This window comes from Hypanus sabinus, chromosome 3 (assembly GCF_030144855.1).
Source record: "Hypanus sabinus isolate sHypSab1 chromosome 3, sHypSab1.hap1, whole genome shotgun sequence".
Lineage (NCBI taxonomy): Eukaryota > Metazoa > Chordata > Chondrichthyes > Myliobatiformes > Dasyatidae > Hypanus > Hypanus sabinus.
Genome location: NC_082708.1, coordinates 92,989,389 through 93,061,477, shown reverse-complemented (window position 1 = coordinate 93,061,477; position 72,089 = coordinate 92,989,389). Strand labels below are relative to the sequence as shown.

The 72,089-nt window shown below is 41.9% G+C and overlaps 2 protein-coding genes across 2 annotated transcripts; both read left to right on the top strand.

Moving 5' to 3' along the window:
- Positions 1-37,986: 37,986 nt before the first annotated feature.
- Positions 37,987-56,026, top strand: LOC132390918 (uncharacterized). The gene is made up of 3 exons (XM_059963454.1): positions 37,987-38,495; positions 49,369-50,241; positions 55,946-56,026. The coding sequence occupies exons 1-3, from the start codon at positions 38,352-38,354 to the stop codon at positions 56,024-56,026; spliced, it is 1,098 nt and encodes a 365-aa protein (XP_059819437.1). The 5' UTR covers positions 37,987-38,351.
- Positions 56,027-56,807: 781 nt separating this feature from the next.
- LOC132391505 (uncharacterized) lies at positions 56,808-66,712 on the top strand. Its single transcript, XM_059964784.1, has 2 exons — positions 56,808-57,724; positions 66,598-66,712. Exons 1-2 carry the CDS (start codon positions 56,947-56,949, stop codon positions 66,624-66,626), a joined length of 807 nt encoding a protein of 268 aa, XP_059820767.1. The 5' UTR covers positions 56,808-56,946; the 3' UTR covers positions 66,627-66,712.
- The last annotated feature ends 5,377 nt before the right edge of the window (positions 66,713-72,089 follow it).

Sequence of the window (72,089 nt, the reverse complement as noted above, 5' to 3'; positions counted from 1 at the left end):
ATACAGCAGAACTGGCTTTAGCTTCCTCCAGTTTTGGAACTGAAGTACCGTTATGACATTGCTTTGAGTAACATAACCAACTTCTTTAGGAGATACATAAAAATAGTTGCAGACTACTTTAATTAAATGGAAAGTTAATTAGAAAGGTTTACATGAATTTTGCAGATAGAAATTTTGTACATTTTAATAGTACACTCTATTTATCTGAACGCATTACATGCTATTCTCTGTATGTTGTGTTATATACATGTACATAACTCTTCAGAGTGAACGGTAAATGAATAGACACACAATGAATACAATTCACAGCAACAGAGTACATACAGTAAAGTTGAATTCAAGAAGCTACAACATTGCATTTACAGCAGAACTGTCTGTAGCTTGGTACTGTATTGGAACTCTGAGGTACCAGTACGACAACTGGTGACATTGCTTTGAGTAACAAACAACTTCTGTTGGAGATACGTAAAAACAGTTGCCCACTATAAGTTATATGGAAAGTTAATAGCAATGGTTTACATGAAGATAGAAACTTTGAGGAAAGCTTTGAGGAAACTTCCCTAAAGCATCTGGAAAGTTTATCACAAAGATTTAGAAATTCTGAGGAAAATTTAATATTACACTCTTATTAGCTGAACGCATTACATGGTATGCTGTGTATCTTGTGTTATATACATGTCCTACTACATTGCATTTACAACTGAACTGTCTGTAGCTTGGTATGCATTGGAACACTGAAGTACCATTACGACAACTGGTGACATTGCTTTGAGTAACAAATACATAAAAACAGTTGTCCACTACTCTAAATTATATGGAACGTTAAATACAAAGGTTTACATGAAGATAGAAATTTTGAGGAAAAGTTAATAGTACACTCTTTTTAGCTGAACGTATAAAATGCGATTTTGTGTATGTTGTGTCATATACATGTGTATCACTATTCAGTGAACTGTATCTCAATAGAAACACAATGAATACTATTCACAGCAATGGAATACACAAAGTAAAGTTGAATTCAAGTACCTACTACATAGTATTTACTGCAGAACTGTCTTTAGCGTTGTACTGCTTTGGAACACAGAAGTACCATAAATAGAACTGGTCACATTGCTTTGAGTAACTTCACCAACTTCTGTTGGAGATACATAAAAACAGTTGCCCACTACTTTAAGTTATATGGAAAGTTAATAGCAAAGGTTTACATGGAGATAGAAATTTTGAGGAAAAGTTAATAGTACACTCTTTTTAGCTGAACGTATAAAATGCGATTTTGTGTATCTTGTGTTATATACATGTGTATCACTATTCAGTGAAATGTATCTCAATAGAAACACAATGAATACTATTCACAGCAATGGAATACACAAAGTAAAGTTGAATTCAAGTACCTACTACATAGTATTTACTGCAGAACTGTCTTTAGCGTTGTACTGCTTTGGAACACAGAAGTACCATTAATAGAACTGGTCACATTGCTTTGAGTAACTTCACCAACTTCTGTTGGAGATACCACTATGTTATACGGAAAGTTAATAGCAAAGGTTTACATGAAGATAGAAATTTTGAGGAAAAATTAATAGTACACTCTTTTTAGCTGAAAGCATTACTTGCAATTCTGTGTATGTTGTGGTGTATACATGAGCATAACTAAGTGTGAAGTGTAACAATTCAATGCGCAGCAATGGAATACGTAAAATAAAGTTGAATTCAAGAACCTACTACATCGCATATACAGAAGAACTGTCTTTATCTTTCTCCAGATTTGGAACTCTGAGGTACCATTGTGACAACTGGTGACATTGCTTTGAGTAACAAAGAACTTCTGTTGGAGTTACATAAAAACAGTTGGTGACTTCCCTAAAGCATCTGGAAAGTTTATTACAAAGATTTATATGATGTTTACATTTAGAAATTTTGAGGAAAATTTAATATTACATTGATTAGCTGAACGCTTTACATGCTATTCTGTGTATCTTGTGTTATATACATGTGTATAACTATTCTATGTTAACTGTAACTCAATAGAAACACCATGAATTCAATTCACAGCAATGGAATACGAAAAGTAAAGTAGGATTCAAGAACCTACTACATTGCATTTACAGCTGAACTGTCTGTAGCTTGGTATGCATTGGAATACTGAAGTACCATTATGACAACTGGTGACATTGCTTTGAATAACTTCCAACTTCTGTCGGAGATACATAAAAAGTTGCCCACTTCTCTAAATTATAAGGAAAGTTAAATACAAAGGTTTACATGAAGTTTGCAGATAGAAATTTTGAGGAAAAATTAATAGTACACTCTTTTTAGCTGAAGGCATTACTTGCAATTCTGTGTATGTTGTGTGATATACATGAGCATAACTACTCAGTGTGAAGTGTAACAATTCAATGCGCAGCAATGGAATACGTAAAATAAAGTTGAATTCAAGAACCTACTACATCGCATATACAGAAGAACTGTCTTTATCTTTCTCCAGATTTGGAACTCTGAGGTACCATTGTGACAACTGGTGACGTTGCTTTGAGTAACTTAACCAGATTCTTTAGGAGATACATAACAATAGTTGCAGACTACTTTAATTCAATGGAAAGTTAATTAGAAAGGTTTACATGAATTATGTAGATAGAAATTAAGAGTACATTTAAATAGTACACTCTAGCTGAACGTATTACATACTGTTCTCAGTATTTTATGTTATGTAAATGTTCATAACTATTCAGAGCGAACTTTAAATGATTAGGCACACAATGAACACTACTCACTCCAATGGAATACATAAAATAAACTTGATTTGAAGAACCTACTGATTTGCACTTGCATTATAACTGCCTTTAGCATTGTATTGCATTGCAACACTGAAGTTCTCTGTAATCAGAGATATCCCTTAGAGTAACTTGCTCAACTTCAGTAGTACACACATAAAACTGGTGGCAGACTGATCTGAATCATATCGAAAGTTAATTACAACGGTTTTTGCGAAGTTTGCAGGTAGAAATTTTGAGGAAAATTTAATAGTACACTCTTTTTAGCTAAACGCATTATTTGCAATTGTGCAAGTTGTGTTATATAGATGTGGATATGAATTCAGAGTGAACTGTAACTGAATAGACACACAATGAATACAATTCACAGCAATAGAGTACATAAAATAAAGTTGTATTCGAGAACCTACAACTGCATTTACAACAAAAATGTCTGTAGCTTGGTACTGCATTGAATCTCTGAAGTACCATTACGACAACTGGTGAGATTGCGTTGAGTAACAAACAACTGTTGGAGATACATAAAAACAGTTGCCCACTACTCTAAATTACATGGAAAGTTAAATACAAAGGTTTACATGAAGATAGAAATTTTGAGGAAAAGTTAATAGTACACTCTTTTTAGCTGAACGTATAAAATGCGATTTTGTGTATGTTGTGTTATATACATGTGTATCACTGTTCAGTGAACTGTATCTCAATAGAAACACAATGAATACTATTCACAGCAATGGAATACACAAAGTAAAGTTGAATTCAAGTACCTACTACATAGTATTTACTGCAGAACTGTCTTTAGCGTTGTACTGCTTTGGAACACAGAAGTACCATTAATAGAACTGGTGACATTGCTTTAAGTAACAAACAACTTCTGTTGGAGATACATAAAAACAGTTGCCCACTGCTCTAAATTATATGGAAAGTTAAATACAAAGGTTTACATGAAGTTTGCAGATAGAAATTTTGAGGAAAATTTAATTGTACATTCTTTTTAGCTGAACGTATTAAATGCTATTCTGTGTACATTGTATATACATGTGTATAACTATTCAGTGTGAACTGTGACTCAATAGAAACACAATGAATTCATTTCACAGCAATGGAATACATAAAGTAAAGTTGAATTCAAGAGCCTACCACATAGCATATACAGCAGAACTGTCTTTAGTTTTCTCCAGCTTTGGAATACAGAAGTACCATTAATAGAACTGGTGATTTGTTTTGAGTAACTTAACCAACTTCGGTTGGAGATACATAAAACAGTTGCAGACTACTTTAATTAAATGGAAAGTTAATTACAAAGGTTTACATGAAGTTTGCAGATAGAAATTATGAGTACATTTAAATAGTACACTCTATTTAGCTGAACGTATTACATACCATTCTCAGTATTTTATGTTATCTAAATGTGCATAACTATTCAGTGCGAACTGTAAATGAATCGGCACACAATGAATACTACTCACTCCAATGGAATACATAAAGTAAACATGATTTGAAGAAACTTATGCATTGCCTTTAGTAAGTAACGTGCCCAACAGCATACCAGACCAGGCCCGGCAGTGGGACACACACAACACAGAGGCAGGAGTGAGGAAGCCAGTGAACAGTGGTGTTTCTAGCACTAGCGGTGGGGCACAAAAGCCCGCCGTTGTCACCTGCCCTGCAAAGGCCAGGGCCAGCTGCTGCTAATGACTATGGCGGCTGGCCACCAGGACAGACTTTTGTACGTCTGAGACAAACAGTCGGGACGTCGTTTCTTGGTAGACACCGGAGCGGAAATCAGCGTCTTGCCCCCGACGGGGTACGTCACCCACAATAGGAAGCCAGGACCCACCCTGAGGGCCATAAACGGCAGCATGATATGGACCTACAGTGCTGCAGCAGATAGGCGCCAGCCAGTTCACGTGGGACTTCACACTGGCCGCCGTGGCCCAACCACTCCTGGGGGCAGACCTCTTGCTGGTTGACTTGCAAGGGAAAAGACTGGTACATGCCAAGACTTTCCAGACGTTCTCCCTGAGTGAAGCCAAGCTGCCATCAGCGCCCTGGACTCCATCACGCTGTCTGACAACGAATTCACCAGAATCCTGGCGGACTTTCCATCGATTCTGGCACCACAGTTCACAGCAGCCATGCCCAGATACGGGGTTCAGCACCACATCCCGACTAAGGGACCACCCCTCTATGCCCGCACACGAAGGCTCCCCCCGGAAAAGCTCCACCTGGCGAAGGAGGAGTTCAAGAGGATGGAGGAATTGGGGATCGGACGGAGGTCCGACAGCCCATGGGCCTCCCCCCTGCACATGGTGCCCAAAGCAACTGGGGGTTGGAGACCATGCGGTGACTACCGCAGACTGAACGAGGCTACAGCTCCAGTCCGCTACCCCATGCTGCACATACAGGACTTTGCAGCAAACCTGCACGGGGCAAGAATATTTTCCAAAGTAGACCTCATCCGGGGATACCATCAAATCCCGGGGCACCCTAAAGACCTCTAAAACAGCACTTATCGTTCAGCACGTTCGGCCTGAAGAATGCCGCACAGACGTTCCAGCGGCTAATGGATATGGTGGGACGCGACCTGGACTTTGCGTTCGTCTATTTGGACAACATTCTTATAACCAGTAGTAGTCACCAGGAGCATCTGTCCCACCTCCGCCAGCTCTACTCCCACCTGAATGATTTCGGCCTCACGATCAACCCTGCTAAATGCCGGTTCGGTCTCGATACTAGCGACTTCTTGGGCCACAGGATTACCAAAGACCGGGCAACACCTCTGCCCGCCAAGGTAGACGCGATCCGCCACTTTGCCCAGCCCAACACGGTCAAAGGCCTACAGGAGTTCATTGGTATGGTGAACTTCTACCACCGTTTCCTCCCCTCAGCAGCCCGTATCATGTGCCCTTTGTACACACTGTTGTCGGGTAAAGGCAAGGACATTACTTGGGATGAGGAGGTTGTGGCCGCTTTCGTTAAAGCCAAGGAAGCCTTGGCAGATGCCGCGATGCTGGTGCACCCCAGAACGGACATTCCAAACGCAATCACCGTGGACACATCCGACACAGCAGTCGGTGGGGTGCTGGAGCAGCTCATCGAGGGGCGCTGGCAACCCTTGGCGTTCTTCAGCAAGCACCTATGACCATCCGAACTCAAGTACAGTGCTTTTGACCCGGAGCTGTTGGCACTTGTATCTGGCAATCCAGCATTTCAGATACTTCTTAGAAGGCAGGCCGTTCACCACATTCATGGACCACAAACCGTTGACCTTCATGTTCACGAAGGTGTCCAATCCCTGGTTGGCTCGCCAGCAGCGACATCTGTTCTACATCTCCGAGTACACGACGGACATCCAGCATGTCTCAGGAAAGGACAACATCGTGGCGGACGCACTCTCCAGACCAGCTGTCCAGGCCCTGTCCCTGGGGGTGGACTATGCAGCACTGGCGGAGGCGCAGCAGGTAGACGACCCAGCTACAGGACCACAGTCTTGGGTTTGCAGCTGCGGGATTTTCTCGTAGGCCCAGGTGAGAGGACCCTCCTGTGCGATGTGGCTACCAGCCAACCTTGCCCCATCGTCCCGGCAGCCTGGAGGCGGCGAGTTTTCGACTCCATACATGGTTTGGCACACTATCAGGACAACCGTCCGGCTGGTCTCCAGCAAGTTTGTGTGTCACGGACTTCGCAAGCAGGTCAGTGAATGGGCCAGAACATGCGCGCAGTGCCAAACAGCCAAGGTGCAGCGGAACACTAAAGCCCCGCCGCAGCAGTTCGAACCCACCCACTAGAGTTTCGACCATGTTCATGTGGATATCGTGGGCCCCCTACCAGTGTCCCGAGGAGCGCGGTACCTCCTATCTATGGTCGATCGGTAGGTGGCGAGAGGCGGTCCCGCTCACTGACACATCTGCCGATTCCTGCGCCCGAGCACTGATTGCAACCTGGGTAGCAAGCTTTGGGGTACTGGCCCACATTACCTCTGACAGAGGCGCCCTGTTCACCTCCAGCCTGTGGACGGCTGTGGCCAGCCTGTCGGCGACGCAACTGCACCACACAACTGCCTACCACCCACAGTCGAGCGGACTAGTGGAACGCTTCCACCATCACTTGAAGTCGGCTCTCATGGCCTGCCTTAACTGGGTGGATGAGCTTCCCTGGGTCCTGCCTGGAATTCGCACAGCGCCCGAAGAGGTTCTGCAGACCTCATCGGCTGAGTTGGTGTCCGGCACACCCCTGGTCGTCCCGGGAGAGTTCATACCAGCCCCAAGGGGGCAAGAGGAAGAACCCGCAGCAGTCCAGGACAGACTGTGCGAAAGGCTCGGCAACCTGGCCCCCGTGCCAACTTCACAGCATGGACGGACCCATGTACCCAAAGACCTGCAGGACTGTAAAGGGGCGGACACCAGGCACCGCTACAGCGGCCGTACGAGGGGCTGTTCAAGGTGATCAACAACAACGGGTCCACGTACGTTCTGGACATTGGGGGGAAGAGGAGGTTTTCGTGGTGGACCGACTCAAACCAGCCCATGTGGACTTGGCGCAGCCGGTCGAGGTTCAGGCACCGCGGCGCAGAGGCAGACCTCCCAAACAGAGGCTGATCCAGACTGTGGATATTGGGGGGGAGTATCACCGGTTCTGGGTGGGGGGGGGGGGGTTATGTGGCGACCCACTTTCTGCGCAGGCGAACCGTCTCACAAATAGCCAGCGCACGGGGGGAGACTTTGGTAATGCACCTCTGACGTCAGTTCCACCCGGAGAGGATGGGCGCCAGGGATTAAATGCCAGCGCCGCGAAGTTTGAATAAACTAGTCTCGAAATGACTTACCGACTGCGTGTCGTTATTTCATTTATCCATTATTATATTTATCCATTAACTACCAAAAGGACATTAAACAGTCCTCTATAAACAAATCTAAATGTTTTTATTCTCTTAATTTTCCATGTTATCCAGAGTTGGCCTTATCCAGAGTTGAGGGTTTAAAAAAAGAAATTAGAATAAATGTTACTAGAGAGTAGAAAATCATTTATTTCAAAAAATCAACGAAACTGAAATCAGATTTTTAAAACATGTTTAACAATAGGGTTAAGAGCTTGTCTACCTATTCCGGAGAACAAAAACGGAATGGGAGCTCCTAATAAAGAAGTTAAAGAAAACCCCGTTACTGAGTTTTCCTCCAACTGTAACCATTAAGTGCAATTCTGTTCATCTATATCATAAATCCAGAAAGTAATATAACGAATATTAATTGCCCAATAATAAAATCTAAAGTTTGGTAAGGCCAGTCCTCCATCTTTTTTTGGTTTTTGCAACAAAAGTTTATTCATTCTAGAGCTTTTATTATTCCAAATGTAAGATAAAATCATAGAATCTATTTTATCAAAAAATGTTTTTGGAATAAAAGAGGGACCTGCTTGAAATATATATATAAATTTCGGTAAAATAACCATTTTCATAGCATTTATTCAACCTATCAATGACATCAACATAGGCGGCCATTTAGAAAGGGCCTGTTGAGTGTATTCAACTAACGGTGAGAAATTATATCTATATAGGTTTTTAATATTTTTGGTGATTTTGATACCAAGGTAAGTGAAATGGTTTTTAGCAATATTAAAATGTATTTGATCATAATAATCAGAATAATTATTAATCGGAAATAATTCACTTTTATGTAAATTAAGTTATATCCAGAGAAAATACCAAATTCCAGAAATATAAATAACATAGAAGGAATAGATTTCCTAGGGTTTGAAATGTAAACTAGAAAATCATCCACGTATAGCAAAACCTTTTGTAATTTATCCCCTCTCTTAATATCCTGCACAGAGTTAGAATCCCTAAGAGCAATAGCAACTGGTTCTAAAGCCAAATTAAATAATAAAGGACTAAGGGGACAACCTTGATGGGTTCTTTTATATAATCCAAAATAAGGAGACTTTTGATTATTAGTTACAACCGCAGCTACCGGGGCCTGATAAATCAAATTTAATCCAGGAAATAAATCCCAGACCAAAATTAAACCTCTTCAAAACCTGAAATAGATGCCACGCCACCCTCTCAAAGGCTTTCTCTGCATCCAAAGATACAATACATTCAGTTTGTTTGACTGAGGGGGAGTAAATGATATTTAACAATCTTTGAATATTAAAATGTGAGTACCTATTTTTAATAAATCCTCTTTGATCATTTGAGATAACATTAGGCAAGATATTCTCAAGCCTATTTGCTAGAACCTTAGAGAGAATTTAAAAATCTACATTCAATAAAGAAATAGGTCTATAGGATACACATTCCTGTGGGTCTTTTCCTTTTTTAGGAATCAATGAATTTAATGCCTCATAAAAAGTTTTAGGAAGGTTCCCAGAGGATGTAGAGTTGGTAAATGTTTGATGAAGATGTGGTATAAGCATTTCATGAAAAGTCTTGCAAAACTCTACTGCATAACCATCAGGTCCCGGAGCTTTACCTAATTGCATAGAGGATATAGCCTTGGCTATCTCCACCTCCCAAAAGATAAGAAAGATTAAACAACCAATAGGCTGGTCCCATGCTAACTAATAACCCTTGACCCTGTTCTCCATCTTGCAGCTCCGTATATTAAAACAAAGCAAAAATCCCATGGAAAATAGCCATAATAAAAGGCACAAGCAGAATTCAACTACTATAATGTTATGTCTAAGAGTAATAAAAGCATAATCAACAACGGCCATCTTAGAATCAGCTGAAGTATTTTAAACACATATTCAAAAAAGAGAATAAATCCAAACAAGTAATATTACAAACAATATTCTTTCTCTCGAAAAAGAAAAGTAAAAGAGTATATATATAACAGACCTAAAACTAATATTAAAACAAATAAAAGAAATAAAAAGATTAATACACAACAGGTCCTACGTGGACCATTAGAGTACAATACTATAAAAGTTACCTACAGGATAAGCTTAACTCAGAAGATCCTTAAACAACTCATACAACAAATACTTCAGAATTATTTATTCATCAGGTTAACTTTAATATTTTATTCAGTAGTTTAAGATTTTTAATGTACTCCCATCCCTCCTGGGGAGAGTAGATTCTCAGTGACTGAGATTTTTCAGGAAAAATGATCAGCTTTGCTGGAAAGCGAAGGGAGGGGTATAAATCTAATTTATACATTTCACTCATAACTTCTCGGTATTTCCTTCTTTCGGCAAAGATTTCAGGGGGTAGTCTTCAACTATACAAATTTGTGCTGAATTAAAAATTAACTTCCATATCTTCCTGGCTTCTTGAAGAATGGCTTCTTTAGTCATATAATAATGCAAAGAAAGTACAATTGGTCGAGACATAACTTGGATATACGCCGAGAAAATGGAATTCTGTAAGCTCTGTCAAATAAAGGGCTAGCTTCAAGAGTCTCACTAAAAAGTGAGTACAACATATCTGAGAAAAATTTTAACAGATCACCAGCTTCAGTATTTTCAGGCAGTTCCTCCAATGCCCTCTACTATCTAAATCAACCATTTTTTTCTTTGTTTTAGATAGCTCTGAGGTAATTTCATTGATTTTCTTTTCCTTCGAAGATATCTTCATTCTTTGATCTTTAATAGTTTGCTGGAGTAAATCGTGCTCATTCTCAATTTGGGTTGTAGTCTGCTGAAGTGTTTGAAATTGACAGTTCAGATTTTTCAGAGAGTCTTGAACCGTAGAGATAGCTTTTTCAAGCTCCCCGCTTGAGCCGTTGAATTTATCAATCTTGATATTAAGCGATCTGTATGCTGATTTCATGTCTTTTATTAAAGAAAATATTTCTGCTGAAGTAACAGGTTCCTCCGTCTTCTTAGTTTGTTCCATTTCAGGAAAAGTCTTGCCGCTTCTCAGTTCAATACCAAAACGACTTTTGTCAGCCATTGCAATTAAATTGTAAGTCCTTCAGTAAAAGTAATAGATCCTTCAGTAGAAGTAATAGAAGTTCAAAGCTAAAAAGGATCTGTCAGTAGGATATAAAGTATATAAAGAAAGGGAACCGCTGAGAATGTGACTACTCCGTATGCTGCAAAGATGGAGAATTGGTTAATGTTGTTATTGAGAGTCCCATACTGTGTGAGAGTGTGGAGTTAACTCTCTGCTTGAGAGTGTGTGGCACAGAATGAGAATGTTTGGTTAATTCTGTATTTGAGAGTTTCTGGTGCATTGTGAGATTGTGGGATTAAATCTGATTTGAGAATCTCTGGCACAATGCCGTGTTGTGTTAATTCTGTGTTTTAGAGTTTTTGGTACAGTGTGAAAGTGGGGGTTCAATTCTGTACTTGAGGGTCTCTGGTACACCGAGACTGTAGGTTAATTCTGTTTTTGATACTCTCTGGTATAGTAAAAAAGTGTGGGGTTAGTTCTGTATTAGGGAGTCCCTGGCACAGTGTGGGTGTGTGGAGTTAATTCTGTATTTGGGAGCTTTAGCAGAGTCAGAGAGTGTGGGGTTAATTCTCTGTTTGAGAGTGTCTGGTACAGAGTGAGAATGTTTGGTTAATTCTGTATTGAGAGTTTCTGGTTCAGTATGAGATTGTGGGATTAAATCTGATTTTGAGAATCTCGGGCACAATGTGAGAGTGTTGGGTTAATTCTGTGTTTCAAAGTCTTTGGTATAGTGCGAGAGTGTTTTGCTATGTGTGATGAGCAAACCATGGGATCCAGATTTGACCCCCCCCCCTTGTGAACTATGCTGCTAATGAGAGAGAGATAAAAATGGAGAGAGGTGCCATGCTGGACATGCTAATAATGAGTGAGAGAGACAAGGATTAGAGTTATGGCTCCATGGATGATTTAGTATTATGGCTTCTTTGCCGATTGTTGATTTGAGTGCCAAGGACATTTGGCCTGTTTGTGTGTATCCCTGCTGACCTAGCAAGGAGGAGCCAGGTGATGGACATGGACGGTTGAAGGATGGCTGGTACCTCTGCAGGGGAGATAAAAGACGAGTCTGATGAGACATCAGCAGACACGCCACTGGACACTGAAAGAGTGTTGTGCACCCACAGGAATGTGGGGGCTTGGAGGATCGATTCGGGGGAATCGGTCAGAGGCTCACTGTGTGTGAAGGTGGGGGCTTGTGTGTGTCCACCCTCGCCTGGGTGACGAGCCCACCACTGAAGGACGGTCTGGCTTGGAATGGAGGGATCATAATCGGTGACCACAACAGTACAACGGAACATAAAGACAACAGAGGGTTTGCCTGCTGCAGCTGCTCATCTCTCGCTCACTTTCTCTCTCTCTCTCTCTCTCTCTCTCCAATGTCACAACAGCAACTACCTCAACCCAAACTGAACTGAACTCTGTATTATCTTAAGGCTATTCATTTACCCCTAGACTTTGATAAAGCTTGGTTTTGATTTATATTTCCACACTTTTGTGTATATCATTGCTAACCTGTTTGATATGTATATTTGCATTTTTGATACTGTATTACTTAGTTTACTAATAAACACTTTTAGTTACAGTACCACCGGACTCTAACGTATCATTCCATTTCTGCTGATTTGGTAACCCAGTCATGGGGTACGTGACAAATTGGGGCCTTGTCCAGGATTTTGAGAATCTCGGAAATTGGGAGGTTGTTGAATTGATCGGGGGAAAATTCCCTTATCTGATTTGGTTTTGTGGGAAACCGAAAAGGTAATCAGCAGATATGGAGATTGACAAATTTCTAAGGGAACCAACTTTAGAGGATGCCAGAAAGTTGGAATTGTTGATTATTGCGAGACAGTTGAAACTCTCGACGGTGAAACCAGCAATGAGGAAGTCGAAGATACAGAGAGCAATAGCCAAGTACTATGTATCCAAGGAGGTGTTCCAGGCAGAGGAGTTGGAGCTGTTTCCTGAAAGTAAACCTAATGGGGTTGAGCTTCAGCTTCAGATGGAAAGATTAAGGATAGAGGAGGAGGAAAGGAAAAGTGAGCATAAGTTCTGAGGCTGAGGAGGCCGAAAGGCAGAATGAGAGAGAACGAGAAGAAAGGGAGTTTCAGATGGATAGGTTACGAGCATTGCTGGCAGGTGGACATGTGGTGGACCCATTCAGGGGGTTCAAGGTTGGTCAGGAGGCTAAGTTGGTACCCCCATTCGAGGAAATGGATGTCGATTGGTACTTCCTTCATTTTGAGAAAGTTGCTATGAATCAGGACTGGCCTAAGGAGAAGTGGGCTGTTCTGTTACAGAGTGTACTTAAGGGGAAGACTCAGCAAGCAAATTCGGCATTGTCTATGGATGAGGCTAAAGATTATGATGAAGTTAAAAGGGCTATACTGAGGAGTTACGAGTTGGTTCCAGAGGCATACCAGCAGAAGTTCTGGAATTTAAGAAAGCTGGGGGACTGCACATATTTAGAGTTTGCCCATGAAATGCACATGTATTTTGAGCATTGGTGCACCTCAAAAGGGGCCAGTGAGGATCTGGACAAATTAAAACAGTTGATGCTGATTGAGCAGTTTAAAAGTTGAGTTCCTGAGGGTATGAGGATGTACTTGGATGAGAAGGAGGCAGAGACTCTGCCTGCAACTACCAAGTTAGCTGACGAGTATGCCTTAACTCACAAGATAAAATTTCCCCCAAATAAGAGCTACCAGAGAGGTACTAGGGATGGTAGAGAAAGCCCACTGGCTAAGCCAAAGAATAAGCCGGGGACTAGTGGAAAGGGTAAGGAGGAGGAAAAGCAGGCTGGAAGGAAGTTTCCCAGCTTTACATGTTATAATTATGGGAAGGCTGGTCACGTAGCATCTAAGTGCCTGGTTCCGAAGAAAGAGACAGGAAAAGGAAAGGTGACAAGCCTGACTGGCTGCACTGGGCTGGTCAACAGACCGATGAGGAAGGAGAGGTCAGATAGAGTTCAAGAGGGGCGTGAAAAGTTTATTTCGGATGGGTTGGTATTGGTGAAGGAGGGGTCAGCCCCATTTCCAGTGCGGATCTGGAGAGACACTGGGGCTTGTCAGTCATTGATCTTAAGAAAGATGTTATTCAATGCTGAGACTAGGGAGGTAAATGTGATAAAAGGTATCGGACAAGGGACTGAAGCCATACCTTTGCACAAGATATTTCTGAACTATGACTTGGTATCCGGACCAGTCCTAATAGGGGTGCGGTCTGAACTACCGATGGACAATGTGGATGTCTTACTCGGTGATGATCTTGCAGGTGGGGATGTGCATTTAGCAATGAAGCTAATGAGCAAGCTTGTAAGTGCTGAGGACCCGCCCATAAATTCCAAGGTTTACCCTGCCTGCGCAGTAACCCACAGCATGTCGAGAAAGGCAGTTGCGACAGGCACAAATTTAACTGAGTCCTGCGTTGATTTAGCTGAGACGATTTTACCAGCCTTGTATCAGAAGAGGTTAAAGGGTCTCGGCCCGAAACGTCGACAGTGCTTCTCCTTATAGATGCTGCCTGGCCTGCTGTGTTCCACCAGCATTTTATGTGTGTTGTTTGAAATTAAGTCAGTAGCACAGCTGACGAGCAAGCTTGTGGCTGGCAACCCACACACAGATACTGACGCCATTAGCAAAGACAGGAGTTCAATTTATGGAAGTTTGTCAGAGACTTTTCTACTTTTCATGTTACAGCAGGATTTGGAGAGTAAGGAGGAGGAGAAAGGTTGTTCGTTGTCGAGGGATGAATTTCTAGCAGAACAAAGTCAAGATTCTGAGATTGACTTGCTGAATGGGTATTCCACTGACTGAAAGGGCTAGTGATGAGGCTGAAGGGGCAGTTTTGCTTCAGAAAGCTGAGGATGAAATTGAACAACCAGTGGCGTATTTCTCTAGGAAGTTCAATGTGCACCAGATAAATTATTCCACTGTAGAAAAAGAATTACTGTCACTTATACTGGCATTACAGCATTTTTAGGTTTACATTTGTCCGGCACAGAAGCCATATCTATACTGATCACAATCCATTGGTATTTTTGACTAACATGAAGGATAAGAATAGACGACTATTAAGTTGGAGTCTGATGTTACAAGAATTTGATATTAAAATACAACATGTAAAGGGGACTGACAATGTAATTGCTGATTGTTTATCTAGGTGTTAGAATTGAAATTATATCTGTGCTATTCTGTTAGTTAATGACTACTGTATTATATTAGACTCTGTAACGTGCATTTATGTTTTGATTTTTATCCCACCCCGTAAAAATTCTTTTAAGGGTGGGGGTGTTATGTGTAATGAGCAAACCATGGGGTCCAGAGTTGACACCCCCCTTGTGAACTATGCTGCTAATGAGAGAGAGAGAGATAAAAAGGGAGAGAGGCACCATGCTGCACGTGCTGATAATGAGAGAGAGACAAGGATTAGAGTTATGGCTCCATGGATAATTTAGTATTATGGCTTCTTTGCTAATTGTTGACATGAGTGCCAAGGACATTTGGCCTGTTTGTGTGTATCCCTGCTGACACAGCAAGGAGGAGCCAGGTGATGGACATGGACAGTTGCTGGTACCCCGGCAGGGGAGATAAAAGACAAGTCTGCTGAGACACTGGCAGACATGCCACTGGACACTGAATGAGTGTTGTTGACCCACAGGAATGTGGGGGCTTGGAGGATCGATTCGGGGGAATCGGTGAGAGGCTCACAGTGTGTGAAGGCAGATCGGTGGGGGCTTGTATGTGTGTCCATCCTCGTCTGGGTGAGGAGCCCACCACTGAAGAACGGGTCTGGTTTGGAATGGAGGGGTCATAATCGGTGACCACAACAGTACAACGGAACATGAAGACAACAGAAGGTTTGCCTGCTGCAGATGCTCATCTCTCGCTCGCTCTCTCTCTCTCTCTCTCCAATGTCACAACGGCAACTACCTCAACCCAAACTGAACTGAACTGAATCTTAAGACTATTCATTTACCCCTAGACTTTGATAGAGCTTGGTTTTGATTTATATTTCTAAACTTCTGTATATATCATTGCTAACCTGTTTTATGTGTATATTTGCATTTTTGGAACTGTATTACTTAGTTTACCAATATACACTTTTAGTTACAGTACCACCGGACTCCAACGTATCATTCCATTCTGCTGGTTTGGTAACCCAGTTATGGGGTACGTGACAGTGTGGTTAATTCCGTATCTGAGAGATTCTGGAATAGTTTGAGAGTATGGGATTAATTCTGTCTTTGTGAGTCTCTACACAGTGTGAGAGTATGGGATTAACTCTGTACTTGAGAGTCTCTGTAACAATGTGAGAGTGTGGGATTAATTCTGTATTTGAGGCTTGCTGGTACAGCGTGAGATTGTGGGGCTAATTATGTATTCTAGTGTCTCTGCTACAATATGAGAGTGTGGGTTTAATTCTGTATTAGAGAGTCCCTGGCGCAGTGTGGGAGTGGTGGGTTAATTCTGTGTTTTAGAGTCTTTTGTACAGTGTGAGAGTGCAGAGTTAATTTACTGTTTGAGAGTGTCTGGCACAGAGTGACAATGTTTGGTTTATCCTATATTTGAGAGTTTCTTATACAGTGTGAGATTCTGGGATTAATTCTGATTTTGACCATCTCTGGCACAATGTGGGAGTGTTGTGTTAATTCTGTGTTTTAGAGTCTTTGGTACAGTGTGAGGGTGTGGGGTTAATTGTGAATAGAAAGTCTCTGGCAGAATGTGAGAGTGTGGCATTAATTCTGTATTTGACAGCTGATTAGAATCAGAGACTGTGCAGTTATTTCTTTGATTTAGCATCTTTGGCACAGTGTGAGAGTGTGGGCTTAATTCTGTATTTGAGGGTGGTACAGTGTGAGAGTGTGGGGCTAACTCTCTATTTGAGAGTCTTTGGTACAGTGCGAGAGTGTGGGGTTAATCCTGTATTTGAGAGTGCTTGGCACAGTGTGACAGTGTGCAGTTAATTCTATACTTGATGCTTTCTGTTGCAGTCTGAGACTTTGCGTTCAATTCTGTATTTGAGTGTCTCTGGTACAGTCAAGAGTATGTGGTTAATGTTGCATTTGAGAGCCTCATACAATGTGAGAGTGTGGGGTTAAATTTCTGTTTGAGAGTGCCTGGCACAGAGTGAGAATGTTTGGCTAATTCTGTATTTGGGAGTTTCTGATGCATTGTGAGATTGTGGGATTAAATCTGATTTTGAGAATCTTTGGTGCAGTGTGAGAGTGTGGGGTTAATTCTGAATTTGAGAACTTTTGCAGTGTCTGAGATTGTGGGGTTTATGCTGTATTCAAGAGCCTCTGGTAGAATGTGAAAGTATGTGGTGAATTCTGTATTTGAGAGTCTCTGGTACAGTGTACAGTGGTACAGTCTCTGGTACAGCTCCTCTGCCCTCCCCCCACTGGGAAGGTCACATCACAACTTGGTGCATCTCAAACCCTGCTACGTGCCTCTGGTGAAGAGTAAACCTGCAATCTCAAGGACCGTGAGGAAATGGTCGGGGGAGGGCTTATGAGGCACTCCAGGGTTGTTTTGAGGTGACAGACTGGCAGGCACTCTGTGAGCCACATGGAGAGGACATTGATGGACTCAGAGTGCATCACTGGTTACATCAGCTTCTGTGTGGACTGCAATGTTCCAGCAAGAACTGTCCTTTGTTATTTAAATAACAAGCCATGGATAACAAAGGATATTAAGGACATCCTGAACACTAAAAAGAGGGCGTTTAGAGATAGAAATAGGGAGGAGCTGAGGACAATACAGAGGGACCTGAAAGCCAAGAACCTCTTGGCTAAGAACAGGTATAGGAGGAAACTTGAGTAGAAACTCCAACAAAACAACACGAAAGAGGTCTGAGTCCTGACAAAGGGTCTCAACCCGAAACATTGACTGCACCTTTCAACGGATGCTGCCTGACCTGCTGAGTTCATTCAGCTTGTTTGTACGTCTTGATTTGACCACAGCATCTGCAGTGTACTTTGTGTTTAAGAAAGAGGTCTGGAATGGGATGATGACCATCACTGGGTTCTGGCAAACTAGCAACAGAGGAGCTGAAGGCAATGTGGACAGGGCCAACAAACTTAACCCGTTCTTCAACAGATTTGACACTGTGGACCCTGCCCATCCCTCACATGATTTTTTTTTGTAATTTATTTTTTTATTGAAGTTCATCATCAAACAAACATTTCCATAAGATGTATTTCAGACATTGTACATACATATCACAAATCTCCACAAAGTATTTATCTGAGGTATACATTCATAGAAAAGAGTGGAAAGAAAAAAACAAGCAAAAGAAAAGAACTATGTACAATTAGGGAGTGATCTTTTTTTTTACAACAGATTCATTGATTTGTGAGAATAAAATCAGGCCTATGAGGCATTATGTAGTTAAACCATTTTTCCCAGTATGAATCAAATTGCTCCAAATTGGATAAAATTCTCTTACGTTTGATTGGATTTAATAGCCCAATGACATTGAAAGAAATTAATTTTACCTTGTCCTTAGCCATCTGTATTTATCTGTCAATGTACCATTGAAATTAGAATAAAACTTAATCGATCCACTCCCTGAACAAATCAGAACCAAGAAACACAGATAATAACAAAAATGGCAACGAACGTGTGATTCCAAGGCTGAGGTCTCTAGTAAATGACCCCGTGTTGAGCTAGAAATGTCTAGCTGTGGGGGATAACCCCTCCTACTTCCAATATTCATAAAAGTCAGTGAAAAGATTACATTACACCACTACATAGAAAAGATTTCCCTGTGTACTCCTTCTATATATATATATACACACACACACACACACACACACACATATATATACTCTCATTTTGGTGGGGAAAAGGAGTAAAGAATAACAACTAAGTAATAAAAAATCCACATTATAAGTATTTCTCGAGATAGGTATATCACCATGTACTTTTGCTTCCGTTTAGCTTCTCAACATTTTTAAAGTTAGCCAAACCTTATGGCTCTTCTGAAGGGGGTGAGGTCTGTCTTTGGGAAACTCCTGGTCTCTTCCTGATATATTTCTCTTGGCCTACTCCTGTCTCCTGCCTTCTTGATTCTCGCACTATTTCCCAAGTGGAGCGGGATAATTCCTCACTCAGGCTTTCCCTCGTTTTTGTGACGCTAACGGGCAACCCTCTGGCCTTCATGTCCATAGTCGCCTCTTCCACCGTCTGGTACAACCGCGTCCCATTGTCATAAAACACTCAAAGTTTAGCAGGGTATGGAGTTTGAAATCTAATCTTATTTTGCTTTAGTACTCACTTTACTTCAGAGTATTCTTTGCATTTCTGCAGGACCGCGGGGGGTGGGGGGTAATCTTGGTCGAAATATATTAATTTATCGTCGTAAAACACTCTCTTCTTACCCCAGGCCCTTCTGTACTGCAGGAATTTAATTATTATTGTGCATGGCTTTCTATCCTGGGTAGGTTTCGGAACAAATGCGTGGTGGGCTCTCTCAACTTCCAGCTCCATAACCGAGGGAAGATCCAACGTGTCCGGCAGTAACTTTTTGACAATCTCCGTCATAGACGAGCCCTCCGCTCCTTCGGGAACATTGTAGATTGTGATATTTTTCTGCCGTGATCTTCCCTCCAGGTCAAGCAGTTTACCTTCCTGGTGATGTATTATTTTTATTGTCTTGCTCAGTATCCGTTCCACGTTTTGAACGCGATCTTCCACCTTCTCAATGCGAGTCTCTGCCCCCGCTAGTTTTTGATTAACGCTGGCGAGCTCTGCCTTAATATCACGGAACTGCTGCTTTATATCTTTCTGAACCTCCATTATTTCTTTCAGGATTTCGAAGATATTCGCCACTTCGCCTGAACGAGGCCCAGCGTCTGCCTCGCTCGCATGCAGTCGAGAGCCACTCGCTGCACTCCTCTCGGACGCAGGCTCCACAGTGTCGCTTTTTTTATTTCCATTTCTTCTCCCCATTCTTGCCCCTCTTTTCAGTTCAAATATTTTTCAAAAAATATTATATTTGATGGGATAACGGGGCTTAATATGCATTTTTCTGGAGGAGCTAGTGACTTAAGCTGCCATTCCTGACAATTACGTCACCGGAACCTCCTCCCTCACATGATTCATCTGTTGTCAGCCCCCAACCAACACATACTCCACTCTCCCCTCCTACCCCTCCTCACAGCCCCCCACCCTGCTCACGTGACTACACCCCTCCCCCACCTGAAACCATCACGGTGGGCTTCACAGCTGAGCAGGTGAGTAGACAGTGAAACGTCTCCACCCAAGCAAGGCTGCAGGCCCAGATGGTGTCAGCCCCAGGGTGCTCAAAGTCTGTGCCCCCCACCTATGTGGAGTACTTCACACAACATGCACAAAGCGCTGGTGGAACACAGCAGGCCAGGCAGCATTTATAAGGAGAAGCACTGTCGACGTTTCGGGCCGAGACCCTTCGTCAGGTCTAACTGAAAGGAAAGATAGTAAGAGATTTGAAAGTAGTGGGGGGAGAGGGAAATGCAAAATGATAGGAATAGACCAGAGGGGGTGGGATGAAGCTAAGAGCTGAAAGGTGATTGGCAAAAGTGATACAGAGCTGGAAAAGGGAAAGGATCATGGGATGGGAGGCCACAGGAGAAAGAAAGGGGGGGGGTGGGGAAGCACCAGAAGGAGATGGAGAACAGGCAAACAACTAAATATGTCAGGAATGGGGTAAGAAGAGGAGGAGGGGCATTAACGGAAGTTAGAGATGTCAATGTTCATGCCATCAGTTTGGAGGCTACCTAGCCGGTATATAAGGTGTTGTTCCTCCAACCTGAGTTTGGATTTATTTTGACAGCAGAGGAGGCCATGGATAGACATATCAGAATGGGAATGGGACGTGGAATTAAAATGTGTGGTCACTGGGAGAATTTCACCATGTTGAGTACTTCACCATGTCTTTAACCAGCCTGAGTCTCCAGAGGGTTCATGTGCTGTGGAAGACATTCTGCCTCATCCCTGTACCAAATGCCCCTGTTGCTCCAATGACTACAGACCTCCCACATCATGAAGACCCTGGAAAGATTTGTTTTAGAGCAGCTCCGTCCTATGGTCAGGCCACACTTAGACCCCCTCCAGTTCGCCTACCAGCCCCGACTGGTAGTTGAGGATGCCATCGTCTACCTGCTGAACCCTGTCTATGCCCACCTGGACAAGCCGGCGAGCACTGTGAGGGTCATGTTTTTTGACTTCTCCAGTGCATTCAACACCATCCGCCCTGCTCTGCTGGGTGAGAAGCTGACAGTGATGCAGGTGGATGCTTCCCTGGTGTCATGGATTATTGATTACCTGACTGGCAGACCACAGTACGTGCACTTGCAACACTGTGTGTCAGACAGAGTGGTCAGTCTGATCATGATTTATGAACATTTGGAGAGGTATAATATGATTAGGAATAGTCAGCATGGCTTTGCAAAGGGCAGTTCATGCCTTACGAACCTGATTGAATTATTTGAGGATGTAACAAAACACATTGATGAAAGTAGAGCTTTAGATGTAGTGTAAATGGATTTCAGTAAGGCATTTGACAAGGTCTTCTTTTCCCATCAGTGTTTGCAACATTCCCTCAAATGTGCCTATTTCCATACCTAATCTTTCCCTAAGATCAGTAGCAAACATTCCCACCAGGACATTAGTCCATTTGCAGTTTAGTACAACCTGTCCATCTTGTACAGGTGCCACCTTTCCCAGTAACAGTACCAGTCATCCACAAATCCAAAACTGTCACTCCTACACTGTCCCTTTAGTCATATATTCATTCCGTTACTTTTTCAGAGTGGTAAATAAAATGAAAGCATTAAGCATAGAATGAAGAGATACCAGATCAGAGAAGCTGCAAATAAAGAACTCCTTGTTCGTGGAATATGCAGAGCTAAGAGATCTCGCAAACAATGGGTAAGGTTAAAACTCAGCATTCCTAACACATCTGGCTATGAATTGTGGGGGACAGTTAAACAGCTGGTAGAAGAAGAGGCTTGAGCAACATTCCCATCTTCAACAATGACAAGGCCTATCATGTGAGTGCTAAAGATCGGCACAGGAATGTTGTGGTTATCAAAACGATTTACAGTACCAGCAACCCATATTCAATTCCCACTGCTGCCTGTAAGGAGTTTGTACATTCTCCCTATGACTGTGTGGGCTTCCTGCAGGTGCTCTGGTCTCCTCCCACAGACCAAAGATGTATTGGTTGGTAGGTTAATTGTCTTGTGTTTAGGCTAGGGTTAAATCAAGAGTTGCTGGGCAGTGTGGTTAGAAGGGCCTAATCCACATTGTATCTCAAAAAAAATTAAACAGCAAGGCTGAGTTGTTTGCACACTTGTTCAGCCAGAAGTGCTGAACAGATGTTCCATTCCACGCTTCGACTCAATATTACCAAAGGCAGTTTCCAACCAATTATATTCACTCACATTGTATCAAGCGGCAAGTGAAGAAATTGGTACCAGGGCAACATACAAACTTTGTACATGCAGGACACCAAATGCAGTGTGGGACTAGACAAGCAGTACAAATCTATTCTGGCTAATTACTGCACGTTCCATCTACTTGGCAAAGCAATGCAAGTTGTCATTAACAGAGTGATTCGATGGTGTTTACCTGCCCATAACCTATTCACTGGTGCCAGTCTGGGGTTCAGCAGATCACTTGGCCCAGACTTTCTCTTAAACTTAGTCCAAACATGCACCCTAGGTAACTTTTATAGTAAGGACATGTTCGGCTTTGTGGGCCGAAGGGGCCTGTATTGTGCTGTAGCTTTCTATGTCTAATCCAATTTTCCATATTCCTTGAAGCAAAAACAAAATAGCAACAAAATAGTGCTACATACTGATGTTCCTTAGAAGGAAAAGAAAAGCCATATTGTGCACAGTGCGAGTTAAGCAAGGAAACCAACGTCAATGGTTAACCAAGTGGATGTTCTGCAGGGAGCTAGAGTGTATACAGAAACAATGCTGAAGGTTAGGAGGATTTTGAAACCAATAAATAGGGTGTTAGGAAGCCAGCACAGGGGTAGGATATACACACCACAAATAGCAAATTCAACAAATAAAATGTTTCTTATTTTAGTTCAAGCAGCTGTCTATGTGGAGAAAGAAAAGAGAGTTCTCCAGGTTGTGGACCTGCTACCTCTGGGAGTTCACATTGACAGCCTCTGTAATCACTTGCCTATTTACTGGCTCCAGAAAAGTAACAGTGAGTACTACGTTTTGTTTTACATTTCAATGATTACACAATGCTATTTTCTAAAATACCAATTTTCAGGCAGTTTCCAACCTGAAAAGACATTCTTTCAACAGATTCATTTATACAATGACAAAGCAGATCAGATACTGTATGTAGTCATTTTTAAAACCCTGCCAGGCAAGCAGAATTGCTTATTGTTCAACAGTACCTTATTGTTCGACAATAATTGCTTATTGTTCGACATTGTGTACAGTTTTGGTCTCCAGGATTAAGGAAGGACATCCTGGCAGTAGAGGAAGTGCAGCGTAGATTCACAAGGTTAATTCCTGGGATGTCAGGACTGTCTTACACAGAGAGGTTAGAGAGACTGGGCTTGTACACGCTGGAATTAAGGAGATTGAGAGGGGATCTGATTGCAACGTATAAGATCATTAAGGGATTGGACAAGATAGAGGCAGGAAATATGTTCCAGATGCTGGGAGAGTCCAGTACCAGAGGGCATGGCTTGAGAATAAGGGGTAGGTCATTTAGGACAGAGTTAAGGAAAAACTTCTTCTCCCAGAGAGTTGTGGGGGTCTGGAATGCACTGTCTCGGAAGGCAGTGGAGGCCAATTCTCTGGATGCTTTCAAGAAGGAGCTAGATAGGTATCTTATGGATAGGGGAATCAAGGGATATAGGGACAAGGCAGGAACCGGGTATTGACAGTAGATGATCAGCCATGATCTCAAAATGGCGGTGCAGGCTCAAAGGGCCGAATGGTCTTCTTCTGCACCTATTGTCTATTGTCTATTGCCTCAACAAGTGCCTTTACCTTGCAAGCCATGGTGATGGGAGCAGGTGATTCAATATCTAATGCTATAATTTTTGACAACACTAGTGACTCATTTGCCAAAGATGCAGCTACTCTGTGTATTAATTAAATGTGCAGAAAGCAGGCTGAAAGACTGAAGTCTGTCAGTTCCTTTTCTCATGCTGTTACCTTTTGTTTCTGCAGGGTCTTCAAGGCAATGGCTGATCTACTTCTGCATCGATATCTGCTTTCCAAACACTGTCAGTATGTTTTTACTGATTAAACAACTGCCTTTTTCTTCATGTTTGCCTTAATGTTAAAACACAAAATTAATATTCCACAGTGCCACTTCCTTTAGTTATGCAGTTTTGAGACCCTTCATTCTCAGTACTTTTTCCAGTTTTCTGATAATTAATGAACTAATTGTGGGAAAAACCATTTTCCTCATTCTCAACCACTGAAAACCTGAAACTATCTAGGACAAGATACCAGGATCCTGTTGTAATGGTAGATACTGAATGGGCGAAGACAAAATGAAAGGAAGGCAACAATTGGAGAGGAGATAACTTTCAGGCAAATATTGGTTTGATGGATCGCTTAAAGTGAAAAATCACCATTATTTTTCCCTTTATTTTCAAAATCAAGACCTTTCAGTTCTTAAGGTTTTTAAAATGACCTAAGTTTTGCATTTCACTTTGGAATTCTAACATTAGAATAGTGGTGTATGGAATTCAAACACAAAAATGCTGGTGCATGTTACACAGATGAAATAATTATTAATCTATTGTGCCTCTCAGAGAGAAAAAAAATAAAACCAATGAAATTGATATGGAAAAGGTTCTGGGGCAGAGTCTGAAATATCTAGATGACCATCAAATTGCAACAATCATCTAAGTTCAAGTGTAGCCAATAGAAAGTCAGAGGTCACTCGTTAGAGACAGGTAGTCAGATAAAAGAAAATGATCATTGTGTTCTGTGTGTTTGGAATGTTGCAAAGTACAAAAGATAGAACTAAACACCACGCAGACTGAGTATATCAGAGGACAGTACAAATATGCAAATTCTTCATGTTCATATCGCAGGATACTGAACAGATTGAAACCAATGACATGCTATTGAGGTGAATTGCTGCTGTGCTTTAGGACACCATGCAGTCAATTTGCAGTCATCATAGTCTCACAAATAATCAGCATCTCTGATCATTGAGATAACAATAACAATCTCTCAAGACCATGACAAGGACAAAATTAGGCCATTCAGCCATCAAGTCCACTCTGCCATTTCATCATGGCTGATCCCAGATCCCACTCAACCCATACACCTGCCCTCTCACCATATCACTTGATACCTTGACCAATCAGGAAACAATAACTTCTGATCTGAATATACCCACAGACTTGAGCTCCACTGCAGTATGCAGCAGAGCATTACACAGATACACCTCTGACTAAACATCCTCCAGTGAGTACAGGCCCAAAGCTGCCAAACACTCCTCATTGTTAACCCCTTCACTCCTGGAATCATCCTCGTGAACTGCCTCTGGATTCTCTCCAATAATACATCTTTTCTGAGATATGGGGCCCAAAACTGCTGACAATATTTCAAATGCAGCCTGACTAGTGTCTTATAAAGCCTCTGCATTATCTCCTTGCTTTTATATTCTATTCCCCCTTGAAATAGGTACCAATATTGCATTTGCCTTTTTTACCACAGACTTTATACTTTATTGTCACCAAACAATTGATACTAGAGTGTACAATCATCATAGTGATAGTTGTTTCTGTGCTTCGCGCTACCTGAAATACAAATCAAAGTAAATATAATAAAAATTTAAATTATAAATCATAATTAGAAAATAGAAAAGGGAAAGTACGGTAGTGCAAGTCAGGTCCAGATATTTGGAAGGTACGGCCCAGATCCAGGTCAGGATCTGTTCAGCAGTCTTATCACAGTTGGAAGGAAGTTGTTCCCAAATCTGGCCGTACATGCTCCTGAACCTTCTCCCAGAGGGAAGTGGGACAAAAAGTGTGTTGGCTGGGTGGGTCTTGTCCTTGATTATCCTGGCAGCACCACTCCGACAGTGTGTGGTGTAAAGTGAGTCCAAGGGTGGAAGATTGGTTTTTGTGATGTGCTGGGCTATGTTCATGTTCTTCTGCAGCTTCTTCCGGTCTTGGACAGGACAACTTCCATACCAGGTTGTGATGCACCCTAGAAGAATGCTTTCTACGGTGCACCTATAAAAATTAGTGAGTGTTTTAGGGGCAGGCCAAATTTCTTCAGCTTTCTCAGGAAGTAAAGGCGCTGGTGGGCTTTCTTGGCAGTGGACTCTGCTTGGTTAGACCAAGTCAAGTCATTTGTGATATTCACTCTGAGGAACTTAAAGCTTTTGACCTGTTCCACCTGCGCACCACTGATGTAGATGGGATTGTGCGGTCCGCTACTCCTTCTGAAGTCAACAACCAATTCCTTCATCTTGCTGATGTTGAAGGATAGGTTATTGTCTTCGCACCATGCCATTAGGTTCTTAATTTGCTCTCTGTACTCAGACTCATCATTACCCAAGATACAGCCTACAATTGTGGTATCATCAGCAAACTTATATATTGAGTTTGATGGAAACTTGGCTACACAATCATGGGTGTACAGTGAGTACAGCAGGGGGCTGAGTACACAGCCTTGTGGGGCACCGGTGCACAGAGTGATTGTAGAGGAGAGCTTGTCCCCTATTTGTACACCCTGGTCCCGTCTATGAGGAAGTTGAAGATCCAGCTGCAGATCTGAGTGCTAAGACCCAGGTTTTGGAGCTTAGGAATCAGTTTATTTGGAATGATGGTATTAAAGGCAGAGCTGTATTCGATGAAAAGGAGCCTTACATATGCGTCTTTATTCTCCAGGTTTTCTAAGGAGGAATGTAGTGCCAGAGAGATGGCATCTGCCGTTGACCTGTTGCTCCGGTAGGCGAATTGCAAAGTGTTGAGGTTGACCGGTAGGTTGTAATTGATGTGTGCTGTAACCGATTGCTCGAAGCACTTCATAGCAATTGATGCTAGAGCCACAGGTCGGTAGTCATTCAGGCATGCCACCTTGCTTTTCTTCGGCACCGGGATTATCATTGCCTTCTTAAAACTCGTGGTGATCTTAGATTGAAGCAGGGAGCAGTTGAAGTTGTCAGCAAACACTCCAGCTCGCTCGCTTGCACAGGCCCGGAGAACCCATCCCGGGACACCATCTGGGCCCATCGCCTTCCTTGGATTTATCTTCAGGAAGGCTCTTCTAATGTCTTCCTCAGTGATGATGAATCTTGATGCCACCAGGTCCGGTTCATCCAGAGGGGGCAGGACGTTCCTCTTCTGTTCAAATCTTGCGTAGAACACATTAAGTTCATCAGGAAGAGAAGCGCTACAGTTACTGATATTCCCAGCCTTTTCTTTGCACCCAGTGATCCCATTTAGAGCCTGCCATAGTCTACTGGCATCCCTCTGGTTAGTCTGGGCTTCCAACTTGGCTTGATGTTGCTTCTTGGCGCCCTTAATGGCTTTCCAGAGTTCACGCCTGGATTCCATGTAGCAACTGGTATCCCCGGACCTAAAAGCCGCAGCTCTAGCCTTCAAAAGGGACTGGACCTCATAATTCATCCAAGGTTTCCGGTTAGGGTTTCCCGGATCGTCTTGCGAGACACACAGTCCTCTGTGCATTTCCGGATAAAGTCCATGACAGCTGATAAAGAAACTTCCTGGGAGTCTAGCACGAAGAATCCCAAGTCCCTCTGCACCTCTGATGTTCACATTTTCTCCCCATTTAGATAATAGTCTGTACTATTGCTCCTTTTATCAAAATACATTATCATACACTTCCCAACACTGTATTCCATCTACCACTTTTTCCCCCATCCTTCCAATTGGTCTAAGTCCTGCTGCAATCGCATTGCTTCCTCAGCAATACCTACCCTTCACCTGTCTTTGTATCAACTGCAGACATTGACAAATGATAAGAAAGTTAACGGCCTGAATACTGACACCTGAGGAACATCACTGGTCACTGGCAGCCAAACTGAAAAGGCTCCTTTATTCCCACTCACTGTCTCCATAGTCAGCTATTCCTCTATCCATATCACTATCTTTTGTGTAACCATAGGATTTTATCTTGTTAAGCAGCCTTATGTGAGGCACGTCATCAAATGGCTTCCACTGCCTTTCCTTTGTCCACCCTGCTTGCTACTTCCTCGAAGAATTTTAACAGATTTGTCAGGCAAGATTTCCCTTTGCAGAAACCATTTTGACTTTGATACTTTATCATTAGTCTCCAAGTAGACCAAAACCTCATCCTTAATAATGGACTTCAACACTTTCCCAACCACTGAAGTTGGGCTAACTGGTCTATAATTTCTTTTGTCTTCCTCCCTTCTTAAAGAGTGGAATGACATTTGCAATTTTTCAATTGGGCCATGCCAGAATCAAATGATTCTTGAAAAATATCTCTTCAGTAAACTCTCTCAGGATTCAGGGATGTAGTCCATCTGGACCAGGTGACTTATCCACCTTAAGACCTTTGAGTTTGCCAAGCACTTTTCCTTTGTAATAGCAATCACACTCACTCCTGTTCCCTGACACTCTGGCACGCTGCTGGTGTCTTCCACGGTGAAGACAGATGCAAAGTACCCATCACGTCCATCTGCCATTTCTTTAATACCCATTACCACCTCACTAGCATCATTTTCCAGTGGTCCAACATCAACTCTCTTCTCCCTTTTATTCTTTATGTCACTGACAAAACTTTTGGTATCCTGCTTTTGGTAGTAGGTAAATTATTGGAAGGAATACTAAGAAATAGGATCTCCAAGTACTTGGGTAGACAGGGACTTATTAGAATAAGTCAACATGGCTTTGTGCATGATAGGTCATGTTTAACCAATCTATTAGAGTTTTGAGGAAATTACCAGGAAAGTGGATGAAGGGAAGGCAGTGGATGTTGTCTACATGGACTTCAGTAAGGCCTTTGACAAGGTCCCACATGGGAGGTTAGTTAGGAAGATTCAGTTGCTAGGTATACATGGAGAGGTAGTAAATTGGATTAGACATTGGCTCAATGGAAGAAGCCAGAGAGTGGTAGTGGAGTATTGCTACTCTGAGTGGAGGCCCGTAACTAGTGGTGTGCCACAGGGATCAGTGCTGGGTCCAATGTTATTTGTCATCTATATCAATGATCTGAATGAATATGTGGTAAATTGGATCAGCAAATTTGCTGTTGATACAAAGATTGGAGGTGTAGTGGACAGTGAGGAAGGTTTTCAAAGCTTGCAGAGGGATTTGGACCAGTTGGAGAAACAGGCTGAAAAATGGCAGATGGAGTTTAATGCGGACAAATTGCACTTCGGAAGGTCAAACCAAGGTAGACCATACAGGGTAAATGGTAAGACACTGAGGAGTGCAGTAGAACAGAGGGATCTGGGAGTACGGATACATAATTCCCTAAAAGTGGCGTCAGAGGTGGATAGGATCATAAAGAGAGCTTTTGGTACTGTTATGAATCCCGTAACTGGAGAACTTACCAGCAAAGATAGAGAGGTCAGTTGAAGTCTGATGTCACTATTTTCAAACGTTTTATTCGTAAAGGGATACAAAAGTAGGGTTAATACATACATTCAGATAGTGCACATTGTCAACATTCAATCTAAAGCGCGGGTACAGTAATAATCATCATTAAGAAGTGAGCTCTGCTGGTGTCTAGGGGTTAATAGATTGTCCGTTGGAAATTATAAAAGTCACTCTGAAAGTCTGCAGGCCTCCGCCCTTTGAAAATCGCTGGGTTTTGGGTAGGGCGACCGAGAGAGAGAGATTGGGGGGGAGAAGAGAAAGAACTTGCCGAGTCTTGATGAATCTTCCGTGAAATCGGGGAAGCATTGGTTTCCTCTCCCCGATGTTAGTTAAAAGCGGTTTCCTGTGATTCCAGCCACAAATTCCAATCCCGGAATCTAACGCACATGGCTTCCTTCAGAATGGCATCCCGCTGCTGCGGGATCGCTCTCTTGTGTCTTCTGGGTGCGTCTCAGGGGCTGTCCCCCTGCAACTCTCCTTTATACTTCCTCACGGGGTCGCAGGTGTCAATCAGGTTGTGATGATGCAATCTCTCTCTCAACCAGCCCACCTTGCCCGAGGGCTTTTCACGTGGTCTCCATGAGACAATAGTTGCTGGCATCTTATTCTGTATCCCTGGTGGGCCGTGCAATTTTTCACGTTTCTCTCTCTCTCACTTCCTGGGTCTACTGACCCCCCCCCCTTAACGGGTGCTCTTGCGATTCTCACAAAGGAGGGGGCTGGGATCATAACACCTCCCCTCTTAAAAAGACGTTTTACCAGCGGTTAAAACGGAGTGGTCTACCGTCATACAGGAGTTTTGGATCTAACACAATACACAAGTTTTTCTTTTCACAAAATACTACCGCTATACATTCGTCAGTATCTAAATAGTTAACGATTACAGTGTCCCTTTCTTTCATATCTTAACATTGCGAACCGTACATCAGACTTCAATTCAATAACCACCTATTTAATTTTTTTTTCTAAGCAACAAAACTAAGGAGGTGTGACCTTAGCTTAGGTGCGTTTACAAAAGTTTACGCGAATACTAATCGTTTCAGTCATTTAACTTAACCGGCAGGTCTCCAAAGGGCGGTCTTTATTATTCACAGGCTTTGGCACAAACCCGTTCAACCTGCCTGGCTGTCTAACAATGGCATCTCCATTAACCATCGCCTCTTTTCCGGCGAGCCCCCCCGTGGGGAACCTGAGTAGTTTTGCGTGGTGAACTCCCCCCCGCCCCGCTCATCGGGGTTATTTTAGCAACACCATGCCCCAGACTTAGACCATTTCCACCCAACTCTTTGATTTTACCCAGGTGGCTGGCCCTTTTATCAGTTCCCTTCAGGCTATTGGTGTTTGATTCGAACCCTTCGCTCAAGTAGCATGTCGAAGGCAGCCTTTTCACACCCCATCCTGGCATAACAATAGAGTGGGGGGCCCCGCTATCTCCCGGCTCACTCTGTGAGCGATCTGCCAGGTTTAAGATTTCTTCCTTCGATTTGGAAACTACAGACTTTTTGTTTCCTTCGCCAACAATCCTCACCCCCCCCATTCTTAAATTCTGCATTAACTTTGAACACTCCTTCAAGTACAGACGCCGGGGAACTCACACTTTCCCCGGTTACCAAGGTTAACCCTTTTCCCACTGAACTGAGTCCATCTGACCCACAAGGACGGCCACTGTCCTGTTCCACTGAATCAGATACCTCAGACTTCTTCTGAGCTCCGTTACCAGGTTCAGCACCACGTGCATCCCCATCTCGGACACACTCGGACATTGGCCTCTTCCAGGCTTTCAACACCCGTACCTTTTCCACATTCTAACTTCCCCTGATCCTCCCAGTTACTCTCTGGGCAGCTCCCACCCGGGGAAGGCGCAACCCTGCGAGCTGAAACAACCTCCTCGGCCTTTTCAGCAGACTCCTTCGAGGCAAGGGTATCCTTTCCATCTAGGACTGCCCTCCCCTCATTATCGGGAACACCTTTAGAACTCTCAAGTTCTTCAAACAACTCTGCCAAACCAGACAGATCATCCATGTCCAACTCTGGACCTTTTAACAGCTTTATCTGTTTCTCATCTTTATTTCCTACCTTTAGGACCTTTCTCTTCGCTAAAGGCAGATCTATCTCCTCTCCCTTACTCCCTTTCACTTTACTACTCTTCGTCTTACCACCCTCTAAACCCTCATGGCACAGGGTCGGCAAAGACGTCTCGGCCAAATCAAACTTGGTCAGATTTAAACTGCTCTCGTTCACAGCTCTCTCTGTCGACAGGCTGCGAGTGACCGCGCCGGCGAGATGGTCCTTGGGCACTAGGGACGGGGCCACCACACTCTCCGGTCGGCAGGTCGGCAGCATGGCTGACCAAACCTTACCCCCTGCTAAGTCGTTTCCCAGCAGGATGTCCACGTCAGCTCTCGGGAATTCTGAGGGCACCCCTATTTCAACTGATCCATACACCAGCTCACAATCCAGAATGACCTTATATAAGGGCACCATTTCTATCCGTTTATTTATTCCTTCCACCTTTACCATGCCCGTTTCCCGACCAAATTCTAGTACCTTACGGCTAACCAGGGATAATTCAGCGCCCGTATCCCTCCAGATTCGTACGGGAGCTGGTGTGTCTCCCTCCGTCACAGACACTGTTCCGTGTGACAGACAACTCCCAGAGCCCTCTCGTACTTTGTCTACCCTCGGCTCTCTGGTCGATTTGCTGATTACCACGGCACACCCGATAGGGACTGCAGCTTTCCCTCTTCCTATCTCCTTTCTCGGAGCAAAGCATCGAGATGCAATGTGCCCCTCCTTTCCACAATTAAAACAGGTCAAACCTGGAACCCTCTGGCCGTCTTGCCTTTCCCCCTCAACCTTACCGCTAGCTCCCGGTGGAACCTCTGCCTCACTCGTTGGACTTTCTCGATCTTCCCCATGGTCTCTCTGGGGACCTTTATTCGAGGGAGTCTTTGTCTTGTGGGTTAGGACATATTCGTCCGCAAACCTGGCAAATTCTGAAATGGACTTATCCGGCTTCTCATTCAAATACACCCAGATCTCCTCCGGAACACAACTTTCGAATTCCTCAATCAAAAATAACTCCCTGAGATGCCCAGAATCCTCGCCCACTCTTTCTGCGGTGCACCAACGGTCCAAGAGCACCCCCTTCTCATGGGCTAGCTCAGTATACGTTTGATTCCACCCTTTCCTTAAATTTCTAAACCTTTGTCTATAGGCCTCAGGTATCAATTCGTAAGTCCGGAGAATTACCTTTTTTACCTCATCATAATTCTCCGCTACTCCCTCCTCCAGGGACAACGCGGCATAGGCTCGTTGGGCCTTCCCCTTTAACACACTTTGTAACAGCGCCACCCACTGCTCTTTTGGCCACTTCTGATTTACTGCCACCTTTTCAAAAAGCAAGAAATAGCTATCGACATCTGTCTCCTCGAACAGGGGCACCAATCTCAACTCCCTACTAACATTAAACCGCTCTGCTTGGTCTAACCCTTGATCTCTTCGTTTGTTCTTCATCTTCTCAATTTCCCGGTCATGTTGCCTGTTTCTCTTTCACGGCCCGTTCCTTCTCTTTCTCTTCTGCTTCTAGCTTCTTTAGGTTAATTTCATGCTGCCTTTGCCTTTCCCTCTCTTTCTCTCTCTCTTGCCTTTCCCCCTCTCTCTCTTGCCTTTCTACCTTTCTCTCTTGCCTTTCCCTCTCTCTCTCTCTCTCAGCCGCTTCCAGCTCTTTTAACAATTTCATGTTCCAACTTCAATTTCTCCACCTCTAACTGAACCGTCCCACTTGATGGTATCTCTTCAGGGATATCTCCCAATACCTCAGCTTCAAACACCTTCTTCCCAATGTAATACTGGGTTATGGCCCTTCGTACCTCCCGCTTTTTCATGGACGACCTCACTTCTGTGAGGTTCAACCCCTTCACCAAATTTAACAAGTCTGATTTGGTGGCCGCCTCTAGCGCCCCCACCGTCGGGTTTCCCATAAATTCCCCCACGTCCATCTTTGCTGGTTTCCCGTCTGGCTACCCGCGTAACCAGATTCAAGTTTTTGATTCACAAGCCCGATTCACTGGCTTCCCAATTTGGCGTCAAATCCCGAGACGAGAACCCCAACTGTTATGAATCCCGTAACTGGAGAACTTACCAGCAAAGATAGAGAGGTCCGTTGAAGTCTGATGTCACTATTTTCAAACGTTTTTATTTATAAAGGGACACAAAAGTAGGGTTAATACATACACTCAGATAGTGCACATTGTCAATATCCAATCTAAAGCGTGGGTTTAGTAATAATCATCATTAAAAAGTGAGCTCTGCTGGTGTCTAGGGGTTAATAGATTGTCCGTTGGAAATATAAAAGTCACTCTGAAAGTCTGCAGGCCTCCGCCCTTTGAAAATCGCTGGGTTTTGCGTGGGGCGACCGAGAGAGAGAGAGAGAGAGAGATTGGGGGGGAGAAGAGAAAGAACTTGCCGAGTCTTGATGAATCTTCCGTGAAATCGGGGAAGCGTTGGTTCCCTCTCCCCGATGTTAGTTAAAAGCGGTTTCCTGTGATTCCAGCCACAAATTCCAATCCCGGAATCTAACGCATGTGGCTTCCTTCAGAATGGCATCCCGCTGCTGCGGGATCGCTCTCTCGTGTCTTCTGGGTGCGTCTCAGGGGCTGTCCCCCTGAGACTCTCCTTTATACTTCCTCACGGGGTCGCAGGTGTCAATCAGGTTGGGATGATGCAATCTCTCTCTCAACCAGCCCACCTTGCCCGAGGGCTTTTCACGTGGTCTCCATGAGACAATAGTTGCTGGCATCTTATTCTGTATCCCTGGTGGGCCGTGCAATTTTTCACGTTTCTCTCTCTCTCACTTCCTGGGTCTACTGACCCCGCCCCTCTCAACGGGTGCTCTTGCGATTCTCACAAAGGAGGGGGCTGGGATCATAACAGTACTTTGACCTTTATAAATCAAAGTATTGAGTATAAGAGTTGGAATGTAATGGTGAAGTTGTATAAGACATTGGTGAGACTGAATTTGGAGTATTGTGTGCAGTTTTGGTCACCTAATTACAGGAAGGATATTAATAAGGTTGAAAGAGCGCAGAGAAGGTTTATAAGGATGTTACCGGGACTTGAGAAACTGAATTACAGAGAAAAGTTGAATAGGTTAGGTAGGACTTCATTCCCTGGAGCGTAGGAGAATGAGGAGTGATTTGATTGTATATAAAATTATGATGGGTATAGACAGAGTGAATGATAGTATGATAGGCTTTTTCCACTGAGACTAGGGGAGAAAAAAACCATAAGTCATGGGTTTATGGGGAAAAGTTTAAAGGGAACAATGCGGGGGCTTCTTTACGCAGAGAGTCGTGGGAGTGTGGAATGAGCTGCAGATGAAGTAGTGAATGCAGGCTCACTTTTGACATTTAAGAAAAACTTGGACAGGTATATGGATGAGAGGGGTTTGGAGGGATATGGCCCAGGTGCACGTCAGTGGCAGAAAATGGTTCAGCACAGCCAAGAAGGGCCAAAAGGCCTGTTTCTGTGCTGTAATGTTCTATGGTTCTAGGCTTTATTGCCTAGTCTGTCCTCGTATTTCAACTTTTCCCTCCTTATAGCTTTTACAGTTACCTTTTGTTGGATTTTAAAATCCCAATCATCCATCTTCCCACTCACTTTTGCTACTTTATATGCTCTTCGCTTGGCTTTTATGCCGTCTTTCACTTCTCTTGTCAGCCACAGTTGTCTACCACTGCCATTTGAAACCAACTTATTCTGTGGGTCATATCCATCCTGCACCTTGTGAACCATTCCCAGAAACTTCAGCCGTCATCCCCGCCAGTATCCCCTGTAATCCACCTGGGCAAGCTCCTCTCTCATTCCTCTGTAATTCCATTTATTCCTTTGCGATACTGCTACATGTGAGCTATGTTCAACCTCTCAGACTGTGCCTGTGCATAAGGCATGCTCCCCAATCCAGGCAACATTCTTGCAAATCTCCTCTGCACCCTTTCTATGGCTTCCACATCTTTCTGTAGTGAGGCGACCAGAACTGAGCACAGTACTCCAAGTGGGGTCTGACCAGGGTCCTATATAGCTGCAACATTACCTCTCAGCTCCTAAATTCAATTCCATGATTGATGAAGGACAATACACCATATGCTTTCTTAACCACAGTGTCAACCTGTTTTGAGTGTCCTATCGACTCGGACCCAAGATCCCTCTGATCCTCCTCACTGCCAAGAGTCTTACCATTAATGCTATAGTCTGCCATCATATTTGACCTACCAAAATGAACCACTTCACACTTATCTGGGTTGAATTCCATCTGCCACTTCTCAGCCCAGTTTTGCATCCTATCAATGTCCCGCTGTAACCTCTGACAGTCCTCCACACTATCCACAACACCTTCAACACTTGTGTAATCAGCAAACTTACTAACCCATCCTTCCACTTCCTCATCCAGGTCATTTATAAAAATCACAAAGAGTAAGGGTCCCAGAACAGATCCCTGAGGCACTCCACTGGTGACCGACCTCCATGCAGAATATGACCCGTCTACAACCACTCTGTGCCTTCTGTGGGCAAGCCAATTCTGGATCCACAAGGCAATGTATCCTTGGATCCCATGCCTCCTTACATTCTCAGTAAGCCTTGCATGGGGTACCTTATAAATGCCTTGCTGAAATCCATATCTGCTGCTCTTCCTTCATCAATGTGTTTAGTCACATCATCAAAAAATTCAATCAGGCTCAGAAGGCGTGATCTGCCCTTGACAAAGCCACTATTCCTAATCATATTATACCTCTGCAAATGTTCATAAATCATGCCTCTCAGGGTCTTCTCCATCAACTTACCACCACTGAAGTAAGACTCACTGGTCTATAATTTCCTGGGCTATCTCTACTCCCTTTCTTGAATAAAGGAACAACATCTGCAACCCTCCAATCCTACGGAACCTCTCCCATCCCCTTTGATGATGCAAAGGGCTCAGCAGTCTTTCCTCCCTCACCTCCCACAGTAGCCAGTGATATGATCTGGTGGGAGACCCATTCGTTTGGGATGGATTGCGAGTGACGTTCAGAAGGTGGTGACCAAGGGCCCAGCGTGTGAGTGATAGAGAAGCTCCAGATGAGCTCCAACTTGCGTCCATTTGACTTTAATCAGAATAGGTCCTTTTCTTTTTGTTATTCTTTACTAACCCTTAGTTAAGATTCATAACATAAATATAATTCCTTTAATCGTATACAGTGTACTGTCTGTTATTTCATGGCATAAATTTGTAACAGGGTAGCAAATTACACAGCATCTGCACAAACCAGAGGGGGTGGGGGGGGGGGCTTGCTCCTCAATCTCATATGTTTGGCAGGTTGAAGATTGTTTTCCCTAGACCTATGTCGCCGAGGAAACCAGAGAAACCACTTACATTTCTTTCAGCATTAGTTCCTGCTTTTGAATGGTTTGAGTGGATTAGTATTAGGTAGCTAGGATAACTTGACTGGAGTGTCATGGAAGTCTGCATTATGGCCTGCATTTGGGAATGGTCAGGTCACAGGCACATCTGCTGTCAGATCTAAACAGAAGATTAGCTTCTGCATGCTTCATCGTTTGCAGTTATTGCTCACCCAGGCCACGCTTCCTCGTAAATTACTGTGCAAACAGTAATTTGAGAGTTTCTGGTACAGTGTGAGTGTGGGGTCAGTTCTGTATTTGAGAGTCTCTGATAGACTGTGAGAGTGGAGGGTTAATTCTATCTCACACTGTGAGCCAGTGTGTCTCACTCTCACACTGTACCAAAGACTCTCAAATACAGAATTATCCCCACACTCTCACACTGTGCCAGACAGTCTCAAACAATCTCACAGTACGCCACAGTCTCAAAGATAGAATTAACCCCACACGACTGTGCAAAAAGCTCCCAAATACAGAATTAATCCCACACTCTCGGACTGTATCAGAAACTCTCAAATACAGAATTAACCCAATATTCTCACTCTGTGCCAGACACTCTCACAGAATTAACCTCACACTATCACACTGTATGACTCTCTCAAATACAACATGAATCACACACTTTATACTCTACCAGAGACACTCAAATACAGAATTGACCGCGAACTCTCACATTGTACCAAAGACTCTAAATCACAGAATTAACCCAACAATCCCAAACTGTGCCAGGGACACTCTAATACAGAATTAACCCCACGTTGTCATATTGTAACAGAGACACTAGAATACAGAATTAGCCCCACAATCTCACACTGTACCAGAAACTCTCAAATACGGAATTAACCCTACACTCTCACACTGTAGCAAAGACTCTAAAACATAGAATTAACACAACACTCTCACATTGTGCCAGAGATTCTCAAAATCAGATTTATTCCCATAATCTCACACTGTACCAGAAACTCTCAAATACAGAATTAACCAAACATTCTCATTGTGCTACACACTCTCAAACAGAGAATTAACCCCACACTCTTCACACTGTACCAGAGACTCTCAAGTGTAGTTAGCACTACACTCCAACACTCTGCCAGGGACTCTCTTATTCAGAAATAACGTCACACTCTCACAATGTTTCAGAGACTCTCAAGTACAGAATTAATCCCATACTCTCACACTCTGCAGAAACTTTCAAAGACAATTATCCCAGACTCTCACACTGTGCCAAGTTCTCTCAAATACTGAATTAACCCCACACTCTCATGGAAAACATGGAAAAGGAATTTATTAAGATCGGACCCCTCACTTGTTTTCCCCATAATTGTTACAATCAGGATAACACGATAGCCTGTGCCTGCCCTCCGTCGTGCCATGACGCCACGATGAGCAGCTGTGGCGTGACGCCACAATACCTGTGATTATAGCGAGACGCCTATCCATGTCTACTCAGTTTTTGCGGTAAGGCCGCTTGCTTTAATATACTTGTTAAATTTGTTTTCGATAAGCTTGGCTGGATTCTGCCTGTGGAAAGTTCTTGTCTGTGTGTCGCCCCAAGCTCATGAGCCTCTTTGCGAGGTGTGAGGTGCAGCAGAAGCCACGTCCTGACACGTTGTGGGGCATCCGCTTGCCTGCCGGCCAAACCCAGCTTCGGCGATAGAAAATACACTTTAATGCTGTCGCTCTGCAGCACCCAGCTGGGCATTGCGATCTTGGTAAGCCTCACCTCGCTCGTATGTCTGGTTCACTACCTTCGTCAGAGGAGGAAGCGGTTGATGGTAGTCATACCGAGGAAACTGAAGGCGCTGTGCGGTGAGGTAAGTGCCGGCGGATGGATCGCGTCTTCTCCTTGGTGTGCAGAACTTGAGTTTATATATATATATATATATATATCTCCGGTTTGTGTGTGTGTGTGTGTATTTACAATCAAGAGATTCTGGAAATCTAGAATCACACACACGAAATGTTGGAGGAATTTAGCTGGTGAGGTAGCATCCTCGGGCCGAGATCGCGATTCGAAAATTTGACGCTTTATTCCTCTTCAGTGATGATGACTCACCTGTAAAGTTTCTCTGGCATTTTGTTTATTTGTTGAAATAAAGTGTGGAATGGGCCCTCGAGCCACACTGCCCAGCAATTTCCCCAGTTTAACCCTAGCCTCATCACGGGACAATTTACAATGACCAATTAACCTACCAACCGGTACGTCTTTGGGAGTGGGAGTAAACCGGTGTACCCGAAGGAAATCCTGGGGAGCACGAACCAACTTCTTACAGGCAGTGGGAATTGAAACCTGGTCCCCGTTGTGCTGACCACTTTTGTGTGTTAGTCAGAGAATCACATTGGGTTCTGGAGGTACTTGCCAAGGAAAAGCAGGTCGATAAACTTCAATCAGAACTGGAAAACTGAAAAAAGCACGGCAGTTCTAAGCACAATATTCTGCAGATGTTAAAATTAGGAAGTTTTGATCCTCTTCTATAGTTATGAATGAGTGATAGTGGTAGCTATTCTGTTAGGAGGGGAGCCAATAAAGGGAGATTAACAAAACAGTAGCAAATAAACAAAGCTGCAGCTCTATAGTTTCTCGAAATCTGAAATAAGGGCAATATTTAGCACGAATTTGCAGGAGAGTGTCAGGAAAGGGAAAATGTACAGGCAGTCAGTACAGAGTACCCATGTGGTCCTTCTTCTCAATAATTAGATGCTTGGGGCATGGATGACCTGGTGGGGGAAGCCACAGCAACAGGGTCGTCTGGCTCAGAAGAGTAGTGCAGTAGTGACGAGATTCCATAGTTTGGGGAGCAGACAGGAGATTCTTTGGACGGGAAAGTGAAACGTAAATGATATGCTGCGTTCCAGGTTCCAAGATCAGGGATGTCTCAGATTGGGTCCACAGCACTCTTAAGGGAACACAGAGATCATGGTACATATTGGTACCAATGGCATAGGTAGGAGGTCCTGGAGAAAGAATATGGGGAGTGTGGTAAATGATGTATACCTGTCTGGCCACGCCCCTCTGCTGACTGCTCCTGTGGCTCCTCCCACAGACCCCTGTATAAAGGTGATTGGGGCACTGCTCCTCCCTCAGTCTCCGAGATGTCGTTCTCCCTTTTTGCTGCTAATAAAAGCCTATCGTTCACTTCCAGTCTCCCAGAGTTATTGATGGTGCATCAGGGAGTTAGGTAGAAATTTGAAAAGCATGACCTCGAGGGTTGTAGTAGCTGGATTGCTGCCTGTGCCATGCTCCAGTGAGGGTAGGCATGGGATGATTTGGCAGGTGAATGTGTGGCTGAGGAATTGGTGTAGGGGCAGGGTTTCAGACTTTTTGATCTTTAGCAAAGGTAGGACCTGTACAAAAAGGTCAGGTTACAGCTGAACCAGAGTGGGACGAATATTGTTGCAGCATTTTTTCTAGAGCTGCTAGGAGTATTTAAACTAATTTGGCAATAGGATAGGGACTGGGATGATACAGGATTGAAGATAAGGCTGTTGGTGTACAAGTAGATTCAGTGTGTAGTGTATGCAGGGACTTGTGCAGTGGCTACTGACAGGGATCATGGCAAAACAGCCATGGCTAGAGTTTCTGGGAGCAATTTGGAAAGTGCAGGATAGGTACATCCCAAAGTTGAAGATATATTCTAAAGGGAAGTTGACACAACAAGGGAAGTCAAAGATGGCATAAAAGCAATAGGGAGGTCATATAATACAGGCTGAGTACCTCTTATCTGACATGCTAGTGGTTGGACGTGTTTCGTATTTCAGAATTTTTTGTACTTTGGAATATATAATGAGATAGCTTGGGATCACCATCATTTATGTACTCCAGTAAGTAGTCTTTGTCCTAAACTTTTTCATCTCACATTAACAGTAAAAATTATTACATACCATTAATATTATGACAATATAATGTGTGCAGGGTAACCCAGCAGCATTGGGGGAATACCTGAATCAGCTGTTGAACATCAACAACAAACAATGGCAGGCTTTCAGGTTTGATTAAAAGGTTACTTTACACTATTTGTATTGTACATATTTTTATGTTTTAATAAGGTACCCCATGTAAGGCTTATTGAGGATGGGATCCATGTAAGGAGGCATGGGATCCAAGGGGGCATTGCCTTGTGGATCCAGAACTGGCTTGCCCACAGAAGACAAAGAGTGGTTGTAGAGGGATCATAGAGGGTTGTAGATGGAGGCTGGTGATCAGTGGAGTACCTCAGGGATCTGTTCTGGGACCCCTACTCTTTGTGATTTTTATAAATGACTTTGAAGAGCAAGTGGAGGAATGAATTAGTAAATTTGCTGATGACACAAAGATTAGGGGTGTTGTGGATTGTGTGGAGGGCTGTCAGAGGTTACAGCGGGACACTGATAGGATGCAAAACTGGGCTGAGAAGTGGCAGATTGAGTTCAACCCAGATAAGTATGAGGTGATTCATTTTGATAGGTCAAATTTGATGGCAGAATTTAGTATTCATGGTAAGACTCTTGGCTGTGTGGAGGATCAGAGGGATCTTGGGGTCTGAGTCCATATGACACTCAAAACTGCTGTGCAGGTTGACTGTGGTTAAGAAGGTGTATCATCAATTGTGGGATTGAGTTTAGGAACCGAGAGGTGATGTTACAGATATCTAGGACCCTGGTCAGACCCCATTTGGAGTACAGTTCTGGTCGCCTCACTACAGGAAGGATGTGGAAACCATAGGAAGAGTGCAGAGGAGATTTACAGAGATGTTGCCTGGATTGAGGAGTATGCCTTATGAGACTAGTTTGTGAACTTGGCCTTTTCTCCCTGGAGCAATGGAGGATGAGAGGTGACCTGATAGAGGTGTACAAGATAATGAGAGGCATTGATCGTGTGGATAGTCAGAGGCTTTACCTCGGGGCTGAAACGGCTAGCACAAGAGGGCATAGTTTTAAGGCGCTTGGAAGTAGGTACAGAGGGGATGTCAGGGGTAAGTTTTATATGCAGAGAGTGGTGAGTGCACGGAATGAACTGCCAGTGGTGGTGGTGGAAGCGGAAACAATAGGGTCTTTTAAGAGACTCCTGGATGGTTGCATGGAACTTAGAGAAATAGATGGTTATGAGTAAGCTTAGGTAGTTCTAAGGTAGGGGCATGTTCAGTAGAACTTTGTGGGCTTAAGGGCCTCTATTGTGCTGTAGTTTTCTATGTTTCTATGTTTTTTAATGTAAGGTATAAAAACAACCAGCCTTGTAGACGTGTTCTGGTGTTAGATTTTCATCAACGACGAGCTTGCAAATTAATCAATGAATTCCTCTGTTGCTTCGTAATTAGCAGACGCTTTAAAATTTTAATGCTGTGCCTTTTCTTAAATTAAATTAAAGAAATTTCTTAAATTTTTGCAGCCTGCTGTGTATTCAAAATTACCTTCAACGTTCATTTTGTTGTGATAGATCTTCACTTGTTTCATGATCAGCATACCGTTTAGTGGCATATGTTCACTCCCCTATTTCAATACATGTTCGAGATCTTTATTTTCCGCTTTATGCAATTATTTTTATTTTTCATTGCCTTCTGTTCATTCTGTTGTGAGGTCACTTCTCAGATTGCATATCACCTGGGAATTCCCAACACCTTGTAGAATTTCCATTTGTGGTGCCATGTTAGTGCTCAAAAATTTTCGGATGTCCGAGGTTTTGGAATTTTACATTTTTGGAATGGGGTGACTCAACTTGTGTAGGAAAAGTTAGTGGGTAGTTAGAGAATTGGGAAGCTTTTAAAAACTAACAGCTACTAAAAAGTCATAAGGAGAGAAAAGTTTTATGCTAACCAATAATATGAAAGGGGATACCAAAATGTGTAAAGAGTGAAAGGGAAATGACAGTGCAAATCAGACCACTTGAAATTGACACTAAATAAATGGCAGATGAACTTGCGTACTTAGTGTCAGTCTTCATTGTGGAAGACACTAAAAGTATGCCAGGAATCTGAGTGTCAGAGGTGGAAGTGAATGTAGTTGCTATTACTAAGGAGAAGGTGCTTTGAAAGGTTTAAGGTCTGAATCAGCAAAAGCAGATGGACTAGTGTTCTGAAAGAGGTAGTTGAAAAGAAAGTGGAGCCATTGGTAATGATCTTTCAAGATCACTAAATTGGGAATGGTTCTGGAGGACTGGAAAATCTCTAAAGTCACTCCACTCTTTAAGAAGGGAGGGAGGCAAAAATCAGGAAATTATCGGCCACTTAGTCTGACCTCAGTGAATGGGAAGATGTGGGAGTCAATTATTAAGGATGAGGTGTCAGGGTACTTGATTAAATACGCTGAAGTCATGATGATTTCCTAAGGGAAACAAATCTGTTGGAATTATTTAGTAAATAACAACAGGATAGATAAAGTAAAATCAGTGGATGTTATTTAATTGGATTTTCAGAAAGCTTTTGATAATCTGTCACAATTTCTCATGTGCTTCAGAGGAAAGATACTAGCATGGATAGAAGATTGGCCGATTGGTGGGAATAAGGGTACCTTTACTGGCTGGATGTCTGTGACTAGTGATGTTCCAGAGGGATTGGTGTTGGGCCACTTCTTTTCATATTAGTGCTAGGATTAGGATGATTTAGATGATGGAATTGATAGCTTTGTGGCCATGTTTGCGGATGATATGAAGATAGGAGGGACATGTAGTGTTGGGGAAGCAGGGAATCTGTAGAAGGACTTGGGACAGGTTGGGAGAATGGGTAAAGAAGTGGCAGATGGAATATAATGTATGGAAGTGTATGGTCATTCTCTTTGGTAGAAGAAATAAAGGTGAAGACTATTCTTTAAATGGAGCAAAATCAGAGGTGCAAAGGGACTTGGGAGTTGTCATGTAAGATTCATTAAAGACTAACTTGTGGCAGGGAAGGCAAGTTTAATGTTGGCTTTCATTTTGAGATGACTAGAATATAAAAGCAAGGATATCAAGCATTGGTCATACAGAACTTACAGTATTGTGAGCAGTTCTGAGCCCCTCATCTAAGAAAAGATGTGCTGCCATCAGAGAGGGTCCAGAGGAGGCTGATGAGAACAATTCCAGGAATGAAAGGGTTAATGTTGATGGCTTTGGGATTGGAGTTTTGAAGAATTTGGGTGGTGGGTGTGTCTCATTGAAACCTAACAAATACTGAAAGTCCTAGAGGATGTTTCTTATAGTGGTGGATTCTAGCACCAAAAGGCACAACATTACAATAGAGGGATGTCTACTTAGATCAGAGATAAGGAGGAATTTCTTTAGCCAGATGGTAAAACCAGATATATGAATGGAGAATGAAGCTCAGTACTTTTCCCTGCTCTTTGTACTATTTTTTATTTATAATCAGTGTGCTTTATAGTTCTCTTTATTATTATGTAGTGCAGCTGCAAAACAATAAACTTCACAACATATGCCGGTGATATTTAACCTGATTCTGTTTCTATTGAACCTGTGGAATACGTTGCCACAGAAGCCTCTGGAGGCAGTCATTGTGTACCTATAAGGTTCTTGATGAGTCAGGCCATCAAATGTTATGGTGAGAAGGCAGGAGAATCGAGTTGAGAGGGATAATAAATCAGCCATGATGGAGCAGACGATGGGCTGAATGGCCTAATTCAGTTTCAATGTCTTATAGTCTGATATCAGAATTTAGTATTGACTCCCAAGGGACAGAAAGTTAGACTTGGGTTGGAGCAGAATTGTAAGCTAAAAACTGGTAGTCAGAGTAGGAGTGGCATGGTGAATTCAAATAACAGGCTATCTTTTGCTATCGAGTGTGGTGTTAGGTTTCTCTCATGTAGAAGAAACTACATTCTGAGCACTGAATAAATAGAAAACTGGCAGAAGTGCATGGCACAGCATTTTGGGCCAAAGGGCCTGTATTAGACAATAGACAATAGACAATAGGTGCAGAAGTAGACCATTCGGCCCCTCGAGTCTGCACCGCCATTCTTAGATCATGGGTGATCATTCACTATCAATACCCAGTCCCTGCCTTGTCTCCATATCCCTTGATTCCCCTATCCATCAGATATCTATCTAGCTCCTTCTTGAAAGCATCCAGAGAACTGGCCTCCATCGTCTTCCGAGGCAGTGCATTCCACACCTCCACAACTCTCTGGGAGAAGAAGCTCTTCCTCAACTCTGTTTTAAATAACTGACCTCTTATTCTCAATCCATGCCCTCTGGTACTGGACTCTCCCAACATCTGGAACATATTTCCTGCCTCAATCCTATCAAATCCTTTAATTATCTTAAATGTTTCAATCAGATCCCCTCTCAATCTCCTCAATTCCAGCGTGTACAAGCCCAATCTCTCCAATCTCTCTGCGTAAGACAGCCCTGCCATCCCAGGAATCAACCAAGTGAATCTACGCTGCACTTCCTCAATTGCCAGTATGTCCTTCCTTAAACCTGGAGACCAAAACTGTACACAATATTCTAGCTGTGGTCTCACCAGGGCCCTGTACAAATGCAAAAGGACATCCTTGCTCTTGTACTCAATTCCCCTTGTAACAAAGGCCAACATTCCATTTGCCCTCTTCACTGCCTGTTGCACTTGCACATTCACCTTCATTGACTGGTGAACTAGGACTCCTAGGTCTCTTTGCATTTCTCCCTTACCTAACTCTACACTGTTCAGACAATACTCTGCCCTCTTGTTCCTGCTTCCAAAGTGGATAACTTCACATTTATTCACATTGAATGACATCTGCCAAGTATCTGCCCACTCACCCAGCCTATCCAAGTCTCCCTGTATTTTCCTAACGTCCTCTTCGCATGTCACACTGCCACCCAGTTTAGTATCGTCAGCAAACTTGCTGATATAGTTTTCAATGCCCTCATCTAAATCGTTGACATAAATCGTAAAGAGCTGTGGTCCCAATACAGAGCCCTGTGGTACCCCACTAGTCACCTCCAGCCAGTCCGAGAAACACCCATTCACTGCTACCCTTTGCTTTCTATCTGCCAACCAGTTTTCTATCCATGTTGAAACCCTGCCCCCAATGCCATGAGCTCTGATTTTACTCACCAATCTCCTATGTGGCACCTTATTGAATGCCTTCTGAAAATTTAGGTACACAACATCCACTGGCTTACCCTCGTCTAACATCCTTGTTACACCCTCAAAAAACTCCAACAGATCAGTCAAGCATGATTTGCCCTTGGTAAATCCATGCTGGCTCGGCCTAATCCTATTTCTGCCATCAAGATGTGCCACTATTTCATCCTTAATAATGGACTCAAGCATCTTCCCCACGACTGACGATAGTTCTTCGTTTTCTCCTTCCCTCCCTTCTTGAAAAGTGGGATAACATTAGCCACTCTCCAATCTTCAGGAACTGATCCTGAATCTAAGGAACATTGGAAAATGATTACCAATGCATCCGCAATTTCCCGAGCCACCTCTTTTAGAACCCTCGGATGCAGACCATCTGGACCCGGGTATTTATTAGCCTTCAGTCCCACCAGTCTACTCATCACAGTTTCTTTCCTAATGTCAATCTGTCTCAATTCCTCTGATATCTTATGACCCTGGCCCATCCATACATCTGGGAGATTGCTTGTGTCCTCCCTGGTGAAGACAGATCTAAAGTACGCATTAAATTCTGTTGCCTTTTATTGTACTCTTCTGGTTTCTAAATGAAGCTGAATGACTGCATCACCATGGAGGACTGGCTCGGTGAAAAATGAAGAGTAAAATAGGCACATGTGGCATCTCCTGCCATTGTCCAGAGAAATGCAGGAGAAGTTTAATGTTTGGTGGAGAGAGTAGTCAGTTATGAATACATAAATGAGAAATAGACAATGTTTCAGCTTCAAGACCCTTTGTGAGATGAAGGATCTCAGACATGAATCATTAACTCTTTCTCTTACCATGCAGCTGAATATTTCCAGCATTTTGTTTTCATTTCAGATTTTCAACATTATAGTATTTTGTTATTTTCTATGTTTGAGAGCTCTGTCAACAATTATGGATAGTGAGCAAAGTAACTGTGAGCCTTTTAACCATGGTAGAAGATGAACTAAGCAGGGATGTTATGCTGGAGCTATATTTCATATCGCTGAGGATCATGTGCACTTTTGGTCACCTTGCTACTGCCAAGGTGGTAATGCACAATTGATGGTCACAAGAGGACAATTAGGCCGTCTTTGCTTGGAAACTTGTAGCTATGAGGACAGATTGGATAAGATAGGGTTTTAACTTGTGAGAGTCCCGCTTGGTGCCAGACCCTGAAGCGAAGGTTCCTGAGTTCGAATCCAAGTCAGGTTGAGCGTCGAGCTAGCAACTGGGCTTTGTAAAAACAAGAATAGCTTGCTGCGGAAACACTGTCATGACAGTGCCCCAATAACTCCACTGCTGAGTTAAGGACTATTCTTCTTCTTTTAAGTTGTGAGAGAGGACATTGAAGTTTGCTTATCATTCCACTGAATTTGGAAGTCTTTAAATGAGTGCTGTTGGCTTGCTTTTATTGTTTGCATGATGTATTTTTTTTCTTTGTGCAGTGGCTTTTAGTCATTTCTAATTGGATTGTTTGGGTTTCTTGCTTTGTGGCTGCCAGTAAACAGACAAATTTCACTGTGTACTATTTATAGATTATTTGATAATAAATGTGTTTTGGATCTTTGAATGCTGTGGTGTTATCTCTGTGGTGTTTTGGGTGCCTTCTATGGGTAATGCAAGTCTCCAAAGCAAAGAGCAAACCAGAAGCCTGAGGAAATAAAAGGGCAATGACTACATTGATGTGATGCTAACTGAAGATAGTAACAATGGTATTTTTTTTGTAGGTTGGAAGAAAGTATACAGATTTCTGGAGGTTAAAGTCTAGACCACCTGGATGTAGTTATATAAAACTCAGTTTTAACATTCTGAGATGTTACTAACTATAACTGTAAAAAAACAATTATAGAACACTGGAGGACATAGATTCCAGAATGAGTGTTTATGAAAAATATTCACCTTCCTTGGAAGATTTCATGTTTTATTGTTTTACGACGTTGAATCACAGTGGATTTAATTTAGCTTTTTTGACACTGTTCAAAAGAAAAGACTTTGTTAAAATTCTACAAATTGTTCCAAATTGTTCTAAAAATTGGTTTAAAGTTATTACAATTTTTAAACACAGAATAATTGATTACATAATTACTCACCCCTTCACGTCAGCATTTAGTAGATGCATCTTTGGCAGCAATTACTACCTTGAGTCTGTGTGGATAGGTCTCTATCAGCTTTGCATATCTGGACACTGCATTTTTTCCCCATTCTTTACTAAACTGCTTAAAATCTGTCAGATTACATGTTTTCAAGTCCACCCACAAATTCACAATTGAATTGAGGTCTGGACTCTGACTTGGCCACTCCACAACACTAACTTTGTTGTTTTTAAGCCATTTCTCTTATAGCTTTGGCTTTATGCTTGGGGTCATTGCCTTGCTGGAAAACAAATCTTCTCCCAAGTCCCAGTTCTCTTGCAGACTGCATCAGGTTTTCTTCCAGGATTTCCCTGTATTTTGCTACATTCATTTTACCCTCTACCTTCACAAGCCTTCCAGGGCCTGCTACAGTGAAGCATCCCCACCGCATGGTGTAGCCAGCACCATATTTCACCGTAGGGTGGTGTATTTTTGATGATGTGCAGTGTTTGGCTTAGTCTCATGGCCAAAATGCTCAATTTTGATTTCATCAGACCATAGAATCTTCTTCCAGTTGACTTCAGAGTCTTCCACATGCCTTCTGACAAACTCTAGCCAAGGTTACATGTGAGTTTTTTTTCAACAGTGGCTTTCTCTTTGCTACTCTCCCATAAAGTTGTGATTGGTGAAGTACCTGGACAACAGTTGATATCTGCACAGTCTTTCCCATCTCAGCCACTGAAGCTTGTAGCTCCTCCAGAGTTGTCCAAGGGTCTCTTGGTGGCCCACCTCACTAGTCCCTTCTTTCACAGTCACTCAGTTTATGAGGATGGCTTGCTCTAGGCAGATTTACAGCTGTGCCATATTCTTCCCATTTCTTGATGATTGACTTAACTGTTCTCCAAGGGATATTCAGTGATTTGGAAATTTTCTTGTACCCATCTCCTGATTTGTACTTTTCAATAACCTCTTTGCAGTGCTTCTTGGAGTGTTCTTTGTCTCATGGTGTAGTTTTTGCCAGGATACTGACTCACCAGCAGTTAGACCTTCCAGATACAAGTGTATTTTCACTACAATCTATTGAAACATCTTGACTGCACACAGTTGATCTCCATTTAACTAACTTCTAAAACCAATTGGCTGCAATAGTGATAATTTGGCATGTCATATTACAGGGGAAATATTTATGCAAACAATTATTTTTTATTTGTAATTAATTTAGATCACTTTGTAGAGATCTGTTTTCACTTTGACATGAAAGAGTCTTTTTCTATTGATCAGTGTCAAAAAAGCCAAATTAAATCCACTGCAATTCAATGCTGTTAAAACAATAAAACATGAAAACTTCCAAAGGTGGTGTGGGGATCGAATACTTTTTATGGGCACTGCGGTTGCAAAGTTGTTCCAAAGCTAATTCCATTGTAGTTGAAAGTACAGCCCGCTTTTGTTTTACCTGTATTGTGTTTCCTTAGCTCTAATATAAAAAAACAATGAATACAAGAAAGAGAAATATAAATTACAAATGGTTGCTCAAAACTGTTCAGCATTCAAATAATAATTTTATGGCTTCATTTTCTCTGCAGTCAGAAATGTTGGAAAGAAATGAGCTATCTCTCTGCCGTCCTGCTCATGTCCCTATGAGTACATGTTTACAGCCAAAAAATGCAAAGCTGTCATCAAAACCAAATCAAGGAAGTAGTGGAGCCCTGAAAACTGGCAACATGGTGGAGAAGGGTCTTTCTGCTAAACTTCAGCCAGAAGGTAAAGAGAGACAGCAGGAAGTACTAGAACTGGATATGAAGCAATTGATGATTGAAGAGGATACTATTGATCGATTAGAACTGAACTTAAAGCACAAAGTTATTACCTATTTCTGGGGAATAACAACACCCTTTGAAGAATCAATCATGTTGATGATTCCTAAGTCACCACCTGACCCTCCAGCAAGTGGAGCTCAAATAGAACATGTGGTTAGAGAAATAACTTTCATTGACAGTGAAATAAAACAGAGACTAGAATGGCACATTATATGGAAGAAGCTTCAACACAACTGGGACTATCCAGTTCCTATTCAAATATCACAAGAAACATTTATACCAACAGCACCAAACTTAATTGAATTTCAGCTGAAAATCCGGCTTGGTCTTGCCATAGTCCATGTTCCAGCAGAGCCGGTCTTTCTGCCTGATGGGCACCTGGAAATACAAGAACTGCATATCAAGAAAAGCAATAAAAATTGCAAACTGGGTCTTCCCAAGTCCACTCAGTTATCTGTCAGCCATTTTATACCAGCAGACCTTCAAAGGACAGGTATTATAATACAGCCACAAAAGCAATCAATGTCTGCTATCACTGTTTCTCCAAAATGTAAGGATAAGATGAAATCATGTTCAAAGAAGCAGTGTCATAATATCAACATGTTGTATCGTTTGCCAGATATAGTGCCTAAATTCTGTGTAACAGCTTTTTCTTCTATTTCCACAAACACATTGCCAAAGTTAATTGATCCTGGCAAAGAATTGACAAAGTCAAGATCATTGTATATACCTGTTATTGAACAGGATGCTGTTGATCGACTGGAACTGAACTTAAAGCATAAACAGATTTTACAACTACAGGGACTTGAAAACTTACATGAAGAATCATTAAAATTGATGATTTCTCAGGAGCAATGCATTCTGCCATCCATCAAGATAATTATTACTAAAATAGCAGTACCTAGAGCTCTAAAATCATATTTTGTTTCAAATCACCCCAGGTTTCTTTTAGAGTGGCACACTAAACAAAAAACACTAGAACACAACTGGAATGTTCCATTGCATATTCTTGGATCTCAACAAGAATTCATTCCACATGCTCCAAAACTGATTGTTTCTCAGCTGAAGCCACAGCCTGATTTTGATTTAAATATTATTCCAATTGAACCTGCATTTTTATGTGCTGAAAGTAAGAAAAAATTAGAGCTGAATGTAAAGAAAAAGGTAATAAATTACCCTTCTGGTTTCCCTAAGTTTGTTCGTTTATCGTTGGAGAACTTCATTTCTTGTGCTCCATCGATATGCTTTGTGAAATCACAGTTAGGTACAGAAGAAAATGTGTCACAAGTTAACAGTAAATTTAAAACCATTTGTTTGCCAAGCAGAATTCTGCAACCCAAGGGTGGGAAACTAACAGTGCACCGTTGTAAACAAACTATAACATTGGTGCAGTCAAGTGAAAAAAAGATTCTGCCTGTGTTTGCTTGCCTTAAATTTGAATATAAAGATAAATTAGAAATGTGTTTAATTAAGCAACATCTGAACATAAAACTGAACAACTTACCATCAGATGTACAAGAATTCTATGAAAATGTGTATGCCCCTGAACCAAAAATAAGATTATCAATGTTTCTCATAGCTGGTAAAAGTCGTAAAAAAGCAAGGCCAAGGTATATCCCATTTTTTGAAGATGATGCAATGGATCGCTTGGAAAAGAACTTGAGGAAGAAACTAAGTGCTCACATTTTGGGATTTCAGACTATGCTTGAGGAATCAGTGGAAATCATGATTCCCAAAGCTCCATATGTTCTTCCAGTAATTAAAGCAAATCGAGCTGAAATAGAGGCTGTACCAATGGAAACTCTTTTTCTTAGCAGAGACATAAGAGGTGAATTAGAATGGCATATAATTAAAACAAAACTCCAGAATACGGGATTACCATTTTATTACCAGAACTCAATGGAAGCATTCATTCCACCTTCTCCAAACCTGGCTCCATCACAGTTAAACCCACAAGTTGATTTCTCTGTGCTGATTATGCCATGTGAGCTATCGTCTGCACATGTTGAAATAGGTAAAAAAATAGAGTTTAATATTAAGAAAAAAGTCATCAATCGAATTTGGGGAGTTCCAAATATTATTAAATTATCTTTAAAAAAATTTATAGGTCCTGCACCATCTGTGAATATTGTAAAGTCCTCAAAATCTATGGTGAGTAACAAAAATGATAAAATCAGGCAAATTAAATATCTACAGAAAATGTTTGTGCTGTCAGCACCATCTGAAAAAGAGAAAAGAGAATCAAAGCTAAAATCAGGTAGTGAGTTTATTTTTGCTTGCCTCAAAGAAAAAGATAAAGACAAACTAGATTGTTGCTTGATGAAACAACTTCTAGAAATTCACATGCACAGTTTGCCAGAAATGGTGATGAAGTTCTATAAAATGAACTATCTTCCAAAATCAAGGAAATCATTTTCACGGCTTATTGCACCTAGAAATGGAGTAAAAAAAACAAGAGCATTATTTCTATCCTTTATTGAACAATATGTTGTTAATCAATTGGAGCTTAATTTAAAACACAAACAGATCAATAATTTCTGGAGAGTTGCAACTCTCTTTGATGAATCTTTAGGATTGATGATTTGTTCAGGACCACCTGTACCTCTGACTGTCATAGCAAGTGAAACCCAAGTAGAGCCTGTAAGTAGGGAAATTTATTTTACAGTTGAAGTTCAAAAAGATTTTAACGTGCATGTTACATTGAAGAAACTTCAGCAAAACTGGAGCATGCCATTACATGTTCAAAAATCTGTAAATGCATTTATTCCATCAGCTCCAAAACTAGTGTTGTCGAACAAAAATCCCCAGCCTGACTTTCTGATTATATTTTCCCAATCTGAACTGACATTCCTTCATAAAGAATGTAAGAGAAGACTGGAATTTAATGTAAGGAAAAGGATTGTAAATCGTAAATGGGGATATCCTAAGGTTGTTGTATCATCTTTGCATAATTTTATGGCAGGAGCTCCATCAATGAAGGATCTCATTCTGCAATGTGAAATAACTAAAAACAAAAGAATCATGGCTGACACTTCTATTAAGAAAAAATGCATGAATGATACATTCCCACTGCAAGTACATGGAAACCACTTGTTACTCCAGAATGAAAGAGCTAGTAGCAACAAAAAAGCATCAAACAAAATTGTGCCCTTTTCTGGTCTCAAAGTAGAACATCAGGATAAGCTAAATATATGTGTAACAAAGCAAAGCCTGGAAATTAAAATGCACTTTTTGTCCAAGCTGGTAATACTATCCTATCAAAATACCTACACAACACCATCAAAAACTTCTCTTCCATCACTAATTGCATCGAGAGAAGAATTAAAGAAGCCAAGGTCTATACTTTTCATTGAACAAGAAGTTGTGGATCATTTAGAATTGAACTTAAAGCACAAACAAATTCTCTATCTCTGGGCATCTGAAACGCAACATGAAATATCAGTCAAAATTCTAATCCCCAAAGGACCTAATGTATACCCAGTGGTTGGATCAGAAGGAATTCAAATAGAACCTATCGGTACAGAAACAGCTTTTATTGAAGTAGGCACACAAAACATATTAGAGTGGCATATCACACAGAAAAATCTTGAGAGTAACTGGCATTTACCATTACACGTTCAGACATCGATTGATATGCACATTCCCTCTGCTCCAAAACTGGTTCCTTGTCAGTTAAAACAGCATTGTTTTTATGCTGCAGATATTATATCAGCTGAGCTTCTTTTCATGGTACCTTTTTTCGAAGGCAGAAAAAGATTGGAACTGAACATAAAGAAAAAGATCATAAATCAGAAATGTGGGCTGCCAACTCTTATTCTGTTATCCCTGAAAGAATTTTTGGGTCTGACATTTTCTAATGCTGATGTCGAATTTAATTCCAAGATGGTTATGAGACAAAAGGAAGGAATGTTACTTTCTCTAATTGATGTGAATGTTTCTAAGGGAGTAGACATTAGGAAGATAAATCAATTTCCAGAATTTGCCTTACTGGAGAAAGAATGTAGATATAAACTAAATGTCTGCTTGTTAAAGCAAATTCTCAATGCCAAAATGCATTTCTTACCATACTTTGCCAAAGAATCATATAACAAATTTAAACCTTCTCTATCAAAAAAGAAATTATTATGTACATTGTTTGTCAGTGAAGGATTTATAAAGCAAAGACCATGGTATTTGCCATTTGTTGAGCAAGGTGCCATTGGTGATTTGGAGCTGAATTTAAAACAGAAACAGATGGTCCATCTTTGGAAATTTGAAACTCTATATGAGAAATCTATGGAAATCATGATTCCTAAAGGACCACCAGTGCATCCGACAATCAAAGCAAGTGGAGCTAAAATAGTGCACGTGTGCATGGAGAAAGCTGTTAAATATGATATTCGAGATAGATTGAACGGGCACATCACACAGAAAAAACTACAACAAAATCATGACTTCCCACTGCATATTCAAATATCAACAGAATTCTTTATTCAGCCTGCTCCAAAACTGATTCCATCCCAACTAAATCCAAAGCCCTGCTTTGAGGTGATAGTAGTTCCAAATGAACTGACATTTTTGTGTAAAGAACATGAGAAATTATTAGAACTCAATACAAAGAAAAAGATAATAAATCACAAATGTGGCCTCCCAACACTTATTCAGTCTTCGTTAAAAAACTTCATGGTTCCAAATGGTTTGAGCAATCAGGTAATGTTTATGGTAGCCAGAAATACTGAAGTCAATAATATTATCTTACCAAACAAATTTGGAATACCTTTACAATATAGTAAGGATAACAAGGAAATTGAAAAAGTAGGTAATGATCTCTTTTATGTTAATCAAAATCCAGAGTGGAAACACATTCTGGAAGCCTGTATGATCAAGATGTCATTGGAAATAAAGATTGGCTACTGTCCTGAAATAGTAACTAAGTTCTACCCAAGCACCTATCCTCCACAGCTAAATAAGCCTTTGCCAAAGCTTATTGTGCCTGGTGGAGGATTTAAAAAAAGACAATGTTATTTATCTTTTGTTGAGCAAGGTGCTGTTGATAACTTAGAGTTGAATTTAAAGCACAAACACATTATCCATCTCTGGAAAGTTAAAAACCTATATGATGAATCAAAAGAAATAATGATTTCTGAACGACCACCTGTGATGCCAACAGCCAAAGGAAGTAGAGCTCCAAAATACCCAGTGAATTTGGAAACAATTTTCATTGAAGATGAAGTTAAAGCCAAGCTACAATGGCATATTACACAGAAAAAACTTCAACTTAATTTTGGATTATCATTACATATTCAGAAATCACAAGAAGAATTCATTCAATCTGCCCCAAAGCTAATTCCACCATGGGTAAAAGAGCGGCCTGTTTTAATTTTGTTTTTTCATTCAGCTGAACTGTTCTTCTTAAGCTCCAAAGATAGGAAATGTCTTGAAATGATTACAAGGAAGAGAATTATATGTTACAAATGGGGGTTGCCCAAAGCTGTCCAACATTCCATGAATAGTTTTATAGGTTTGATTTCTGTGCGCTCAGAAATAACAGAAAGAAATGCACCATCTTTCTGTAGTACTCAAGCAGAAAGTGGAATCATGGGTCTCCCTATGAGTATATGTTTACAGACAAAAAATGCAAAGCTATCATCAAAACAAAATCAAAGATGTAGTGGAGTCATGGTAGAGAGGTTTGTTTTTACTAAACTCCAGCTAGAATGGAAAGAAACATTGGAATCATGTTTAATAAAACAATGTCTTGACATCAAAATGTGTTTTTTGCCAGATATGGTGTGTAAGCTGTATGAAGCAACTGTTTCCAAAAAGCTATTGCCAAAGCCAATTCAATCTGGCAAAGGAGCTAGAAAGTCAAGATCATTGTACATAGCTTTTATTGAACAAAATGGTGTTGATTGCTTGGAGCTGAACTTAAAGCACAAAACTATTATTTATTTAGGGGGAATTAAAACACCTTTTGAAAAATCTGTCACGTTGATGATTCCTAAGCCACCACCTGACCCTCCAGCAATCAAGATAAGTGGAGCTCAAACAGAACATGTGGCTACAGAAATGATTTTCATTGACAGTGAAATTAAAGAGAAACTAGAATGGCACATTGTGAGGAAGAAAGTTCAGCACAACTGGGGCTATCCTGTTCATATTCAAATTTCACAAGAAGCATTTATTCCAGTAATGCCAAAATTAATTGCATTCCAGCTAAAACCCTGGTTTGGTCTTGCTGTAGTCCAACGTAAAACAAGAGAGAGGTTAGAATGGAAGATAACACAGAAAAACCTTCAGTACAGTTGGGGCTTACCAATGCATATTTGGATCTCATTAGATGCATTCTTTCCACTTGTTCCAGATCCGAATTTATCACAGCTGTATTCCAAGCAAGGTGCTGCTGTTCCTTCTGAAACTGCATTTCTTAGTGATGAAGGTATAGAAATACTTAATCAAAATATAAAGAAAAAGATAATAAATCACAAATGGGGCCTTCCCAAAGTTGTTTATTCATCGTTCATTCAATTTATGGGTATTATTCCAGTGGACATTCTACCATCTAATGGTACTAATGAAGCTAACATAATATATAATAATCTTGGTAAGAATTATGAAATAACTACTCAGAGTACAAAAGTTGAGATGACCATGCATGAAGTAAAAGAATTATTTTCCAATTTACACCTCAGCCCAGAGGGCAAACATAATGTGAATATATGCTTGACAAAGCAGAGCCTGGAAATGAAAATGGATTGCATTCCTAAATTCATAAAGGATTCATTCAAAATTACTTATTCTTTAGCATCAAAGAGACAGTTAACAAAGGTTATTGTACCTGGTATAAGATTTAAAAGAAAAAGAAGATATTTTATTCCTTTTGTTGAGCAGGATGCTGTTGATGGAATAGGGAAGAACTTGAAACACCGACAGATTTTATGTCTCTGGGGACTTGAAACATTATATGAAAAGTCAATAGAAATTATGATCCCTAAAGGACCACCATTACCTCCACTGATTAAAACTGACAGGGCTAGAATAAAGCCTATAGGGGAAGCAGCATCCTCTTTTTCCGAGGAAGTAACAAAGTTATTAGGATGGCATATTTTACAGAAAAAACTTCAGCATATTTGGGGTTCCCTGTCATACTTTAAAAAATCAGTAAAACCATTTATTCCTCCTGCACCAAAAATGATATTAAGCCAACTTCATCCACAACTCAATTTTGAAATAGAATTCACACCAGTTGAATTAGCATTTATAAATAATGAAGATAAAAATGCACTAGAAATTAATACAAAAAAGAGGATTGTAAATCAAGGATTGGGTCTTCCCAAAGTTATTGAATTGTCCTTCAATGAATTCATGGGACCATCTCCTATTGTTGATGAAATTTGTTCAAGTCCAGCAATAAAACTGACTTCGTTCCCTTTGACCATACAAGAGAACTTGATACCTTATTTGACACAACATGCCGATTCTGTTACATTGATATCTTATACAAATTGTGATGAATGCATCAGGAACAATGAACCTTGTTTAGAACAATTGACTGAGGAATCAAAAATCAATATTCAGCAAGATGCATATGTTAAAATAACGACAAGGGCTTTTAAAAGCCAGAATGAAAAAGGAAACAATCAAGTTGAATTGTCAGAAATGATGATTTGTGATTCTTTGCGAGAAAGAATGGGTATTACATCTCAAATTTCTGATGGTGGAAATTATTTCCATGTTTCTGATGAAGAACTTGGTGGTACTTGTTATGAAAGCCTTAATCATTCTTCCAGAATCCATGTGATGAAGAAAAAATGCAGAAAAAAACATTGCTTTTCAAATCAAACCAAACCAGATAAGACATTGGTAAAGCCAAAGACTAAGTTTTTCAGACAGAGTTCTGAGAGACAGAAAATGTTTAATTATGAAGAGAAAAATGCAGAGTTAATTAGGCAAGACATTGTTTTTGTTGGGCCAACTGAAGAACTGCAAAACACAGCCATAGATCAAAAGTCATTGATGCATGAAATGTCTGACAATCCTAAAGGTAATCAGCATTCTTCACAGGGTTCCACACTGCATAGTACAGGATGTCAAGTTCTGCCAAGTGAGGATTCTCCATTTGCAACATATAAAGACTTTGAAGGTATAGAAAGGTCAGGCGGTAAGGTTCTGTAAATGCTACCAAAATGTTTAATTCTGAGTTTCTATTTATAAAGGAAGAATCTAAGATAATTGGTGGTAAGCATAATAAGTTAACTAAAATAATTTTCATGAAAGTGAAGAGGTGATAGACAAGAGCTACAGGGAGGTAGTCACTCCAAGCCTACAGGAGACAAATAAATGGGCTACTGTCAGGAGAGGGAAGGAAAACATCAGATACCGGAGAGCACCACTACTAAGGTAAGGTACCCCATGCATAGCTTATTGAGAAAGTAAGGGGGCATGGGATCCAAGGGGACATTGTGGATCCAGAACTGGTTTGCCCTTAGAAGGCAAAGAGTGGTTGTAGATGGGTTATATTCTGCATGGAGGTCGAGCACCAGTGGTGTGCCTCAGGGATCTGTTCTGGGAGCCTTACTCTTTGTGATTTTTATAAATGACCTGGATGAGGAAGTGGAGGGATGGATTAGTAAGTTTGCTGATGACACAAAGGTAGGAAGTGTTGTGGATATCGTGGAGGGCTGTCAGAGGTTACAGTGGGTCATTGATAGGATGCAAAACTGGGCTGAGAAGTGGCAGATGGAGTTCAATCCAGATGTGTGAAGTGGTTCATTTTGGTAGGTCAAATATGATTGTAGAATGTAGTATTAATGGTAAGACTCTTAGCAGTGTGGAGGATCAGAGGGATCTTGGGGTCCGAGTCCATAGGACACTGAAAGCAGCTGTGCAGGTTGACTCTGTGGTTAAGAAGGCTTACAGTGTATTGGCCTTCATCAATCATGGAATTGAATTTAGGAGCTGAGGGGTAATGTTGCAGCTATATAGGACCCTGGTCAGACCCCACTTGGAGTACTGTGCTCAGTTCTGGTTGTCTCACTACAGGAAGGATGTGGAAGCCATAGAAAGGGTGCAGAGAAGATTTACAAGGATGTTGCCTGGATTGGGGAACATATCTTATGAGAATAGGTTGTGTGAACTTGTCCTTTTCTCCTTGGAGCAACGGAGGATGAGAGGTGACCTGATAGAGGTGTATAAAATGATGAGAGGCATTGATCATGTGGATAGTCAGAGGCTTTTACCCAGGGCCTAAATGGCTGCCACAAGAAGGCACAGGTTTAAGATGTTTGACAGCAGGTACAGGGAAGCTGTCAGGAGCAAGTATTTTACGCAGAGAGTGGTGAATGCATGGAATGGGCTTCCGGCAATGGTGGTAGAGGCGGATACAATAGGGTCTTTTAAGAGACTTTTGGATAGATACACGGAGCTTACAAAAATAGAGGGCTATGTGTATCCCTAGTAATTTCTAAGGTGGGGACATGTTTGGCACAACTTTGTGGGCTGAAGGGCCTGTATTGTGCTGTGGGTTTTCTATGTTTCTATGTTTCACCCCTGTGGCCATTCCCATCAACATTAAGCACTCCATTTTTAATACTGTTGTGGGGGATGACCTACCTCGGGGAAGCAACAGTGGGCCTGCCTCTGGCAGAGTCTGGCTTGGTGGCTCAGCAGGGTAGAGAACTGAAGAGGATTGCAGCAGTAATAGGAGGGCAGATAGGTGATTCTGTGGATGTGAAAAAAAAACACGGATGATAGTTTGCCTACCAGGTGTCGGGGTCCATGATGATTCTGAACATGTCCGCAATATCCTGAAATAGGAAGGTGAGCAGCCAGAGGTTGTGGTACATATTGGTACCAATTACATGGGTAGAAGAAGGGCAGAGGTCCTGAAAACAGAATACAGGGAGTTAGGAAGAAAGTTGAGAAGCAGGACATCAAGGGTAGTAATCTTGATACTGCTGTTGGTGCCATGAGACAGTGAGGATAGGAATAGAATGATGTGGCAGATAAATGTGTGGCTCAAAAATTGGAGCATGGGGCAGAAATTGGGGTTTCTGGATTATTGGGACCCCTTTTGGGTCAGATGTTACCTATACTGACGGGGGCCAATATTCTAGTGGGCAGGTTTACAAGAGCTGTTGGAAGTGGTTTCAACTAATACAGAGTGGGATGGGAACCAGATGAGAGAGCTGAGGATTAGCCAGCGGCTTACAAGTAAATGATGGGTATAACATGAATGTAAGGAAGGACAAGTAAATGATTTGTAATAAATGCAGACAGACCAGAAAGTTAAATTGTACCACAGAAGCAAAATCTGCAATGGTGAAGAATGCAGGACTGAAAGTCCTGTATTTAAATGCATGTAGCATTCAGAATAAGGTGGACGAACTCGTGGCACAATTAGAGATTGTTTAGTATGACATTGTGGGCATCACTGAAACAAGGCTGAAAGAAGGCCATAGTTTGGAGCTTAACATCAAAGGATATACTTTGTATCAAAAGGAAGGTATAGGTGGTGGTGTGGCTCTGCTAGTAAGAGATGGAACTACATCTTTAAAAAGAGGTGACATAGGGTCAGAGGATGTCGAATCATTGTGAGTGGAGTTAAGAAACTGCAAGGATAAAAAAATCCATTAATTATGTGAATCATATATATATGGCCAAGAAGTGGCCAAGATATGGGGTTAAAATTGCAATGAAAACTGGAAAGGGCATGTCATTAGGGTAATGACACAATTGTAATGGTGACTTCAATAGGGGGTTGGGGTTGGGAAAATCAGGTTGGTGTCAGATTGCGAGAGAGGAAATTTGTTGAATGCCTACTGTTGCTTTTTAGAGCAGCTTGTGCTTGAGCCTGCTCAGGGAAAGGCTATCTTAGATTGGATGTTGTGTATTAATCCTGATTTTATCAGGGAGCTTAAGGTAAAGGAACACTAAGGAGACAGTGAGTGGTCATAATTTGATTGATTTCATACTGCAATTTGAGAAGAAGAAGCATGAGTCAGATGTATCAGAGCATGATTGATGAAAGCCAATGTACCATATCCCCTCTTAACCACAGAGTCAACCTGCGCAGCAGCTTTGTGTGTCATATGGATTCGGACCCCAAGATCACTCTGATCCTCCACACTGCCAAGAGTCTTACCATTAATACTATATTCTGCCATCATATGGACCTACCAAAATGGACCATTTCACATTTATCTGTGTTAAACTCAATCTGCCACTTCTCAGCCAGTTTTGCATCCTATCAATGTCCTGCTGTGACCTCTGACACCCCTCCACAATATCCACAACACCCCCAGCCTTTGTGTCATTAATAAATTTACTAACCCATCCCTCCACTTCCTCATCCAGGTCATTTATAAAAATAACGAAGAGTAAGGGTCCCAGAACAGATCCCTGAGGCACTCCCCTGGTGACTGACCTCCATGCAGAATATGACCCATCTACAATCACACTTTGTCTTCTGTGGGCAAGCCAATTCTGGGTACACAAATCAATGTCCCCTTGGATCCCATGCCTCCTTACTTTCTCAATAAGCCTTGCATGGGGTACCTTATCAACTGCTTTGATGAAATCCATATACACTACACCCACTGCTCTACTTTTGTCAAAGTGAGTAGTCACATCCTCAAAAAGTATAATCAGGCTCATAATGTACGACCTGTCTTTCACAAAGCCATGCTGACTGTTCCTAATCATATACCTCTCCAAATGTTCATAAATCCTGCCTCTCAGGATCTTCATCAATTTATCAACCACTGGATTAAGACTCATGGGTCTCTAATGTCCTAGGCTGTCTCTACTCCATTTGTTAAATAAGGAAACAACATTCACAACCCTCCAATCCTCTGGAACCTCTCCGATCCCCATTGAGGATGCAAAGATTATCGACAAAGGCTCAGCAATCACCTTCCTCGCCTCCCACAGTAGGCTGGGGTACTTCTTGTCTGGTCCCAGTGATTTATCCATCTTGATGCTTTCCGAAAGCTCCAGCACATCCTCTTTTTAATATCTACTGTTCAAGCTTTTCAGTCCACTGTAAGTTATCCCTGCAATCATCAAGATCCTTTTCCATAGTGAATACTGAAGCGAAGTATTGCTTAAGTACCCCTGCTATCTCCTCCGGTTCTATATACACTTTTTCCACTGTCACACTTGATTAGTCCTATTTTCTCATGTGTTATCCTCTTGCTCTTCATGTACTTGTAGAATACCTTGGGGTTTTCCTTAATCCTGTCCACCAAGGCCTTCTCATGGTCCTTTCTGCCTCTCCTAATTTCATTCTTAATCTCCTTCCTGCTAGCCTTTTAATCTTCTAGATCTCTATCATTGAACCTTTTATCGAACCTTTCGTAAGCTTTTCTTTTCTTCTTGACTAGATTTCCCACTGGCTCTTCACTGAGTTCTGGATCAGTGAAAATTGGAGATGTACTTAGCCTCACAGTCATAAGTTTACAACAGCCTTTGTACACCACGGTTTCTGTACCCTACCATCCTTTCCCTGTTTCATTGAAATATACCAATGCAAAACTTCAGGCAAATATCTCCTCAACATTTGCCACATTTCTTTTGTACATTTCCCTGAGAACTTCTGTTCCCAATTTATAGCCTCATATTTCCCCTTACTCCAGTTAAACACTTCCCTAACTTGTCTCTTCCTATCCCTCTCCAATACTATGGTAAAGGAGATATAATTATGATCACTATCTCCAAAATGCTCTCCCACTGAGAGACTTGACACCTGACTAGGTTCATTTCCCAGGGTCAGATCAAATACAGCCTCTCCTCTTGTAGGCTTATCTACGTATTGTGTCAAGAAACCTTCCTGAACACACCTAACAAATTCCACCCCATCTGAACCTCTTGCTTTAGGGAGATGCTGTTGATATTTGGGAAATTAAAATCTCCCACCACAACAACTCCATTATTATTACACCTTTCCAGAATCTGTCTCCCTATCTGCTCCTCGATGTCCCTGTTACTATTGGGTGGTTTATAAAAAACATCCAGTAGAGTTATTGACCTCTTCCTGTTCCAAACTTCCACCCACAGAGACCCTGTAGGTAATCCCTGTATGATTTCCTCCTCTCCTGCAGCCATGACACTATCTCTGATCAACAGTGCCACACCCCCACCTCTTTTGCCGTCCTCCCTGTCCTTTCTGAAACATCTAAAGCCTGGCACTCGAAGTAACCATTCTTGACCCTGAGCCATCCAAGTCTCTGTAATAGCCACAACATCGTAGCTCCAGATACTGATCCACACTCTTAAGCTCATCCGCTTTGTTCATAATACTACTTGCATTAAAATAGAGAAGGAATACGCTCAGACTGATGGTTTGAAATGTGTCTATCACCTGCCTATCCTCCCTCTCGCTCCGTCTCCAAGCTTTCTGTATTTGTAAGCCAACCACCCCTTCACTGTCTCTTCAGTTCATTTCCCACTCCCCAGCAATTCTAGATTAAACTCTCCCCAATAGCCTTAGCAAACCTGCCTGCCAGCTCCAATCCCTCAGCCATGCATTTATCCTCCACCTCACTCTATTCCTATATATGTCAAGTGGCACGGGCAGTAATCCCGGGATTACTACCTTTGTGGTCCTGCTTCTCAACTTCCTTCCTAACTCCCTGTAGTCTGTTTTCAGAACCTCCTCCCTATGTCATTGGTACCAATATGTACCACTACCTCTGGCTGTTCTCTTTCCCACTTCAGGATATCTTGGACATGATCAGAAACATCCTGGATGCTGGCACCTGGGAGGCAAACTATCATCCCAGATTCTTTTCTGTGTCCACAGAATCGCCTGTCTGACCCCCTAACTATAGAGTCCCCTCTCACTGCTGCCATCCTCTTGCTTTCCATATGCTCCGAGGCACAGGTCCAGACACTATTGCTTCCCCCAGGTAGGTTGTTCTTCCCCCCCCCCCCCCAACAGTACACAAGCTGGAGTACTTATTGTGAAGGGAGAGAACCATAGGGGTACCCACTAGCATCTGACTCCTGGCCTTCCATCTCTTGACTGTTATCCACTTATCTGTCCCCTAATGACTCTGCCTGTAGCTCTTTATCTATCACCTCCTTACTTTCCCTGATCAGACGAAGGTCATTGAACTGCATCTCCAGTTCCCTAAGGAGCTGTAGCTCAATGCACCTGGCACAGGTTTGGCCATCTGGGAGGCTGGGAATCTCTAGGACTTCCCACATCTGACACCAAGCACAGAACACTGACCTCACACACATTCTTCCAGTCTGTATTCTACACAGGCAACATACCTGCCTCAACCCATTATTGCTGATGTCCTTTTGAACCAAAGCCCCCCTACTCTGTCTCCCTCTACCTTGTCACCTGCTTCTCCAATGCCCGTTCTATAAAGCTGTCTCCTTTTGAACTCTTCTCGCTGTGTTAACTGGCTGATGTCCACACACTTGTGCAGTCATGCCTCGATCAAACCGCTGAAGAAATAACTCACTGTAGTTCAGAAGAATTCATTCAGATATCATTGAAAGCTACTGAATATTGAAAGGACTAGATTAGGTTGATGTGGAGAGGATGTTTCCAATGGAGGGGGTATCCAGAACCAGAGAGCACAAAATTGAGGGGCAACCTTTAGAACAGAGGTATGGAGGAATTTTTTTTGCCAGGGAGTACTGATTCTGGAATGCTCTGCCACAGACAGCTATGGAGGCCAAAACCGTGATATAGTTAAAGTGAAAATTGATAATTTCCTGATCAATCAGGGCATCAAAGGATATGGTGAGAGGGCAGGTGCATTGGGTTGAGTGGGATCGGGATCAGCCATGATGACTAGCAGAGCAGACTAGCTGGGCAGAATGGTCTAACTCTGCTCCTATGTCTTATGGTCTTATGATTCTCCCATGTGGGATCTTGTTAAATGCCTTAATACAGGAAGCCATGCTGACTATCCTTAATTAGTCCATGTCTATCCAAATACTCATATATCCGGTTTATTAGAATACCTTCCAATGACTTTCCGACAACTCAGGCTCACTGGCCTAAAGATTCCTGCTTTCTGTTTTGAGCCTTTTTTAAACAGTGGAAGCACATTGGCTATCCTCCAACCCTCTGATTCCTCTCCTGTTGCTAAGGACGTTTTGAATAACTGTTTCTGCACTTGCCTCCTGTGGGGTCCAAGGGAGGATCTTGTCAGGTCCTGCAGATTTTGCCTCTGCCTCTTCTTTATACAGGGTCCATTAAGTTGATGCAGCTTTGGCTCACTTCTATAAACTCTGTATCAAGCTTCCAAGTAAATTCAGATGCATTTAAGATCTCCCACCTCTGCTTTGGCTCCAGACATGAATTACCACTCTGGTCTTGCAATTACCCTTGCAATCCTTTTACTCTGAACGTACCTGTAGAATATCTTGGGATTTTCCTTCACCTTGTCCACTAGAGCAACCTCATGCTGCCGTTTAGCCTCCCTGATTACTTTAAGTGTTCTCTTGCATTTCTTATGCTCCATAAGCACCCCATATGTTCCTATCTGCTTATACCTCCCTTGCACCTCCATATAACTTGAAAACCAAGGTTCCCTATACTTGTTATCTTTTCTTCTTATTCTGACAGACAACCTTTATAATCTTAAAATTTCATTTTTGAAGGCCTGCCACTTTCCAAGTACATCTTTCCTAAAAAACAGACTGTCCCGATCCACACTTGCCAGATCAGTTCTGACACCATCAAAATTGGCCTTTCTCCAATTTAGAATCTCAACTTGCAGACCAGACCTACCTCTTTGCATATTTACTTTGAAACTAATGGCATTGTGATCACTGAATACAAAGTGTTTCCCAACATGAACCTCTGTCATCTGCCCTGTCTCATTCCCTAATAACAGATCCAATATTGCACACACTCGCATTGTGATCACTGAATACAAAGTGTTCCCTGACACAAACTTCTGTCACCTGCACTGTCATATTCCCTAATAGCAGATCCAGCATTGTATGCTCTCCATTGGAGCTTTTACATACTGATGATGGAAACTTTCCTGAACACATTTGACAAACTCTATCGCATATAATCCTTTTACAGTATGGGAGTCCCAGTCAATATGTGGAAAGTTGAAATCACCTATTATACTATGTTATGTTTCTTGCAACAGTCTGCGATCTCTTTACATATTTGTTTCTTTAACTCCATCAGACTGTTGGGTGGTCTGCAATATAGCCACATGATGTGGTCATACCTCTCTTATTTCTCAGTTCCACTCAAAATGCCTAACTAGTCTGCCGTGACACTTTCCCTGACTAGTAACATCACCACTCCTCCTTTAAACTCTCCCATGACTAAATTTTATGACTAGATTTTCGCATTTAGAAAGTACTATTAGGAATCTAGAACAGATACCAGTATTGTATATTCAAAAAGGTTCTGCTAATTGGGATGTGAACCTCATCTCAATGATGCATTTCAAAATACACATTTGGAGTGTTTATATGCAAATAGAATCTACCTAGTGAGAATATGCATAAATAATTTTGAACTGTTACAAAGGAGAGATCCCAGATAAAATTTGTTTTTTTTAAAAAATCTCTTAAGACCATAAGATATGGGAGCAGATTTAGGCCATTCAGCCTATCATGTTCTCCAATGGTTTGTTTTATATCTTAGCATATATCTCAACCAGAAAACAGTTTGGTACAGCGCATACTCTATTTTAGGTGATAAGTATATACCTTGGGCTGTCTTTGAATAACTCAATATGGAATAGAGTTAATTTGAGTAGCGTATCTGGAGCTTTAGGTTAAAATGGTTGGTGCATTTATCTAGCCACACTGTTCATTCCTAAGACTTGTCATATAAAACTGAATTGTAAAGTTTGACATAATTGCTTTATATGGTTTTGCTTTGTAATCAATTACTGATATTAACAAATGAAGTACCCTAGAACAACAGACAGAAGGAACTGTGAATAATGTAGACTGAGCATTCAGCTTGAACAATGCCTCTATACCCAAACTAAAAACACTCTTTTCCTCCATTTACTTCAGATTCATCAACAGAAAAGCTTAACACTTAGTCACCAGAGAAGATGATGGTGGCTCCTGTTGATAAGGAATGGTTACTATACATGTAGTATTTCACTTACTTAAATAAACATCATTATTGAAAAGTGAGTAATCCATGATGTCTGTGTAAACTTCTTTGGAAAGAGATTGGGAGTGTGAAATTGTGGATGTCAGCAATACAACATTTACTACTTTAAATAGATAAAGTTCAAAGATTCACCAGACATGCTTTCACTCATCAACCAAAGAACTCTGATTTAAGATGGCGCTGGTGAAGCCCAATGACTGCTTATCAGCTACAAACAAAACAAAGAATGCATCCAAATATTTTACTAAGCACTTTTTCTGATAAAACTGCTGGTAAACCATCACCACAAACAATGGAGAGGTGAACAGAGTTGAGGCAAGCGAGGGAGTGCAGGTGAGGCCCGTCCACCAAACCAGGAGTGAGGAAAGAACAGAGGTTTGATTGATCTAAACACCAAGCTGATTTGGAAAGGTCCAGTACTTGGCTGTGAATGTCAGGCCCAGAATATATCGAAACAGTGCCCTAGAGCAAGAAACAACCCAATGTTTGGGTGATTTAAACACCGAACCAGAATGAAAAGGCCACCGTTGAGGGTCATGCCGGTTCAGCTCACTGCTCCATGATGTTTATTTGGCTCTACACTGAAGTGAAACCGTAGCCTGCTCTGGCTGCAGTGATATCTGGCTTTGTTTATGTGGACTCACTTTTGTTCTGAATACTGCTTGTAGTATTCATTGTTTCATGAGTCATAGTATTCATGAGTTTTCATTGTTTGCATGATTTTTTTTCTCTGCACTTTGGGTGAACTCTGAATACCCGATGCCTCAAGCTTTAGTAGGTAATGTGATTGGTAAACTGAAATGATTAACTTTAAATAAGGGAACATTAAAGCTCAACCACATTTGGATTATTCTTTCCACTCTTGAGAGTTCAATCACCACCATTAAGGAAGCAAAGGAAAGCCACATACTAAAGCACAGAATCTAATGATTATTCTTTAGTTCTGATGGAATTATCTCTTAGAAGTATAATCGTCTAAAATCAGACTGCCCAATTGAGCCCTTTATCTAAGGTGGGGAGGGGTGTGGGGGGGGATGTGCTGGAAATGGAGGGGCAATAGAGGAGGGGGTGGGGAGATGTGCTGGCAATAGAGGAGGTTCATGAGAATTTATTTACTGAGATACAGCAGGACTGTGCTGCTCCTGATTGAACTCTCACCTAATCACGAGACAATTTACAAACTGGTACATATTTGGACTGTGGGAGAAAACCGGAGCAGCTGAAAGAAAGCCACGTGACCACGGGTAGAGCAGGTGAACTCCTTACAGGTAGAGAAGATACTGAGAGATGAGAGTTGACCTGATAGAGGTGTATGCAATGATGAGAGAAATTGATCATGTGGATAGTCAGAGGCTTTTCCTTGGGGCTGAATTGGCCAGCTCAAAAGGGCACAGTTTTAAGGTGCTTGGAAGTAGGTACAGAGGTGATGTCGGGTAAGTTTTTTACACAGAGAGTGGTGAGTGCATGGAATGGGCTGCCGGTGGTGGTGCTGGAGGCAGAAGCGATAAGAGACTCCTGGATTGCTACATGGAGCTTAGAAAAATAGAGGGCTATGGGTAAAGCCTAGGTAGTTCTGAGGTAGGGACATGTTCGGCACAGCTTCGTGAGCTGAAGGGCCTGTATTGTGCTGTAGGTTTTCTGTGTTTCTATAGCAGCAGGAATTGAACCCAGCTCGCTGCTACTGTAGAGCGTTGTGCTGACCATTACGCTACCGTGACACCACAGTGATTCCAGGAATTAAAAGATTAAGATATGAGGAATGTTTGATAGCTCTGGGTCTTGCTGGAGTTCAGAAGAGTGAGGGGGATCTCATTGAAACCTGTTGAATATTGAAAGGCCTAGATAGAGTCGATGTTGAGAAGATGTTTCCTGTAGTGCTGCACCAGAGGGCACATTCGCAGGATAGAGGGTAATCCATTTAGATCAGAAATGAGGAATATATTTACCCGGAGAGTGGTGAACCTGTGAAATTGATTGTCATAGACAGCTGTAGAGGCCAATTTGTTGGGTATATTTACGAGGGGTGATTGATAAGTTCATGGTCTAAGGTAGAAGGAATCAATTTTAGAAAACCTAGCACATTTATTTTTCAATATAGTCCCCTCCTACTTTTACACACTTAGTCCAGCGGTTGTGGAGCATATGGATCTTGGACCTCCAGAAAGTTTCCATAGCAGGTGTAATTGAGAAGTTCGTGGCCCAAGGTAGAAGGAGATGAGTTATACAGCTCTCATTATATGTACATAGAGGTCAACTCTTTGAGTGATTATGCAGAAAGTTTGAAGTTAATAACTCATCTGTTAATAACATCAGGGGTGATTAATGTTTGTGGCCTAAAGTAGAAGGAAATGAGCTATTAACTTCAAACTTTCTGCAACGTTTCAGGCCGAGACCCTTCGTCAGGACCCTTCGAAGGGTCTTGGCCCGAAACGGCAACAGTGCTTCTCCTTATAGATGCTGCCTGGCCTGCTGTGTTCCACCAGCATTTTGTGTGTGTTGTTTAGGTTTTCTAAAATTGACTCCTACCTTAGGCCACAAACTTATCAATCACCCCTCGTAAAGCAGAGGTTGATAAGTTTTTGGTTAATTAGGGCATCCAGGTGGGAGAATGGGGTTGAGAAGGATAATAAATCAGCCATGTTGGTATGGCAGAGCAGGGTTGAATGACCTCATTCTGCTCCAATGGTCTTATGATAACTGAATTGTAACTTACAAAGTCAGCTACTTGGGTGCATCAATTACTCAAAACTTTGGTCAAGGTTATTAGAGATACAGATAGATACTTTATTGATCCTAAAGGAAATTACATCATCAAATAGCATTACAAGTGCACAAACATACAAATATTAGAAGAGAAGTAAGAAAGAATAATAAATAAGTTGCCTCAAACAGTCTAGTAGGAGAGCATCCTCACTTGCCCTCGCTATAAGTTGACACATTTTCAGGCCTAATGGCTGAGCGTAAAAATGACCTCATATAGCAGTCTTTGAAGCAACACAGTTGCCTTAGTTTATCACTGAAAATGTTCCTCTGTTCAGCCAAGGTTGCGTGCAGAAGGTGAGAAACATTATCCAGAATTGCCAGGATTTTCCGTATGGCTCTTTGTTCTACCACAAAAAACCTTTGTTCCTGGGTGTCCAGTTTGACTCCTATAACAGAGCCAGCCTTTCTAATCAGTTTATTGAGCCTGTTGGCATCACCCGTGTTGATGCCATTGCTCCAGCACACTACTGCATTGAAGATTGCACTAGCAACAATAGACTGGTAGAACATGTGAAGGAGAGGCCTGCATACTCCAAAGGACCTCAGGAAGTAGAAGCAACTCTGGCCCTTTATGTACACAGCTTCTGTGTTGGTGCGCCACTCAAGTCTGCCATCCAGCTTCACCCCCAGGACCCCTTTCACATGATAAGAACACAGTGGAAAACATTTGTTTCTATTTCATGAGTTGATCTTTGATTCACCCAGAAGTAGATGTTAACGTCTTATGATAATTATGCCTCTGGCTGTGGAGTTCAATCTCCACTGTAACTGGAAGAATCATTACAAAACAGAATTTTCCTATTGACATGAGCTTTAGTTAACAAAACGTATCATTGTTCATTGCAACCACAGTCAACCTAATCAGCCACGTTCCTCAAATCTAAGAGGGATTTTATGCAGAATTGTGTATTTATTTCTTCAGAGCTACAATGCAGCCAGGCTTCCGGTCCATGATACTTTTGCCAATCACCTATGGCAATGACCAATTAACCTTACTAACTGGTATGCCTTTGTAACATGAGAGAGCAGCTGGTGGAAACCCACATACTCATTGGGAAGTCTGTATAAACTTCGTATAGACAGCATCAGAATTGAACTCTAAATTCCAATGCTGATTATTGAGGGTGTGTAAGGAGGAGATTGCTAGGTATCTAATTATTCAGAGTATCAAGGGATATGGGGAAAATGCAGGAAATTGGAACTAGATGGGAGAATAGTTTAGCTCATGGTGGAGTGGTGGAGCAGACTTGATGAGCTGAATGGCCTACTTCTGCTCCTTTGTCTTGTGAATGCCTCAAAGTCCAGTAGATAATGTAATTAGTAAACTGAATTGCTTATATTTAAGTAAAGGTCCTTTGAAGTTCATCCACATTTTAGATTATTCATTTCACTCATGAGGCTGATTGAATTCCAGATTTCAAGCACTTTAAAGACTTTATCACAGCCATTGTCGAAGTTCGAAGAAAAGAACTGAATTCCAGAGGTGAGGGAGATGAGACTGACTGGCCTTGTTAAAGTAGCCTTTAAGTAGGTATGTTAATGAGATATGCAGTAACACCTTAAAATAACTAACCTTATGAAGGCACTCATAAGGTGGGTAGTTTTCCAGTTTATAAACTCTGTTTAAAGGTACAGCAATCACATGAGGGTTGCTAAGAGTCATAGAGGTAATGAGAGGGTCATTAGAATAGAGGTGTGAACTCTTGTGGATGCTGGGGTAGAGATGTTAGGACTACATTGTAAGTAGCTGATAGCTGATAGGTACCACACCCCCATTGTTTAGGGATGGACATTCTATTTTGACAAAGATGGCTTCTTTAACCCCTTTTTCAAGCATTTGTTATGTGCATGTAACAAATTGTTATCATCAAAGGAGTGTCCCTTTTCTTTATGTGTCGATATACAGTGAAGTCTTGACCTGAGGTGTTAGCCCTCTTATGCTGGGCCATCAGATCTGTGCATCTCTCATTGCATTGGACACTTATGAAGGCAATTTTAAGGATGGGAAAGAAATTGTGTCTTTACCAAAGATGTCTCGACTCCATAACTATATATTTTTTTGTAATTTTTTTTATTGAAGTTCGTCATCAAACAAAACATTTCCGTAAGATGTATTTCAGTCATTATACATATATATCATATAATCATATATGTCACAAATCTCCACAAAGTATTTATCTGAGGTATACACTTATAGAAAAGAGTGGAAAGAAAAAACAATCAAAAGGAAAGAACTATGTACAAGTAGGGAGTGATCTTTTTTTTAACAACAGATTCATCGATTTATGAGAATAAAATCAGGCCTATGAGGCATTATGTAGTTAAGAGCAAACAGGAGGAAATCTGCAGATGCTGGAAATTCAAACAACACACACAAAATGCTGGTGGAACACAGCAGGCCAGACAGCATCTATAAGGAGAAGCACTGTCGACGTTTTGGGCTGCGACCCTTCGTCCTGATGAAGGGTCTCGGCCCGAAACGTCGACAGTGCTTCTCCTTATAGATGCTGCCTAGCCTGCTGTGTTCCACCAGCATTTTGTATGTGTTGTTTATTATGTAGTTAAACCATTTTTCCCAGTATGAATCAAATTGTTCAAACTTATGATTAACAGATGCCGTTAT

Excerpts from the sequence above, each read along its gene's own strand:
- LOC132390918 (XM_059963454.1), top strand. The coding sequence starts at position 38,352 with ATGCTGTCGCTCTGCAGCACCCAGCTGGGCATTGCGATCTTGGTAAGC. Across the intron at positions 38,496-49,368 it reads TGAAGGCGCTGTGCGGTGAG|TCAGAAATGTTGGAAAGAAA; the intron begins GTAAGTGCCGGC and ends TTTTCTCTGCAG. Across the intron at positions 50,242-55,945 it reads ATATAGTGCCTAAATTCTGT|ATCCGAATTTATCACAGCTG; the intron begins GTAACAGCTTTT and ends CACTTGTTCCAG.
- LOC132391505 (XM_059964784.1), top strand. The coding sequence starts at position 56,947 with ATGGGACCATCTCCTATTGTTGATGAAATTTGTTCAAGTCCAGCAATA. Across the intron at positions 57,725-66,597 it reads AACATATAAAGACTTTGAAG|ATTCATCAACAGAAAAGCTT; the intron begins GTATAGAAAGGT and ends CATTTACTTCAG.